Below are 72089 nucleotides of genomic sequence, written 5' to 3'. Positions count from 1 at the left end.
AGAGTGACCCACTGAAAGAACTAAGAAAAGTTAACTTTTGATATTTCCATTAAGCAGAAGTTTTTTCTTCCATAGCTGAATCCTTAGGAGTTGGGCAATTCTTTCTGATAATGAATGTTTTCCCTACTGCTGGTTACATCCTTATAGCATGTGTTGGCTTGTGTTCTCTGGTGATGTAAGTGTCGGGGAAAGGCCACTAGCTGTGGAGGATAAAGACCATAGATATTCCCCCTCGTCCCTGTCAATTGTTTAGATGTTCATCTCAGTGTTCTGGGAGACCCAGTAGGAAGTTCTGGGAAATAATTCTGGGATAAAAGAAGTTTTAAACAATGCCCATTTCAAACACCAGAACACTGTAAATAAACCAAGCCTCCCATTTACTTCCCTTATAGCCATAAATACATCTTTTCCTCTTCTGGATCTTATTGGTTCCCTCTTATAGGACCTCAAGCCTGCAACATCCTTGGCAGATTTAGTTTATCTCTGTTCTTCATCTAGTCTTTCCTCAGTCATCTGGCCTTCCTATTGCTCTCTTGATCCCGAAAACTTAGCCTCTGTGCACCAGTGTCAAACTGAATCTTGGCGATAGAGTTTTGGGTGAAGTAGAAAAGAATAGCTTTACTGCTTTGCCAGGCAAAGGGGGACACAGCAGGCTCACGTCTCTCAAAACTGTGTGTCCCAGGCTGGGAGGATTTGGTGAGGAGTGTTGTAGCAATAGTTCAAGGGTGCCTTGCCAATAATGATTAGGGTGTGTGCAGGGCCTGCACTCATTTAATCTGACCTCAGGTGGTCTCTTAAATAGCTTCTATGGTTCTTTTAATCTGGAATGAAGAATGCTAACATCTTCCATTGTTGGGGGTTTTAGTTCTGTAAAGAGCTCAAAGGTATTGTTATGTGTATCCCCTGAAGCAGAACCAGGACCCTGCCCCAAGGCTGCACTATTGTTTCTTGACTGCTCCTCCCTTGTCTCTGCATCCTCTCCTTCCCTGATTAGCAACTGTTTGAATCTGCCCTTTGGAACTCAGGGAAGGTCATGGAGGCTGAAGTCTATTCCCTACAAACAAGAAACAGGGGACACGGAAAGGCTTCTGTGCCTAGGAGCCCCACAGGGTCCTGCTCAGTTTCACTCTTAGGCTATACACTCCTCCTTGCAATTGCTTGAGCAACAGACATCTGAATTTTAATGGGCATACTTGTTGATGTTCGTGTGCACTGGTATTTAAGAACTACCATCTTAATCTATTGATTGTACTTCCTTAATATATTCATTCCTTTCTCTATAAAAGATAGAAGCAGGAATCTATATTGGTTAAGAACAAGAACGCTGGAGCGCTGACATTTAGTAGCTGGGCCAGTTCCTTAAACTCTGTGCTTCCATCTCTTTATCTGTAAAATGAGAATAATAAGAGTACCTCGTCCACAGAGGCTAAGAAAGATTAAATGAGTAAATATGTGTAAAGTATTTAGAAGACTGTCTTGCATACAACCAGCTATTATATTGCATAACAACTATTATCATTACTGAATCCTTCCTATCAACATTGAAAGCTATGCAAGACTCTCCTACTATCCTCTGTAGACCCTTTATCTCTCTCTTTCTGTAGTCACAATAATATCACCTTCCCTTTTTTATTATTTCCTCCACCAGATACTGTTCCCTTTCCCCAGCAGGGCTTTAGTACCAGATAAGATGCTTTTCTCAGCTCCACCCTTTAACCTAGTTATTTTCTACTCATTCTTCCATTGTCAGCTCACTGGTCCCTTTTGTAGGGAACCTTCAGACTAAGCAAATACCCCTGTTATGTGCTTTAAAATCCTTCACAGCATTTATCACAATCGTAATTTTATATTTATGTGTACAACTGTTTGACTAATGTCTGTCTCCTCAACTAGACTGAAAGCTCCAAAAGATGTGGGATTCTGCTGATATTTCCATAAATGTTTCCCCAATGCTGAGCACTGGGCCTGGCACATAGTAGGTTCTCATAGGTCTTTGGTACATGAGTGATGAACAAATATGAAGGTACATAAAAGTCCTAAGGAGAGAGACAAGGCAGGGCTGCTGGTAAGTACTTCAACATTATTTAAAGAGTCTACCTTTGATATAAGACAGACCTGAGGACCAGTCTTCACTCTGCCATGTGCCAGCTCTGTAATCTTGGGCAAGATTCTTAACTTTTCAAGGGGTTCCCTTTCCTCATCTGTAGAATGGCCATACCACTCTAGGGAAGTACAGTGTCTACCATACAGAGTTGTTATGGGGATTAAAGAGAAAATGCATGCATAGGTCTTACTACAATGCTTGGGCCAAAGCAAATGCCCTATAAATGTTCATTATGATGCAATGATAATGACCTTCCTCCTGTTAACAAAACTCCCTAGAGGTCCCCAGTCTTCTCAGTGGCTAACTTCAACCATGCAATCCTTAAGTGATCTATTATGCATTTCCCATCCCATCTTTACTCACAGCAAGGAGACTGCGATGCCTTGGATATCTCCTGCACAAACTGGTCAGAGTTTGCTCTACCCCTTGCCTACTCTTGCTGTCTGTCACTGCTTCGACCTGCTCAGCGTGCCTGGTATTTTTTTCTGCTGCTAACACCAAGGCATGCACCTCTATGCACATTCAGCAATTGCCAGGGCCTTTGCCAGAACTACTCTGTCATCTTCAGTGCCACCCCTGCCACTTCCTTTCCTCAGAAGGGTTGGGCTCCCTCTTTCCTTTACTGCAGTTGGCAGAATAGAAAAAGGAATGAAGCCTGACCCCATCAGAGCGAGATGAGCGATCTGTGAGGCACAGCTTTTCTAATGCGTCCTTTGTCCTTTGTGCTTTGAGGTTTCCTCTCGCCCCGGAGGGCCCAGGCAAGTAATGTCACGATCTTCCCGGAGATCCTAGATGGCGGCTCTGTCTCCCTACATCAGTGAGGTTGGGGGCAGTGAGAGTGACAGGAAGGAGTGTCAACCCTAGGAAACTTGGAGCAACTATTGTGCAAGCTCTCTTTCACCTCTAGGACATGCACCTTTTTTCTCTCCCCCCAACCCCTAGGCCAAATTTCTCTCATGAAGAAAATCCTTCTTCCTCTTACAAAGTAGTCTTGCCCTGGTCCAAGGGCATTTGCAGATCAGCCAGGGCCATTCAGAGGGGCCCTGAGCAGTTTTAAAGTCCTAGGATGCCCCCACTTTATACAATAAGTTTTATGTTATATTTTTTATTTTCACACTAAGGAACATTTGGTTCATCCCTTCCCTTGACACCTTATCCACGACACTCTCCTTTCCATTTATTTGGTGAGGGTTTTTTTGCTTTGTTTTGTTTTTTGCAGTAGCAATGGGAGTGGGTAAGGCAGGTAGATTATATGCTCTTTTGCTTCTCTGAAGTGGCCTTGAAAAAGTTTGAAAATCACAATTTGAGGAACACATCAGGGAGGAAAATTCACTCTTGCCAGACCTCCTGTGAGGAATGAATAGCAATAGAAATAGTCAAATGATCAGTGTTCTACCTAAATTTTGTTAATCTTTTCCCAAGGTAAAGTGCGTACAATTATTTTTTACAGGATGCTTTGCTGATTTTTCTTTCAAGGACAAAAGATTTGTAGTCTGAGCAGCTGGATCACTTCCTCCCACTATTTTGTCCTTGGAGACATTTGGCCCATTAAAAGGAGCCCACGGATTCCATTTCAACAGATGCATCTCACATTTATTCAGGATATAAGTGATAGGGTGACTCATTGTGCTGCTAATACAATTACAGTCTTTGTTGTTTTAGAATCATATCTTGATTCCATATAGGCAAAGAGATTTATCATTATACCCTGTTGTAAAGAAAGACTAAAAGGACAATATATGTGTAACATTGTCAGAGAAACTGGAATGTTCCTACTTGAGAATAAAATGAACAGTTTGTCATTTGATTCACAGCCTTAGGTGAATGCACATAGAATGTGGGCTTTCTGAAATTCAGTATAAAGCCAGGGACTCCTGGGTTTGTAACACTGGAAAACCTATAATGAGGTGCTCTGGGTAGCTGGTTGTTGAGAAATAAAAAAGAGAGAAAGAACTCTTATTCACTTTCTTATATGTTTTGTACAAATTCTATCTCTACGTGAGTAAAATGCAAGTACTGGTAAGTACAGTATTTGAATTTTACTTTTGATCGCTTTTGGACAAACATGTACATACATTTAAATTCTCCAAAGCAAATTTTTGAAAAAGCTTTATTATTAAGGCAATTCTGTTTCTCCTTCAACAATGTCTGTCCCTTCCCTTTCTTTCTTCTACTACTTTTAGCTCCCAGTTTCTGTAGGGGTTCTTGAGGCAGCAGGAAGAGTGAATACAGCTGCCTACTCTTCCTCAAACTACTTTCCTGGGGCCAAAAGTTTCATTCAGGAAGTGAAAGAAACAAGGTACCTATCTGACCGGGGGTGGGGGTGGGGGTGGGTGGGGGGAGGGGGGTCTTGTCACTGATAAGCAGGAAAAACATCCTTGTGAGTTTTCTCTAAGGTCTGAATTTAGAAGTAATTTAAGCAGATGAGAATTTGAATCTCAGCTCTGCTATTTACCAGTTGGGTGACCCAAAGCAGATTATCCTCTTAGTGAGAAGTAGTTTACATAATATGGCATCACAGTTCTACTCTCCTTAGAGGATCATCAAAGGATTCTGAATGATGTCACACTGACTGGTGCATACTTAGTACACAGTAAACGTTAGCTATTCTTTTTCTTTTAATCATTATACTCTCAGGACTAACTGGTAGCCAAATGCATGAGAGTTATGGACTATTTGGAAGCCAGCTCCAGTTAACCGAGTGAGAAAAGAGGTGGAATATAGTTTTTGACATACGACCTGTTATATGATCTCTGGTGGGCTAGTTAACCTCAAATCCGAGGAACTATATACCAATCATAGAACTGGGTTTTGATTAAGGTTATATTAACCATGATTTGATTCAACAATGAACAGACAATAAGAGCATGTCATAGGTTAAAGGAATTAGGAAGAAGTAAGAGAATCCTTGACTTAAGATAGGCAAAATGTTGATATTTTGTGCTCAAGAGGCAGTGTTGTATAACAGAAAGCCATATGCTTTGAAACTAGAGAGAGATGGGTTCAGATTTCAACTCTAAGAGGTACCAGTGGTGTAAATTTAAGGAAAATGCTTCCTTTTTTTTTTTTTTTCCTGTAATATGTGGATAAGCATACTTACTTTGGAGTATCAAAAAGATTGAATGGATAGCTCATTTTAAAGTACTTACTAATACCATGCTAGGCATATAGTAATTTCTCAAAAAGTGTTAGTGCTTTTTTTTCTCCCTGTTCTCACCTCTTTAATGATGCATAAAGCTATGATTTGACACCAACTCTAAATTTAGCTCATACTCTGTCCTAAAGAGCGTTTTCTCTGCTGGCTCATGATCTGATTTGCTCATTGCCTGAGAAGCCCTCTCTCCTCGCTGGCTTTGTCTGCTCAAGCCTGACACAGCCCATCTTAACTAAGTGTTAGAAGAAGTCAGATTTTTGTCTCAGATGAATTTCTAATCGATGACATATAATTCTACCTAGAATTGCATTGGTTGGGGAATGTCTCTTCAGCTATACCATGTAGGTGAACCTTTACGTATATAATACCTGTAACAGCCACTTGGGATTTATTCTTTTTTTGAAAGTAGGTAAAGCATAAATCATGAATTAATAAAATACTCTGACAATGCCGGGCGCGGTGGCGCGTGCCTGTAGTCCCAGCTACTCGGGAGGCTGAGGCAGGAGGATCGCTTGAGCCCAGGAGTTCTGGGCTGTAGTGCGCTATGCCGATCGGGTGTCCGCACTAAGTTCGGCATCAATATGGTGACCTCCCGGGAGCGGGGGACCACCAGGTTGCCTAAGGAGGGGTGAACCGGCCCAGGTCGGAAACGGAGCAGGTCAAAACTCCCGTGCTGATCAGTAGTGGGATCGCGCCTGTGAATAGCCACTGCACTCCAGCCTGGGCAACATAGCGAGACCCCGTCTCTAAAATTAAAAAAAAAAAAAAAAAAAAAAATACTCTGACAATGAAGCTGCTTCTGCATCTGACTAAGGGGGATTAATTCTCCATAGCCATGACTGAAAGAAATCAGATTATAGTTTCAACAAAATAGTAAACTGTGGTGGTTTCTTTCTTTCCCTCTCAGTTTGATGTTCTGGTGATTTTGTATTACAATCCACAGTCCTGGTGCCTGCTTTTAAAATGAAGTTTTATCAGTACACTGCTGCACTCATTCATTGATGTATTGTCCATAGATGCCTTCAGGCTACAAGGCAGAGGTGAGTAGTTGCACAGAGAATAAACCATGTGGGGCCCCCAAAGCTGAAAGTATTTACTATCTGGCCTTGTACAAGAAAAGTTTGCTGACACTTGTAAAGAATTAGAAAACTATTTATGTGTTAACCTATGCTTGGGCTCTCTTTAGATGGAACCTGGGGCATAGGGTGAATGGTTTCTAGAATAGGACACAGTAGGTCTGTAACAAATGGCAATTGAATTAAATATCTACAAAGCATTAGTGTTGAAAAAATGTTAGTAGCAATTCTTAGCATAATGACATTAATTGGTTCTCACTGAACACAGAAGAGTGATCTCTATTGTTAAAGAAAGGTTTGGCATCATTGAAAATGGACACTCTCATGAATCCAGTTGAGGCGAAGGAAGGGCGAAAACTTCATAACTAGAGGTCGCTGAGCTCCACCCAACTGTCTGGTGAATTCCCATGGTGTCAGGCCACTGTGAAGCCTTGCTCATGAATGGAAGGCCATTTTAAAATTTTTCCTGCTAGTAAACGTTCAACACGAAGCCTTCCTGCCTTTTCTCTATCCAAACATCTCATTTTCCCCAGGATCAGCGTGACTCTGTCCAGTCCCTCTCACAATGCTGTGGCAAAGAAATGGAAAAACTATTCAAGTTGAAAAATTACACCAACTGGTAAAATTGAGCTGGCTCAGTACAGTTAAAATGTCACGCATTTGTAGCTTCATTGAACGACTTTACTTATCCAGAAGGAGCTCCAACTTCTGGTCTAATGGGGCTTTGGTGGCTAACTCTATCCAGCCAGAGCTGTATGTTGACTCTTTGTGTTCAGTTGACCCTCTCCCAAGCCTGGGAGTGTGGGAACCAGTACCTGGGCAGAGCTGAGCCTAGACCACACACTCATTTCACAGAGCCCATTAAACGGTTATCATATGATGCTATGTTACTCCTCCTGTTGACCTTGCCCTGAACGGCTGTGTGTCGAATTACTAATTATCCCTGCAGCTTTGCTACCTAAATGCCAGTTAATTTCCACCTCCACTTTTGGAAGCCACACTGCTCAGACAGAGCCACTGCAATAACCTCAGGAGCTAGCTGTTTCTTGCAAGGCAGTGGGACGCCATCTACCACCACTGTAACCGTTACCACCAAGAAATGTTTTCTTAAGTACACAACAATAGCTAAAGACCAGAAAAAAAAAAGAAAGAAAGAAAAGAAAAAGAAAAAGCCTTGCATTCACTATTCAGCTCTGGACCGTTCTCATGCTTCAGTTTCATGCCTGGTCAACACTGGACACTTGCCTGTGCTGTATGGAAACAACAAGTCACCATCTGGGGGTTTCATCATCTTACTCAGAGGCAGGCGTGTCTCTAAGGATTATGCTTTGCCTACTTGGCACGGAAATCCTGCTTTAGCTTCAGTGATTAGCAAATGTAGGGACTGATTTCCCTCAGTCTAGACCCCAAAGACTGGCCCAGACAGACACAGGAATTCCCATGAAAACCCTCTAGGCTGCAGGCCATGATTTACCTTCTGTTGTAATATTCTTGCTAGGATATTGCTAGTAAGGTTTTGCAAATCTTTCAGTTTAAATTGACCCATTAATCTGGGATTACAAAGTGTTAAAATCACGATCATATTTGAAGAAGATAACTCAGGAGCACTGTAGGTCACACAGGAGTGGGCAGTGGGCGTGGGCTGGAAGAACAGTTAGGAGGCCGATGATCATTTTTTTGATTTAAGCATTATTTTCTATGTTAAAATTATTTGTAGCCGTCAGAAAATAATGGACTACATGGATCTCTCACAGATGGCTAAATTCAAAGGGCTTTGATTTTAAAATAAGAACCCAGGTTTAATTGATTCTTTCATCAATCAACACTAAAATCAAGGCAAGGGTCTTAACCTAAGTAGTGTTTGTTGTTTTATTGGGTGTTTTTTTTTGGTGAATTTCCTAGTTGGCTTTCGAATTACTGACATGTAGTTACCTACACCAAGAAATAAACAAAAAGATGCTTATTTTTTATGAATACAAAGGGCAGTATTACTTTATTCATTTCTTCTTCAAACATTTATTGGGCTTCTGCCACATACCTGGCACTGTGCTAGGTGCTGGAAATACAACAATGAGAAAAATTACATTCTGTTCCTCCCTCATGAGGTGATAGTACCTTCTGAGACATGATCAATTAGAATAGATGTAAATTCACACATTAAGCAACTAAAAACATAATAACTTTACAAATGACTGTTTAGTGACACTATTTCCTCTACATTAAGACACCAATTTTTTCTAGTTTATTACAACTCAACAAAGCTTTTTTTTTTTCTATCAATGTCTTTTAATTAGGAAGATAACTCTACTTTTTGGAGAAAACTTTGGAATACTTTTCTGTTTGGAAATACATTTCCCATCATTAGTTTTTATTTCAAAACTCTTCTATTATGATTGAAGTTATACTTTCTCCCAACCTATCTTTCTGGCCTTATCTTTCATTATTCCCCCTTCCTGCTCAATGCTCTAGTCAAACCAAGCAGCTTCTCTTCTACTAAGATGCCTGACCTTTTCCCATCTCCCTATCTTTGCTCACCATGTCTTCTTTGCCTGAAATGCCCTTCTTCCACCTACCAACACCTCCACCTGCCTAATCCTACTCAGTTCCAAGAGCCGGCCTCTATGCCATCTCCTTTATGAAGATGTGCCTGCAGAAGAGGGAGTTAAGCTTTCTGTTCTCCTCCGAACAATTAGAGCACTTTTTACTTCTCAGCAATAATGCAGGGCCAATAACATATGTGTATATTTCTCTTCTTTTCTATTGGCGTGTCAGCTTACAGAAAGCAGGAATAATACCTTACTTTTATTACATTGCTTATAAAAACTTTTAATTTATTTATATATTGTAATAGGTAATTATAATTACATGTAATATAATTCTACTACATGTGATTATAATAATATATACTTATCATATTAATATAATATATAATTATACAATTATATTTTTATTTGTAATAAATAAGTTTTATTACCTCAGTTATCCATGAAGACATGGCACCAATATTTCTTGAGAACTTCCTATGTGTCAAGTTCCACGCAAGGCTCTGGAGATATAGATACCCTTACTCCCCATCTTACTGGTGGGCATTAAATACATGGATGCTATAAATATGGTATTTGTGTGATACCAAATTAATGTTCAAATACTCTTCAGATCTGGCCCAATTCTTGACCTGTGTTGGAGTTGAGGTCCCAGAGGCCATGGGGAGTGAATTGTTTTTAGGGGTTTACACTCTCTGACAGTGCTTGTTTTCAGTGGTATCTGACTCTTTATATACCTTGCATCATGAAAATTTGGTTAGGTCAACACTGGATCACCAGGAGAGAAGAGTTGGGCAACTCTTCAAACTAGCAGCTGCAATTTGCAATCAGGCCCAGGGGTGTAGCTTCTGCTACTGTCCAGGCTGCCTAACTGCCTTTTCCAGTCATGCAGTAGAGTGGCAAAGCTGGAAAAGTATAGGCTGCTTTGGTGTTAGACTTGCCTTTAGTATAGACACAGCTTCACCCGTAACTAGAGGGAAAGCTTTGCGGGGGGGTGCCTACTTCATCTGTAAAATAAGATAGTAATACCCTCCTCAGTGAAGATAAGTAAAATATGTAAACTGTAGTGTCCATAACTATGTCCATAAATTATGTATGGTCTGTAGGCCAAATCTGACCTGCTGCTTGTTTTACAAATAAAGTTTTGTTGGAACACAGGGACACCAAGTTATTATGTATTTTCTATGTGTCTGCGTAACATAGGCAGCACTGAATAGTCACAACCAAGACGGTATGGCTCATGAAGCCTAAAATATTTACTATCTGGCCTTTTATAGACAAAGTTTGCTGATCCCTGGACTAGAACACAGCCCTGCACCTGGAAGATAGTCAATAAATATTAATTGTCATAATTATTCTCTTTTTCACCAGACCTAATCTGGGTGAGAGTGGAAAAGAAAGGCTGGAGAAGAGTTGGCAGGAGAGGGACTAGGGTGGCTAATCTTCCACTTATTGGAAATTCAAATTGGAATTGAACTTGAGTCTGGGACTGAAACTTAATAGAGACCTGAAGAAGTAAAATTTCTTTCTTTCTTTTTTTTTTTTCCTTATTGAAAACTGTCCAAAACTTTTTCTGGACAGTTTTCTGGTCCCCAAACTTTTTCTTTCCTCTTGGAAAGCACTATATGTCACTGTTGAAGTTAACAGTTTGTTCTTAATAATGGTTATCATTCGTAGAGATCATGAAAATCTTCCATCAGAGCATAGCACTGCCATTCCAGGCAGTTTTTGCCTGTGTTGGTATTGATTTCAATTAAAACAAGTTATCTGAATCACTGGGCTTCCTGTTGGCTGCACTCATTGCCCAGTGATGCAAATGGAAAGCCTGTTTCAAACCTATGATATCTGGTTACTTACAACAAGGCCCAGGCAGCTGGGGTATAAACAAACCTCAAGCACCAATCAGTGTAGAAGGAAATGATCTTCATTTGCCCTACATGATGTCATCCATCTTGAGCCTGACAGTTTTCTAACAATTATTGACTGTGAGGCCAGGCAAATCTTACAAATTCATCTTATTCCTTATCAGGGCAGGTAGTCAAGCGTATCCCAAAACATTTGATTTGGTTCAATTCCTTGTGTAGATATCCTTTCCTTCTCTCTCTCTCTCTCTCTCTCTTTTTTTCCCCTCCATTATGTCAATCTCTGTGGGAGGAGTTTGTGTGTTTGCACAAAGCATAGCATGATGGTCTTCTGTGTCTGTGTGTTTATTCTGCGGGTGAGCATTTGAAAGGCTTTTCTCTTCTACTTGTTAGCTTACAAATAGCCTAACCCAGTGATCAGACACCTTCATTTCACATAATGATTCAGCAATTTGTGTCAGAACGGTTCTTTATAATAGCAAAACAGACCATCATTTCCAAAGATACATGGCACATGAGGCCAAATGTATAGAACATGTTGTAATTTGTGCTTCTGTAAATTCACATATTTGAATCACTGCCTTTAAGGCTTGTGTACTAGATCAAGTCACCTAGCTAGAAAGTGAGCCTAAGTCACTGTGGAACAGATTGACTATTTTTTTCCCAAATTGCCTTCTTTCGGACACGTAGCTAGACGATATTTCCTAGCCTCCTTTGCAGTTAGGTGCAGCCTTGTGTCAGAGTTGTGGTCACTGGATGAGGTAGAAGGGATATACACCTTTTTCAGGCCTAGGCCATAAAATCCTCCTAAATGCAATCCTCTAATCTCTTTACTGATCTTACAGCTGAATAGAGAGGACTCCAAGGACATACAGGAGGGAGACATGGCGAGATGGAAGGGGCCTGGGTTCCTGAATGTGAATGTGGAGCAGATCTCCTAGCCCCACACTTGCCATCACCAGCCCATATTGCACTGTGATGAGATCTTTTGTGCCACTCTTACCATCACCCCACACTGGACTGTGATGAGAACAAGCAAACATTTATTGTAAGTCACTGAGTTTTGGGGTTGTCTGTGATAACAGTGAGTCTAGCCTGACGAATGTACTGGCTGTCATTCTTCTGTGTAGCATTGTTAATTTTTAGTCATCATCTTCACAAATGCAATCACTTTCATGACATTATATTTTGCTGTATTGTATGAAATAGATGACATGCTATAAAGGTGTTTAGAAATGTGAAGATGTGTGGGCATATTCATTGAAAATAAAAAGGCTCTTATGTAGTTCTTCCTCCACAACATTCCTGTGCTGGAGCTAACTTGTTCAATGTCAAAGTAACAATAGGGCTTGATGTCTTAGTTTCATCTTATAAGCAGAACTCTTTTTTGTAGAAATAGCTGTTTTCCCTGGGTGGGTCCATTACTCTATATTAATTGAGCCAACTGTATATGAAATATCGAGCCTAATTATTGGGCAGAAAATGGCAAATTATTTTGTCTTTGTTGGGCTGAACATTTATTTGTATCTTAGAGGGAAGTGAGTATGGCATTAAGGAGGAAAGGATGAGGAAGTAATTTTGCAGGTGAGGAATCTGCAAAAGGTTTAGTGTTACTCTGTGATTTTCCTCTGCCACTGGCTGGCCTGATCCAGGGGAGGCTGCAGTTTTAGGCTTGATCACAGAGTGAGAATTTTGCAGAGCATAGTGTCAGACCTAGGATGGACACACACATGAGCAAGAAGCAAAGCGCTATTGTTAAAACCAGGAAGATGTTGGGAACCTTTGTTTCTGCTACTTATCCCGAGCTGACTGATGCTTGGGGGCTCAGAGAGTTTAGCTAACTTAACCTAAGATCACAGACTAATAAATTGTGGAGCCAGGATTTGAATCCAGGAAGCCTAATTCCAGAACCTATGCATATAACCACTCTTGTGTAGGAGGAAGAATTTCTTGGATTTTGTGTGTAGAATAGACTGGAATAGGGAGAGGCTAGAGACAAGGATCCTATTTAGGAAGACTCTAAATATGAAGTTATAGGAATCTGGAAGAGGGTGCATATTTAGGGACTCTGATTTACATAGAGTAGCTGCTTCACAAACAACACTTGAAAAGGTGAATGAGTGAGCTTTTTTCACTACAGGTGCCAGTAAGTGCTGCTGTCACCACCACTTTCTGGGTAGTCATTTTTTTTACTGTACTTCTTTGCTTTGCCCACACATCATTGCTGGCAGAGTCACTGAGTCACAGCTTCCCTGAGGATGATCGCCGCCCCCCACCAACGGCTCAGTCTGCACTCTCCAAACAGATGGAAGGCACCCTGCCCTTTTGCTAGATCCTCAGTCAGCACTGTCACAGCTCTTTATTGCCTTTTCCCATCCTTTCCTTTGCGGGTTCAGCGCTGTTAACTGAAACTTAATTCACTCTTCCTTCATGTTACTTATAACGTCTCAGCAGAAAGTCTCTTCTCTGATAAGTCCTCTTGCCCTTTCTCTCACCCTTTCTTTTGCATTTGGTGCTAAGGACGGCATAGGGGGTTACTGAAAGATAAAAAGAGTCTCTCTTCAGTTTCACAAATGCAATTCTTTTCTGATTTGGTAATATTTAGAACCTGGGAACATTAGCCTACATTCCCAGTCTGTGCTCCCCGCTGCCTAAATCCTCATGCTAGAAAAGCAGTCAGCAAACTTAAAACCCACGATTGCTCTAAGTAGGTCTAAGCAAGTCCCATATTTCATCGGCAGTTGGAAATGGAGAACAAAGGAAGGAAAGGAAAAGTGGTAGGACAAAGGGAATGGGGTGAAGAAGAAAGAGGAAAGTGTGGAGAAAGCTTGCTTGTACTAAAAGCATGCATTCTTATCTTCAAGATGTTCACTTAAGGCCATTTTTTTTTTCTTATGTGGTAGAAGCTGATGTCACTTTCTGGGGATAAAATGGTAGGATATCTTTGAAAGTAATTTTTACAGGAATGAACAATTTTGTAAAATTTCTGACACAGGCTTGTATAACCAAAATGAATTTTTTTAAAAAAGGATGGTTTAATGTGAAAAATCTATTTCTGGTAGGTATTATGCCTCTCATAACGTGGTCATCTTTTAAATGACAGTCATTAAAGTGCAGTGGGGCTGCGCATGAGCGGTAGCCAGCAGCATTGGAAAGATGGGAAAAGAAGAGGAAAAAAAAAAAAACAAAACGATCACTTTGGTTCCAGAAAACCTCCTAAAAAGAGGAAGGCGTATCAGGCCCTCAAAGCCACCCAAGAGAGGCAGGCACTTTTGCAAGAAAAGGAGCAGAGGAAATGAAAAGAGTTCCAGTTTAAGTGACTAGAATGGTTCCTAAATGATTCCTGGCAGCAACTACATGACAGGGTGCACCTTAGATGGTTAGAAGGGAAACCCCATGGCTTGAAAGTGCCAGATAAACCTTTCTTGGCCTTTGTTGTAGGCATCCAAAGGATTAATGTGGTGAGTTTACTGGTGCAGAGTACCATTGCAAGACTTTGCCTAAGTAAGATTTTCAGTGGTATCTTTGTGTAAGTAAACCCTCATACCATAAAAACGCTTTGGTATAGTGGACTCTTATGTGGCCTGGGGAATTTGCAAATCTAAAGTCTGTTTGGGAACTCAGTTTGAAACACGGACAAGCCAAGGTCAAGAATAAAATCATCCCTCTAACAGACAACACAGTGATTGAGGAGCACCTGGGGAAGTTTGGTGTCATTTGCTTGGAAGACTTCATTCATGAAATTGCCTTCCCAGGGAAGAATTTTCAGGCGATCTCAGGGTTCTTGTGCCCTTTCCAACTCTCAGTGGCCCATCACACTACCAAGAATAGGGTGGGCTTCCTCAAGCAAGTGAGCTCACCTGGTTATGGAGGCAAACACATCAATTGGCTCATCCAGCAGCTGAACTAAACTTGGAATCTCTGAAAGTACAAGTGCATTGCAAGAATGTGTTTTTGTTTTATGTAATTGTTACCCAGTATCTTCAAAGAAGGTTATTTTCTGCTATATCTTCAGAAACTGGAGGGGAAGTGTCAGGGAAAAGATGGCAATGTTCACAGCAGGCACTTTTCATCCCACCCCAGTTCCAAGGAAAAGTTCCTGTGTATTTTCCACATTAGCCACCATGCACCTCTGAAACCAGCAAAGGACTCATGCCATGGAGGAGGGAGTCCTGTTTTGTCATATCTTCTTTCCTGGGCTTTAATGTTGGTGAATGAATACCCAAGCATGAATACAAGACAGCAGTGGACCAAGCCCAGGGACATACTTGAACGTGGGGATTCCTATGGCCTTGTTTTGGGAAGAACTTGAAATACAATTAGAAAGAAGTGCACACACACATAAAAATTATGACAGTTAACCTGGAACAAATATTCAGGAAGGCTGAAGTGAAGTCTATGAAATCATGAATGGTGTAGCTTCATAATAAACAATAGCTCAGTTTCATAGATATTTATTTAGTTTATGGATTTCAACTCATGTACTAAGCCCTGAGAATACAGAGATAAAAGAGACACAGTCCTGCAGTGAACTGGGGACTCATACAGTAATTCATGTAGAACAGAGGTAGTGGTGGGCTTCCTAAATGATGTGAAGGATGTAGTAAGTCTTGAGTGAGTAGATCTTCAGAAGAGAACATTGCAGTCAGAAGAAAGGAAGGGCCTCTGAGGAACTATGAGAATTGATAGAGCTTAAAACATGAAGCAGAGAGTGATGGGCAATGAGAGTTGAGAAGTAAGAACACCTTGCTACTTTTACATGGCAATTAGGACATTTAAAGATTATATTATTCCACGGAAAGGCTCACGTTCCAGTGGTGCTGGGAAAACTGAATAACTACATGTAAAAGAATGAAATTAGAACATTATCTAATACCATATACAAAAGTAAACTCAATATGGATTAAAGACCTAAATGTAAGACTGGATACTATAAAGCTCTTTGAGGAAAACATAGGCAGGTACCTCTTTGATATAAATTGCAGCAATATTTTTTTGGATCTGCTCCTAGAGTAATGAAAATAAAATCAGAAATAAACAAATGGGACCTAATTAAATTTAAAAGCTTTTACACAGCAAAGGAAACCAAAAACTAAACAAAAAGACAACCTACAGAATGGGAGAAAATATTTGCAAATGATGCAACTGATAAGTGATTTATTTCCAAAATATACAAACAGTTCATACAGCTCAATATATAAAAAAAAAACCCAATCAAAAAATGGGCAAAAGACCTAAATAGGTATTTTTCCAAAGAAGATATATAGATGGTCAACAGGCACGTGAAAAGATGCTCAACATCACTAATTAGTGGAGAAATGCAAATCAAAACCACGATGAGCTATCACTTTACACTGGTCAGAATGGCCATCATCAAAAAATCTACAAGTAATAAATGCTGGAGAGGGTGTGGAGGAAAGGGAACCCTCCTACACCGTTGGTGGGAATGTAAATTAGTGTAGCCACTATGGAGAACAGTACAAAGGTTCCTTAAAAAACTAAAAATAGAGTTACCATATGATCCAGCAATCCCATTTCTGGGCATATATCCGGAGAAAACTCTAACCCGAAAAGATACATGCACCGCAATGATCATAGCAGCACTATTTACAATAGCCAAGACATGGAAGCAATTTAAATGTCCACAAATAGATGAATGGGTAAAGAAGATGTGTATATTCCAATATACAATGGAATATTACTCATAAAAAGGAATGAAATAATGCTATTTGCAGCAACATGGATGGACCTAGAGATTATCACACCAAGTGAAGTAAGTCAGACAGAGAAAGACAAAATCAGATAAGATCACTTATATGTGGAATATAAAAAAATGATACAAATGAACTCATTTACAAAACAGAAATAGACTCACAGACATAGAAAACAAACTTATGGTCACCAAAGGGGAAAGGAGGGGAGGGAGAAATTTAGAATTTGGAATTAACAGATACACACTACTATATATAAAATAGATAAACAACAGGAACCTACTGTATAGCACTGGGAACTATATTTAGTATTTTGTAATAACCTGAGATGGAAAAGAAGCTGGGAGAGAATAGATATATGTATGTATAACTGAATCACTTTTCTGTACACCTGAAACAGTGTAATTCAACTATATGTCAATTTAAAAAAATTTTAAATGAATAAGATCAATAAAAAATCATATTTCAGATAAACCCTAGAAGATTAATAATAAATTATCTGCATGCTATAGCACATGTTTGATGCCATTCTCAGCATATGGTTATTTCCTATATTCTTACATGTAAATGGTGTGAGTCTTGCTCATTTAAATACTTAACTATGTGTGCAGTATTTGTACGTCAGAAAACACAAGAGATGTATCAGAGTAGTATATACTTAAGTATTAAATACAGGGCACAAAAACAGCTTCTTATGAATTCAAAGGAAGGAGAAAACCTTTGTAGGTTGAGTGACACCCTGTGGTTTGTCTTCCTCTTTTCACTCCTTTCCCCCTCTTCCCTTTCTTTCTTTCCTTCCACAATTAAGTACTGGTCTCTGTGTGCCAGGATGTATGCCAAGAACTGGGAATATAGTGGTTAGCAGAAATAGATGGCTATTAAACAATTCTCCCCCAAACATAATTATAATAATCATGTGTTCTCAAGAAAGCATACACCATAAAAGGGCATAAACAAGGCTGAATGCCACAAAGGAAATCTTCCTGAAGAGTTTGTTAAACTCACACCTGAAGCATAATGAGAAGACAGAACGGATTCCTGAAGGAGGAGTAGGTGTAGACAGATGGTCAGGAGCAGGGGAGGACATGTGAGCCTCACGAAATGAAGTGACGAAAGACAAGGACAGGAGAACTCCCAACGGACAGCTCAGAGGATTCATCTGATCCATAATGAGAGCATCAGTTGCTACACTATTCCTTCTTCAGTTAATCTATATGAAAACCTTTTCTGACACCATTAAAATCCATCCTTTCTTCATATCCTACTTTTTATTTGATTGTTTTCTGTAGGACTTACAGGCTTTCTATTTTTTCTTTTCTCATGCTCCTTTATCAGGTAATTAATTTAGACCACACTCATTTAGAACTTATTTCGACACAATTTAGTTCAAAAAAGATTGCTGTATACTTGGAAGAAACACAAATACATTTCTTTCCATTTCTTCTGTATTTTATCTTTTAATTCAGATATATCTCACACCTAATTAGGCTGCACTGAAGCTCCTGAAACAACTTTGACCGTTTTAATATGGCAAGTTCCATGGCAACCCTTTCCGATCACCACTGCAAGTGTGGCTATAAGACCGTTTCTTACTGGACGCCTTGGCTAGTTGGGGCCAAGGATTTGGACATAACCTTGTTGCTACTGCTGGCAGCTGTCCAGGCCCAAATATCTTGATGTTGATATTTCTCCCCTTCTATATTTAACAGATGGGCTTATTGAACTTCCTTCAGTGCTCACTAGCCAATGATCAGCAAGCTGAATATGATAGGCCTGGGGTGAATCATAACAGCTATTCTGAGGTTGCAGGATTCTTCCTTGCCCAAACCCAAGACGCAACTTTGTTGGGAAAAAAATCACAGAGCCAAGATTACTGATTGAGAACTCAGAAACCTCAAGTAGGCACTCAGAGCTGCTCAGGAATCAAATTATGTTTCTCCATCTCTGTGGGATGACTGTACCATATCATCTCCTTTTTCCTCAAACCTCCCACACATCCTCCTCCTACTGATGACCCAGACTCATATACTTCATTGAGAAAATAGAAGTCATTGAAAATGAACTCATCTTCCCACCACAAAACCTGCCAATTTGGTGCATTTGCATCCCAATTCTCCTCCCTCCACAATGAAGGAAGTGCTCCTTCTGTAAAAAGAAGGGATATTTTTCTACTTTTGCTCTGGATCCCACTACCTCTTGCGTTATCAAAGGCTTTGCTCCTTGAGTTATTCATGCTTTCCCTCAGCAGTAACATCTCACTGTTCATTTAATTATCCCCTTTATCGTACAAGCATGCTGTACTATTTCCTCCTAAGACTTTGTTTTTTACACATAACCATACATACTGTTTCAGTTCCTGCCTTATTTTCTGTTCTCCTTTGAACCAAACTCCAAATATATAACTGAACAAACTGCTTCTACCTCCTCATCTTTCTTCCACTCTTCAACCAAGCCCAATGTGCTTCTACATCTCTTCTACCTGGAAACCCTTCTGGTAAGGTCAGCAACAACCTTCAGGTTGTCAAATCCAGTGAACTTCTTCCCTGCTCATCTTCCTTGGCTTCTCAGCAATATTTGTCAAAGTTGACATTCTACTTGCTTGAAGCATGCTTATCTCTTGGTTTCCAGGATCATTTTCCTAATTTCCTTCTACTTCTCAATCTTCTCTGTTGGGTTCGCTTCTTAAATGTTGGCATTTCTCAGAGGTTGTCCTAGGTCTTTATCTTATCTTTTGTCTAAATTTTCATCTTACTTATATCATTCATTTCCACTGTTTTAAATGTTATGTGTTGAGTTGTGGTAACTTATTTCTTGCTTCTTCATTTGTATAAATTATGAACGTCACATATTCAAATGCCCCAAGCAGAACACTGAGCTCCTTTGTTCTCGTTTGACTTAAGCAACTCTTTATCCAGTTGATCAAGACAAAACTGAAGATCCATTCTTTTTCTTTTTAAAAATTTGAGGTGAAAAGCACATAACACAAAATGAACAATTTTAAAGTGAAAAATTCAGTACTTACTATGACTTAGTCACTGTTCTATTGGTTTCCCATGAAATAATTCATTTAAACCTCAAAACGGTGCAGTAGATACTATTATTATTGCTCTTTGCAGGTGAGGAAACAAAGCAATTTGCTCAAGGTCACCAGCGAATACATGACTTCTCAGTGACTTCTTCCCTCAGGCATTTGAACTCATTGAATTTCCTCCTGCTTTCAGGGTCTACACACATCCTCCTCCCTCAGCTGAAAACATCCGTTCCTCCTTCCATCCTTCATGTCTCAGCTTAAATGACAACTTCTCTGGGTGCCTATTTCTGCAGTAAGTATCCTTTCCTGTGATTCATCTCTCTTTTTCTTTTTTAATGCTCAAAGCTGTTATTTCAACTTGTAATTATGGTGTTTTTTATTGCTTTATTTGGTTGGTTTTTGCTTGTTAAACCTCTAGAATATAAGCCTCTTGAGGTCAAGGACTATGTTTCATTTATTTGTTTGTCCTTGTTATAATTATTATACCCCCTGAATTTTTCACAGTTGCTGGTACAGGTTGGATTAATGAATGAATGGCTCCATTTCTATATTTTATGTGGGGAAAAAGGAGTTGAATTACCTAGACTTTTATTTTGGTCTTTGAGTAGTTCTGTATCCCTTCCTCCTGTCTTCTCACTACCTACTCAGTGGAGAAAAGAAAAAGAAACTGCCCTCAGTTCCAGATGTTGCTAAATAATTTTCAACTTTATTGCTCTGGGCAGGCTCTGGTTGAATTCCTCACTTGATTCCAGGGAAGATTAAGCAGAACTTGTCCAAACAAAATACAGCCTAGCAACATCTGGTCTCTTCGTGGTGTGGTTTGAAGTTCTTGCTGGTTGGTGGCTCCTTGTTTCCCCTCCATGTCTCTACTCATTTTTTTTAAGTAACAACACTTGGAGTTATTAAAGCAGACACCTGGCACATTGGTCAGGCAGTACCGCTTTACCTTATAATCAGTGCATCATTGAGATGAAAATAACACCATGCCACAGTGTGACAATTATAAGACTGCAGGAAGCAAGACAATACCCAGCCTGTGATGACAACCCACATTCTGCCAACACTATAGAAAATGAGTCCGCAAATTGCTTACTCCAAGCTCTCCCACATGAGTCTGTTCCCCCCACAATATTTGCGTCTTAATTCAGAGAGAATGCCCCCAGGAAGATGAAGAGGTAGAGCTCTGTGAAGTGTCCTGACATGTGGCTTTCTGCTACACATTGATCTTAAACTTACACAGCTGCTGTCCCTTAGGATAATCAGGAAAATAGAGGGCTCAGAAGTCATGACAGCTGTCTTTTACTGACTGCTAGAGGATTTACGTGCAACTTTCACCATCTCGCAAAGTAGGAATTACATTTCTGTCTTCATGTCAGATAACGAAACTGAAGATTCAAGATACTAGCCAACTTGTCCTTTGCCATTTGACTAGGAAGTGGAAAAGCTAGAATTCTAACCTATGTCTGAATGACTGTCAAGCCACAGTGATACCTGGATACCACACTGCTTTCGAGATTAAAGACTATTAATTATAAATAACTTAAATACTAAGTAAATATATATATTAGTAAAAGTTAAACCTCAAGGTGGGATGCATTGCATATCATTAGCAATAGTCTGCTGTGTCTTTAAAACATATTTGAGTTCTTGGTTAATTATTTTAATCATGATATTAATAACATGTATTGATTGAGGGGTTCCCCGGTCCCGGGTGCAGTGCTATTGGTATTATCTTCTTTCCCTTTATAAAAACTCTATGAGAGGAATACTGTGATTATCTTTATCCTATAGAAGAGAAAGCTGAGGTTAGAGAGGTTAGTTAGCTCAACCAGCTATAAAGTGGCAGAGGCTGGAGAGTTGAACTCCCAAACCATGCTCATAACCATGTTAACTGGCCTTCCATGCATTAACTGTGATCATGCAGCTTTCCACCTGTTCCTAGCATTTAAGCAGATGTTATCTGTAGATTCTGCCAGAGTCAACACTGATGGTTCTGCAACTTCTTGTCACAGTCCCAAGAACTAATTATACGTCTTTCACGGAGCCATCGCAATGGCATGGATTAGTTGAAGGCATGAGATTCTGGATAATTTACTACAGTCGTGGAATATCTATTGGGTGTGATGCATAGTGCAAGGAGCAATTCATTGACAGACGGAAAAGATGTGGAAATTATGTACCCTATTCTCAAGCAGTTTAGTCAGAAAAAAATTTTAAGTGTAAAAGACCTGGTTGAATAATTGAATAGCAAGAATTTAATTTCAAAGGAGTTATAGTACTGGTCCAATGAGTAAAGGTCTATTGAGTGCAAAAAATCTACATTCTAGGAGCTGGCACATGGGTTTTGATCAGGCGTCTGAAAATGGTAAGATACAGATTATTAGAGACGGAAGAAAAGTTGGGGAGGAAGCCAAGCATAAATAAGAGCACAGATGCAGGATGTAGCAACTTGGTTGGCAAGCGATGGGCATGACTAGAACCGGAATCCAGGATAGAGAGCCAGTGGGGGGAAGGGCAGGTCTTTGGACAAGCTGGCATGACCTCAGAGTGCTCAGAGGGACTCTGTTCTTTAAATGACCCCAAGTATTGTTCAGGCTATCTTGTTTGTCACTGCCTCTCTTTGACTTTCTGTTTGTCTCCTTAAACATGAAACAATTTCCTTCTCTGGCCTCATACAAGTGACTTATATAAAACCTATAGCCTTCACTGCCAGCCACTAATTAATTATCTTGCAGGTATGCCTTCCCAGGTTCAAAGGAGCCTATGCATAAAAATTGCTACATTTTCTACTTATGGAAATATCATGTAATATCAACCAGACACTATTCATCAGCACTTGAGCAATCAACACACTTTTACCAAGTTCCTTGATGTGCAGGGTATGGGTCTAGGCACTGTTCCTAAAAATTAGGTGTTTTATTAAAAGCACTTGCAATGATTCAGAAATTTTTCTTTGATATCAAAAGAGCTGAGCGAAATCTTTGGGGTTTGTTAAAAATGATAGAAGTTGGAACTTTTCAGACAGACATTGAATGTGGGTGTTAAGTGGGTTTTCAATGATATTTGATTCATCAAATTTATCTTGCTGTTATTCTGAGTTATTATTTTTGCCTTTAAAGTAGAATATTTGGAATGGGGGAACACTTCCTTTATTTTTTAGAATGTTTTCAGTTTCCTGAAAATAGATATAATGAAGGAGAGAAAAGAACAAATGGCAATGCTTTGGATAAGTCATGGCATGACTACTTTATAATGTCAAAACAGCTAAATATATTTTCCCTTATGATGTGTAGGGGGACATTCAGCCCAGCAAGCATGTGTAACATTTTCATATTCAAATCCAGCTACCATTGTACCAAGTAGTTCACTCTTTTTTTTTTTTTTTTTTTTTTTTTGCGGTACGCGGGCCTCTCACACTGCTGTGGCCTCTTCCGCTGCGGAGCACAGGCTCCGGACGTGCAGGCCCAGCGGCCATGGCTCACGGTCCCAGCCGCTCCGCAGCATGTGAGATCCTCGCGGACCGGGGCACGAACCCGTGTCCCCTGCATTGGCAGGCGGACTCTCAACCACTGCGCCACCAGGGAAGCCCTAAGTAGTTCACTCTTAAATGCCCCCACCCCAATCTCAATCACTGGCCCACGTTAATTTGTGCAATAACTAAGAGGAAGCTTCTGCCTGGGCTCAGATCCCAGTTCTGCTACTCACTAACATATCTCATAGGGCTGTTCTGAGGATTAAATGAATCAATATACATAAAAGCTGCCTAATATAAGCAATATATGTTAGCTGACAGTAATAATTAAAATAAAAATAAAGGAAAATGAGCTTGTTAGCTCTGTGACTATAATAATACTAACATTGTCTTTGTAATACTGATACTGTTTGAGATGAAATTTATAATCTATTAAGCATTGTGCCTATTTTACATCTCATTTAATCCTCACAATGAAGCCATCCATGAGTTGGTGTCATTACTACTTCCCTTAACTTACAGTTGGGGGTCAAGTGACTCGCCTAGGGTCACACAGGTTGGGAGTGATAGAGCAGAATTGGAAACTAAGGCAGTATGATTCCAGAACTTTTACCTTTAGTCACTCTGCTGCACTGTCTTTGCATAATTATTCTCAGTTATGAAGCCAGTTCCTAAAATCCAATTAGTCATCCTGCAAGTTTTCTATCTTCTCTAGGTAGCCTCAGAACCCAGTACTATCAACTCCCTCTGTAAGGTACTCATATACTTCCGCTGGGCTGAGATTACTTTGGTTGACTTTTGTTAGAAATCACATTCCAAAGATACCCAATAACTTTACCTTTATCTAGAGATTCAAATTAAATATGAGTTGTACTTTTATAATATTCCAAAATGTTTGCATATAGCCCTATGTGGTAGGTACCATTATTCTCATTTATGGATGAAAACCTGAGGCTCAGAAAAACTAGATAACTTTCCCAAAGTCTCATAATGAGTATGAATCAGAAAGCTCTTGATTTCTGGTCTAGTGTTCTTTCCATTAGTGATGTGACTAAGTTAGAGTCAAGATTCTTTTTTTCCTTACTAGCATAATTTGGGGTGTCTAGATTGCCCTCATTTCATAGCAACACAATTATAAAGATGAACTTTGAATCGATCATCCCCTGGGTTTGTTTAAAAAGGTAAAGGCCATGCTTAGCTTCTATTCTGCTGTGCATGTTTGAGAGCTCTGCTGTCTTTCTGTGAAATTTACATGCATGCTGTGAAGTGATCTTTGTGTTCATGCTCTTGGACTGTGTTTCCCACCTACTTGCAGGATGATGAAACTGGACAGCTGCTTCCTGGGGGCAAGGTGAAGATGTAGATAATAGGCAGTCCCTTCCAACCACTGGAGAGGAGTTCTACCGTAAGACCCAAAGACCCCTCAGCCTTCTGTTCCACCGATGGCTTCTCAATGATCTGTTTGCACATTCTTTTCCTGCTTGGTAATTAGCACCAGCTGTCTCAACTTAAAAGGAAGGAATCCCTTTGAAATCCTCCCTATCCTCCGTGAAATGTGCTACTGAAACGTGCTAATTAGTAACTGGACTTAGGACAACACAGACATGTGTTTCCTGTGAGTACTGTAGAAGGAAAAGGAGGAATACGAACATCTGTTTGGTTGCATATGTGTGTGTATGCTTTTCTAATTTTCAAAATGACATTTTTAATGAAAATCTATCTGCTCAAATGGGATTGGGAGCCAGTAGCTAAGGCCCAGGCCCCCCATGCGTTGATTGTTCTCCCTTCAATTGCAGTCTCTGCTCAAGCTTGTCAGTATCTCCACATGCAGAGAGCAGGGCCAGTGGAGCCTTCCCTCTGTGCCTCAGCAAATTGACTTCCCTGTCAACATCCCCTTGCCCTTCACCAGAGTATCAGGAATCATGGGGCTCCAGGGAAATAAAAAAATAACTCCTCTTCCTTTGGGGACTGCTGTCCCAAAGTACACTGATAGCCAAGTGGGGTCTGTCACGATTAGTGCATCCCAGTATTTGAGGAGAGAGCCTAGAAACATAATGTAGCATTGTGTTAAATGCACTTTGCTCAAAATGGAGGAGCCACTGGTTTGCCAGTTCAAACTATGATTGAAAATCTGCGTCTTCACAAATGACTTGAGCAGCAAGTTCCAGGGTTTCAAACTTCCTTGCTGGTCTGGGGGCAAGAGCTGCTCATGACGCGGATGGGAAGCTGGTTGTTTTTATGGGAGCACTTGGGGATTTATTGACAGGATGAAGGGAGCTCACAGGAGGCTTAGAAAAAGGGTGGGTAGCATTTTCTAACTTAGAAAAAGGGTGGGTAGCATTTTCTAACTCCAAGGTCATTCCCTTGGAACAGGGAACAGGTTCCCTTGGAACCTAAATTTGATAGGTTGAACTTAGGTCACATCACTTCCACCTGGTCGTAAGGTGGGATGGGGACAGTCATCAGAAGATCTGCCCTGTTGATGGGAAGCTCAGTCTGGAGGTTGTTGTTCTTTTCAAAATCACATATGGTGGTGGAAGTCAGGTTATTCTTGGCAACAAAATTTGATAAATAACTACTACAGAGGCCTACTGAAGGACGATTCTGTTAGTCCGCTGTGCATCAATTGTGGTTAGATGCAGTCTTGTGTGGCCAATGCTGTGCGAGACCTGCCCTGTTAATCTGAACATCCGGCCTAAGTGGCCTTGCTCTGGGAAGTCAGTCAATGACTGGGAGTCTCCTGCTACACCCCAGGGTACAGCAAGCCTCATTCCAAGGACTCCGTACCTCATGTGCATTAGGTCTATGTTAGCTCTTTGATTACCCACCTGGCTCTGCCCCATGCCCTTGACCCATTCCCAGACATCCTGCCCTTGACACCTGTGGGCTCTTGGGCTTTGGCCTGGCTGCCTGGCTTCTCTGAATATGGGATTTCAGGCTCTCTCCAGCTGGGTAGGTCAGATAAGAACGTCAGGGTGCTATTTTTTCTCCTACATGTTTGCTCTTCTAACTGCACCAGGCTTTGCTATTTGGACTCCTACAGCCGTAAAAGACATCACCATTCTTTTTCTTTCCTGCATCTGTTTAGAGGCAAAGGGAAGAAGTGAGAATAAAAATATCATCGTGTGTTTCTTTTGGAGACAGAACAGATTGACACAAGTGATGTGAGTGCTCCAAACCCAATGCTGGCTTAACTCTCCAGCTTTAAATCTGTAATGATCTCTGCAGCCTTCCAAATTAAGTTCAAGTCACTAGGCAGGCAGGGGCGTCTCTGATGTCTTTGTCTCCCATTCTAGGCCTGAGCTTTGCTAAGCTACATTTAGTTTCCCTGGCAAGCTGTGCTTTCTTCCATCTTCATCCCTCACACTTAGGAGGTTTACCTCCCTATTTGTAGGGCTGAGGGCCTGAGTACAAATGGAGGCCACAGGCCATATTTCCAAATTCTTCAAATGTGTAGATTAAGCTAACATGCTGTTATAGAAAATGTGTTCTATCCTTTACCTTTGACAAAAATACGTTTGTAACTACCTAGAAAGCTAGGTTTAGATTTTGAATCCTCAGACTCTTCAGAGTTTCACATCCGAATGTCATAGTGCAGGAGAGAGCTCCCAGCCCCCAGCCCAAAAGCCTTCTCTTCCCACCCCTCGATCTGTCCTGCACGATGTGTTTTCTGTGTGAGTGTATGGACACCCCAGCCTGCACACCCAGGCACCACAGCCACAACCCCTGCACATGGCCATTCCCCAGCATCAAGCACATAAGCAACTTGGCCCTCTCTTAGGAGGGTGGAAGAAGCCACACAGGTTCTGCAAGGGGGCCTGGAGCCACTGGGGCAAGGACTTTGGGGGTCCTGGTTTCGAGAGCATGGTCTAGAATGGAAGGAATGGGAACAGGCTCTGGGTGGGCGTGAGCCCTTGTCCCTGTAGACTCTGTAACCAGAGGGAGGGACACAGCTGGAGGAGTGCTAGAGAACTAGGTCCTATTGCTGGGTCCAAGGGTGAGGCTGGCACATATTTTTCCCTCTGATAGGAGGCCCTTCCCCTAACTTTATCTAACTGAGTCACATCCATCTCTCAGGTACCCTCATACTCCACCTCCTTCCTCCAAAAAGTCTTCTTGATCCTCCCAGGGTGGGGTACATGTTTCAACTAAATTGGCTGTGACACTTACTGTGTGACCCTAAGTGATTTAACCTCTCAGCACCTCAGTTTACCTTCAAGACTGTCATGAGGATGAAAGAGTTAATGTGTGTAGATTTGTAGAGCAGTTCTTGACAGAAAATAAATGTTAACTATTTTAACTATTATTATGTACTCACAGAGCATGCTGTTCTCACTCCTGTAGAACTATCTCCCAATGTATTGTCATTGTGTGTTTTCTCACACCTCTCTCTTGCAGCAGATAATGTGCTTCATGCAAGCAAAGACATAATTGTATTTAATTTTGTATTCCTAACACAAAACCCAATATATGTAACATAGTAGGTGTTCTATAAATGTATACAGAGCTGACGCCTCAAGGCGAGTTGGATTTTACAGGTGGAAATGTTCATGCTGCAGCCTGTGACCTTCTATAGGAAAAATGACTGAGAGGCTGAACTCAACTTCTCAGATCCTTCTGACCCTAGGCTCTTAGAAGATTAGATGCAGATGGTAGAACTGAGCTAGAACTGTGTCACAGGGTGGCATAGAGAAGAAATATTCAAGTGGCAGTCCTACCCAGGGATTAGATATGCTTATACAAGACACCGACCCTATGTCCTGGTAAAGATTTACAATCCAAAACGTTCCTTTATGTAATAGCGTATTTGTCCTCATATGAGCCAAAGGATCAAGCAAGCATTCTTCCAAGGGTTTTGAGACCATGTGTGTCTGGGCATCCATGATCTGAGGAGTATGGTCCTGTTTTCTCTAACTGGACCTGTTTATTCTGATGACTCGCAGATAAACGGAGCTCGGGAAATATGGTCAGGAGAAAGTCTTTAATGATGTTTGCTTGATTGCAATTATGAAACTGCTCTGCAGAGCCTTCCTTCCCCATCATTTACTCAAGTGGTTGCTAAGTAATTTCCGATCTGGTCCCACGATTAGAATGAATGGGCCTGGCTGCTGGTTGGTCATGAAACTGTTCTGTTCATCGTTCATTCATTCACCAGGGGCTGTCCTGTACCATAACTGGATGTAGCAAAATGTTTTGCACAGTGTCGAAAAACAAAAAATGAAAAAAAAAAAATTGAAAATCATCTTGAGTGAATTTACTTTTCCCCTCTTTTGAAGTCCTATTTACTCATTTAGCCATTGCATATAATAAAAGTATGATTTTTTTTAATGTTTAAAGCATGGCAAATAGGACTTTTCAAATTAAAATAAAAACTGAGCATCTAAAGACAAAATGAAGTTTTTCTTTCTCTCATCAAGTCATTATAATTTATGATAAAATAATTATTTTTATTATGACAAACATCTATATAGTGCTTGTAATGTGCTAGGCACTGAGTACTCTGTATATATTGATATTAACTCATTTAATTCTTACAACGATCCTCTGAGGTATGAACTATTCTTCTTATTCTACAAAGGAAAAAACTGAGACATAGAGAATTAGGGATTTTGACAAAGATTATATAATAAGTGGCAAGGTCAGGATCCAAACCCAGCCCACCTGTTTCTAGAGTCTGGTCATTTCACAATTATGCTCTGTGGTGTAAAAAAAATACTTAGAGGCATTTTTCATCTAGAGAGGCCCTATCTAGTTAAAAATAAAATTAATACAGACATCGTGGTACTTACTTTCAGTTTCATGCATATTTCAATTTTTCATTTCTGGGCAACTTGGTCTTGCTGTGATGGAATACATAATATACTGATGTGATACAAGGCTGATTGTGACATGGGTTAGTGAGTTTTCACTAATGGAATTACACCTTAATATATTGAGCACCTGACATTTTGGCCTTTTTAGGATTTGGGACTGACCTCCCCAAATGAGGATTTTTCTGAATGAAACGAAATTGACTGAAGTTGAATGAAGTACTGGGGGAGGTGTGCTCTATGCCCTGAAACCCATATTACTCTGACACTGAGGTCTTGTTTCTATGGCAACAGGTCAGGGCACTTAACTATTGCAGGGCTGACATGATGACAAGATTTGGGTTCTGGGTTTCTCCTACATTCTTCCTTTCCTTCGATTCCCCGCTTCCTGGATATATTCCCTCTTGGATCTGGTCTTATCACAAGTTAATGATAACCAATTGTTACAGGAGGAAAAGAAAAAGTTCAGCAGCCAGTGAACCTTCCTAGAACCTGATAAAAGGAAAAAAGTGGTGTTCCCATTAATTCATGTGACTTTTTCAAAGGGTGCCTTACAAAAGCTTTAAGAGGCTTTTTCTGTTATAGATTATATTTAACCTCGTGCCTGGATTGAGGGTTGGTGGCTCAATGAAAAAATAAAAATAAATAACTTCTTCTCTCTCCCTTATTCGCACCTTTTGCTTAGGTCAATGCTGATAAAAAAGATGGAGTGGGCATATAATGGGGGAATGGAAAGGAAAGGAAAAGGAAAAAACTGAAGGGCTGTCTCTATTATGATGATTATGATAGGACAGCTCAGAAACGGAGTCAACTTTTTCATATTTCTCAAGGTCCATGACGTCTGATATGTTCTGTCTGTCACTTTTCTTGGAGAAAAAATGATTGAGTGATACTTTAAAAAAGAAAGAAAGGGCATACAACAAACACATGAAAGGATGCTCAACATCACTTATCATTAGAGAAATGCAAATCAAAACTACAATGAGGTATCACCTCACACCAGTCAGAATGGCCATCATCAAAAAATCTAGAAACAATAAATGCTGGAGAGGGTGTGGAGAAAAGGGAACCCTCTTGCACTGTTGGTGGGAATGTAAATTGATATAACCACTATGTAGAACAGTATGGAGGTTCCGTAAAAAACTAAAAATAGAACTACCATATGACCCAGCAATCCCACTACTGGACATATACCCTGAGAAAACCATAATTCAAAAAAAGACATGTACCACAATGTTCACTGCAGCACTATTTACAATAGCCAGGACATGGAAGCAACCAAAGTGTCCATTGAAAGAATGGTGGGCTTCCCTGGTGGCGCAGTGGTTGAGAGTCTGCCTGCCGATGCAGGGGACACGGGTTTGTGCCCCGGTCCGGGAAGATCCCACATGCCGCGGAGCAGCTGGGCCCATGAGCCATGGCCGCTGAGCCTGTGCGTCCGGAGCCTGTGCTCCGCTACGGGAGAGGCCACAGCACTGAGAGGGCCACATACCGCAAAAATAAATAAATAAAGAAGAATGGATATAAAAGATGTGGTACAGATACACAATGGAATACTACTCAGCCATAAAAAAGGAACGAAATTGGGTCCTTTTGCAGAAATGTGGATGGACCCAGAGTCTGTCATACAGAGTGAAGTAAGCCAGAAAGAGAAAAACAAATACCGTATGCTAACAAATACATATGGAATCTAAAAAAAAAAAAATGGTTCTGAAGAACCTAGGGGCAGGACAGAAATAAAGATGCAGATGTAGAGAATGGACTTGAGGACACGGGGGGGCGGAAGGGTAAGCTGGGACAAAGTGAGAGAGTAGCATTGACATATATACGCTACCAAATGTAAAATAGATAGCTAGTGTGAAGCAGCCTCATAGCACAGGGAGATCAGCTCGGTGCTTTGTGACCACCTAGAGGGTTGGGATAGGGAGGGTGGGAGGGAGACGTAAGAGGGAGGGGATATGGGGACATATGTATACATATAGCTGATTCGCTTTGTTATACAGCAGAAACTAACACAACATTGTAAAGCAATTATACTCCAATAAAGATGTTAAAAAAAAGAAAAAGAAAGAAAAGACATGGCCAATTGAAAAGAGAAGAGGTATAGATGTTATCTCCGGTTATTCTAGCTATTAATGGAAATGATAATAATGGGAAGCACTTACATAGAGTTAATACGTGCCAGACACTGTTCTAAGTGCTATGCCTGTATTCACTCATGTAATCCCCACATCAAACCTGTGAGGGAAAATGTACTATGATAGTTACAGCTATTTTACAGGTAAAGTATAGAGATGTGAAATAATTTTCCCAGAACTTCAAAACTATTAACTGGTAGTGGGAAGAGGGGAGGGGGGAGGGGCAAGATAGGGGTAGGGGACTAAGAGGTACAAACTACTATGTATAAAATAAATAAGCTACAAGAATATATTGTACAACACAGGGAATATAGCCAATATTTTATAACTATAAATGGAATATAACCTTTAAAAATTGTGAATCGCTATGTTGTACACCTGAAACTTATATAATATTGTATATCAAGTATATCTCAATTTTTAAAAATCTATTAACTGGTAGAGGCAGTTTTCAAACCCAGATAGTCTGATATCAGACCTATGTAGATAACCACTATTCTATGCAGTCTCCTAAAGCCTGATACTTAAATCTTTCTGAATCATTGATTCTATTCTCATATATTGGCTTTGACACCATCTTTTAGCTCTTTAGCTCTGTATCAAAATACACAGCAGTTCTGTTCGTTTATTTTTGTGTGTGTGTGCATGTGTGTCTAAGTTAATTAAAATTATTTTCAAATGGAATTTTGCAATCTCTTTAGAGATAATTGTGAACGACTTGGGATGTCACAAGGACAAGTTTAGGAATCACCTGCACAATATTTGTGTCCACACTTCTGTTAACTTTTAGTTGAAAGAGAAACAGGTGGACACTCTGCTCTTTAAAATAATTCTTTAATCGTTTCCTTCCAAAGTTTTCTATAACTTTTCCTCAGTGCCTCTATTCTAAATCTGAGTGTGTGAAATAGAGATATATCTAAATATTTAGTGATGCACTAATATTTTTTCAGTCATTCAGGTTTGTCCTAATGTAATATTTTTAGGACAATGATTATTAATGCTTTGGTTCATGTTTGTTTCAGCCTTCAGCACAATAATGCTATTTAGTCCAACTTGGAGTTCACATTTAGGTTCCAATTCCTGCTTAATTTTTGCTTAATTCCTGGTGGATAAAATCATATATATCTATTTGATATGATTTAACTCATAGCATAACCAAATCTTCATTTAAGAGAGTTTTACCAGTATAGCCATAAAATACTATCATAATAACATCGTAATAGCCTCAGGCTTTTCATAACATCATTAGTGGTTATTTATTAGATTTCCACTTAACAGATGACATTGAATTAAATTACTGCCATAATTTACAGTTTGGGAGTGATGACAATTAGAGTGAAATACTTGAATACCAGCCTTTTAAACTGTGTACCTATAGAAGTGTTTAATAAAGATATTCTGAGTAGTTTTTATTTTAGGGACCAGGAATAATTTAGCATTTTATTAAGATTTACATTACTGAAAACTGAGTCTGGCACCCAAATGCTCCGATTGATGGTGTTTCTGTACCCTCTAGTGGTCTGATGCAGAACTGAAAATGAACATAGAATCTCCAAGGAAAATTGCCTGGGAGTTCTGGGGTCTCGGCAAAAGCACCTGCATCTCCTTGTCCATAAATCATAAAAGGCAAAGATTTAAGGCCAGGCTTCTAGAATGGGGCAATGTGAGTGTGGATTTTCACCTCTAAGCTGATTTTACAGGCATGACAGAAAGAGTGGTGCTAGCTTAAAAGAAAGCTTCCCCCTTTAAATTTCTTACTTTTTCTGAAATGCCAGAGTTTTCAGTATGTTGAAACAAATGTTCTCTATCTATACAGTTTCTCCTCAGTGACATTATTGACATTTAGGTTCTGTAATTCTTTGTTGTGCCCCCTCTCACATGCCCACACTGTAAGATGTTTAGCAGCATCCCTGGCTTCTTACCTGCTAAATACCAGTAGCGTGCCCAGTTGTGATAACCAAAATTGTCTCCAGTATTGCCAAATGTCCCTTGGGGGAAAAATTTCCCTTGATTCAGAATCATTTTAATGATTCCTGTTAGGTAAGATGGAAATAGTTTGCCAATCGAAATAAATAGTTCATTTAATACTTAGCATGAGCCTGGACAGGTACCTGTGTTACTTAATTTAATCCTTGTTAGAATCCTCAGAAGTCAGTCCTATTATTGTCTCCATTTTACAGATGAGGAAACTAAGACTCAGAGGAGTTGAGTGACTTTCATGACATCACATAGGCAAGTGGTAGAGCCAGCATTACAATCCAAGTAGTCTGGCTCTGGAATCTGCATTTGGAAACATTCTACTACAAAAGCATAATTCTTTATTAAGTCCCCAAAGGAGTGAAAAACAGAATTACTGATTTACAAGTAATAATAATCTACAGATGCCAATTTATGATAGTTTTCTGAATCAACAAAACAGAAGGGAAAGATAGCGTAGTGACATTTTCAGAGGAAGATTTGCTTTTTTCATTCATTTATCAAGTACCCACTCTCCATACAGATACAGAAATGTATAAAACAAAGCCCCTGCCCTCTGAAGCTTGCTTACATTGTTGCAAATGAACAAAGGCATAGCTAATATTTCACATAGTAATATGCTACGGAGAAAATAAAACAAGTCAAAGGGGTTGGAGAGGACCTGAGACGGGGTAGAGTGCTTCTATTTTATACAGGGTGGTGGGAAGTATTCCAAGTAGTGAGAACAGCAAGTGCAAAGGCCCTGAGGTAGGAGGGTATCTGAAGTAGGAGCAGCTTGCTAGCATGATAAGAGAAAAGCAAGGAGCCAGTGGAACTGGAGCAGAGTGTGACGGAGAGCAGTAGGAGATGAGATGGAGAGGAGGAGGACCAAAGATGCCCTGAGGTCTTGTAGGCCCTTGTAAAAAGACTTCTCAACTTTTACTCTTTACTGAGATGAATATTTATTGAGACGTGCCATGATCTGACTTAATTTTTCAAAGGACTAGGTCAATCTTCTTTGATTGGGAAGTAGTTTATCATAATTGTTAAGACCTTAAGTTCTGGAATCAGACTGACCTCATTTTAAAGGATGTCTTTAAGAACTCACTCTCTGTGGGCTTTGGGGCAAGTAATTTAACTTATCTGAGCCGCTGAATTCTTATCTGTAGAAAAGATGTAGTAACACCCTAGTTAATTGATCTAAGTGCTTTTGGACATAAGATGCACCATGATTTCCTCTACCAGTAAGAAAATTACAAAACAACACTGCTAATCACGCATGAGTTAGATAAACCAGGCTCTCCAAGTGTGAAAGTGTCCTTAAGCTGTTCTTGGGTATTCGGTCATTTGTCCTGCCTTCATCTGCACTGCTTGGCACGTGATAGGCAATTATTTTGCGTAAATCTCAGTTATGAAAGGAAACATAGCTTCATCTATTTGTTAGTAGCTTCATTTCTTAGGGCCCCCTAAAGCATTTGGTTGTTGCTTTGTAAGCAAATATGAAACCAGGGTCTTTCTTTCCTGTGATGAATACTTGCTTTACTAATACCAAATTTAACCCACTTTCTTGCTCATCTTTTATGCTGGTTCTGCTTGTAAGATAATCTTTAGTTTAATACCGGATCATAGTGTAAAAGATTTTTAAACAGCAATTAAACCCAACATATGCAGTGCCAAGGACGTGCATAAGTCAACTGAAGTGACAGTATTATGAGTTTACACATTCACAGGCAATGATCGAATTACATCATGTCTGCCCTCTGGTCTATGGTGACTGTAAGGTGACATCAATCCTGTGTTAAAATGTTTTATATATGTGTATCTATCTGATATATATGTGTATATTAAATTTAAATATATACAAAATCTGCCTGTGTATGCGTTTATTTTAGAATTGATGGAATATGTGATAGTGCCTGCCCTACAGAGTAGAATTAGCATGGGAAGTTCCTAGAACATAGTTAGCCCTAGGAAACTGTTATCATTTTTATCTCTATGAAGACCTTATATTACAAACTTCCATCTCTTTCTGTAAGACTCCCTAATGAGCTTCCCTGGTGGCGCAGTGGTTGAGAGTCCGCCTGCCGATGCAGGGGACACGGGTTCGTGCCCGGGTCCGGGAGGATCCCACATGCCACGGAGCGGCTGGGCCCGTGAGCCATCGCCGCTGAGCCTGCACGTCCACAACGGGAGAGGCCACAACAGTGAGAGGCCCGCGTACCGCAAAAAAAAAAAAAAAAAGAAAAAGACTCCCTAACTTAATTTCCTCTGTTTTTTCCCAGACTCAAATCTTCCAATACTAATTACTCAGGTGACTTTCCCTCCTTCCGCACTTTCTATTCTCAGAAGGAAATAAAATTACAAGTCTCTAACTCCCTAAACATTTTTTTCCCCAAGTTATTAATCAATGGCTCATATTAAAAAAAATTGCCCCAGTTGTCTGGAGAACTTTTCTGTGGCATAATAGATTCTTCCTTATTTCCTATCTGCTGAGCAGCCTTTACATCAAGGTAGATATTTGTCTTGCAATTTTTTTTTAATTCTCTTGATGATTTAAAATGCTGAGGGGACATTATCACTTTGTCTTATCTCGTTCCCATTTATTCATCAGCCTGCTCTCATAAAATGTTTGTTGGTCCACCCTTCTCAGAGAATGTCATGGTTAACTTATAAGCTCAGTATCCTGGTTTATCATTATGGTCCTAATGCCACGTGAGATCACTTAAAGAAAGGCTGGAGGTAGCAACACTGCTGATGATTATTTACTGCATGCCTTTTTACATCTCCCTGGAATGATGTACTTCTTGACCACCTGCCTCATCAAATTAAAACAAGAATGAAAATAGATGGGGTGGAGAGGCAACAGATCAAAAGAAGGACTCGGAGGAAGCCCATCTCCGGGATCAGCTTGCCCTCATTATATGCAAGCTGGGTGCTCAGCTTGCCCTCATTATATGCAAGCTGGGTGCTGGAATCACAGGCAGCGCAAAGATGTTGTCAGTGTCTATGAGCCCCAGGTGATTAACAGCCTCTTAAACTTTTAGATTAAATTGCTTCTAGGTCTTTCAGAGCAGGTGGTCTGTTCAGAACTATAGCCTGTGGAATGTCAGAAAGGGGGGAAGTGTCCATTTGTGAGGGAGGATGGGCAGCTAAAAAGGCCTTTATTCTTTGGTTGAGCCCACTTACTTAACCTGGGTGGAGTGTATTAAAGCTGATGACGGGGTCCCTTTAAAATTATTGATTATAATTTAAGGTAATCTATCTACACATTCTTCATCATTAGAAGTGCTCTAAGCAGTTTAATTCACTTGTATTGGCACCTGGATTGGAATTTGTGAAGAGGTTAGTGGCCGGATACTTGCCCCAGAGGTCACTTAAACTCTAATTGATGTTCCCTGAAGTTGCAAAACCACCTGACACATTGACTCTTCAATGCTTTTGATAGTCAGCTCTGTCTCAGTTGTATATGTTTAAATTAGCATATGAATATTTCTTTGTTTCATTCTCCAAGTTCATACAAAAATGAACCCCAGGGTATTTTAATAGCACATTCTCATAGGGAATGTCTAGAGTCCTGCTTTTCCTTAATTTTTTTTTTTAAGATTTGAAATCCCAAACATCTGTGGACTTTAAGAGGCCTCCCTCTGGCATGTTTCAGGTAAAGAAGATGGTTATGAAGAGACAGGAATCATTCATTGTGATTTGTGACTGTGCACTGATCTTATCCAGTAAGAATCTGTCTGCAGATGAGAAATATACAGTCTAGACAGGAAGAAGGAAGTGGTGGGGTTCGGGGAACAACAGGCTCCCTGTGGCTCTATGGATTTAACCTCTGCACAACCACACACTGTGGTTTTTGGGAAAAGGATTAGTGAAGCTGAGGGAACTAAATAAATATTAATGTTCACACACAAACACATGATTAAAAGTCAAGCAACTTGTTCTTGCTAAGAGTCTGTTACAAACAAAGTATTCTCCCTAGAAGGAAAGATAAGAGGGATTCTCACTGGTCTTAAAGAGACATCTTATTCTCTGTCAAATGAAGTTAGAATTGGATTGAAAAGCATCTTACACTTTTTTTGAGAATCTAGACTGGTCACCTATCTGATGCCATAACCCCTTGCTACCAAAACACTTTCAATTTTGAGAATATTCTGGGAAATATTCTGTTCATGGAGACTTTGGGAGGATCTGATTTTGTTTGGCCAACCTAAAACCAATCTACCAAAAATAATTTTGACTACCCACTAATTTGCCTGTTTTCCTAGAGAGATAACATTATTAAAAGTGTGGTAAATTGCACCCTTGGTCCCAATTCTTCACTCGTCCCGATACCATGCTCTTTGCTGAGTGACTTTGAAGTTATCCTACTAAAGGCGTAGAGAGATGTTGAGTGACCAACTGGTCCTGGTTTACCCAGGACTTTCCTGGTTCTATAATGAAAAGTTCCACATTCTGGGAAGCCCCTTAGTTTTAGGCAACTGGGGATTATTGATCACCCTTAGCAAAGTATATTTTTACACCCCTTTACTTTGAGGTGATTGGCCAATGAAGTAGAAATGGCAGTGTGTAAGTTCTGAGCCTAAGGCATTAAAAGACTTTGCATGTTTGTGCTGTCTGTGCTTCTGCCATCACTGTGAGAAGGACATGCCCTGATTATCCCATTAGTTCAAGGAGGATGAGGGGTTTGTGGAACAGAGCTAACCTCAGCAGAGCAGCCCAGCCAAACGAAGTATATATCAGCCTATCCCCAGAAAAGCTATGTTTGCATGAGTGATAATAAATATCGTTGTTACTTTGAACCACTGTTTTTTGGGATGCTTTATGACACAGAAATAGTTAACCTATACCAATCAATTTTATTAGTATCAGGCAGTGGGCTAAAAGCTTTACACAGATCATCTCCTGCTACCATACCATGAAATAGTAATGTAATTATTTTATAGCTGGGGTAACGATAGAAAGATGGAGTAAATGCCCAAGATAAGCAATGAAGTTGATTCGAAACCTGTTTCCAAAGTAATCCAATACCTCAAAGTTTCTAAAAGTTTTCAACTAATACAAGCTATTGTGAACGATTCAAGCAAATCTTGAATATATAAGTAGGAAACATAAATGGAGAAAAAGTAAATGTCATCCCTTTCCCTCCCTGCCTCTCCCCCTTTCTCATTTCTCTAAGTCTTCCTCTCTGAGGTAATCACAATTAATCTTTTGGCGTGAATTCTTCTGCATGATTTTCTATGTATTTTATAAGCATATTTCTTTACTTTAAATTTTTATGTAAATAAATACATAGTGTTCTGCAGTGTTTTTCCCTTAAGTAACTTAGACATCTTTCCATGCCAGTCCATATAGAGGCACTTTAGGTTCTTTTATCAACTGCATATCACTCCATAGTATGGCTGTATCATAATTTGAGTTTTCTCTTAACAATAAACATTTCAATTAATTCTAAATTTTCACTATTCCAAATAATTATTTCATGAACTTTTTTCATATATCATTGTGCACATACGTATTTCTACAGAAAAAAATCCTAGAAATTAATTTTGTTCACAGCCAGTTACACATCAGTGTTCAGTAAGTTTTGTTTGTTTAAATAAAACACTATGTGCAAAATATTGTGCTTGTGCACCATAAGCAAACGCTCACTGGATACTGAGTTCTCTTTCTGGACCCCCCTTCTCTTATTGGAGGTATTTTGTAAGGCATTCATGGTAGCCTGTGAAGTGCATTAGCTGTACCTGTTTGTCCCCAGATGAAGTGGGTTGTGTTGCTATCAGCTGTTGAATTTGTTGTTCTTCCATTTCACATAGCATGAATGATTCTTTGGAAGCTTTACCCACAATCCTGAAAGACCCCATCCATTGGAGGTGTTTGCTGCTTAAATGACAAGTTGGTGACGAATTTCTTCAGTGGAAACATTTGTCCCATTAGAGAGTGAAATCATGGTATGAACTTGGGGTATGCCATCATTTTAAGGTGGGCTCAGTCACTGTTTCAGTTTAAACTGTTTAGACTATTTAGTTTAGACTGTTAATAAAGGGTCTCATACGAACAGACTCAAAGGTTTCTATACACATAAACTGCCAAACCATTGTTCGTAGTGATTGTGCCTGTTACCTTCAGCATGGGGAGAACCGTCTCTCATTTCTTAGTACAAAGCCTGGCATTCTTTCCCGCTCTTGGTTCTGTTCTGCACTGCAACAAGTCTAATATGTATAGGCTATGTCATCACAGCCACCCCCTTGGATCAAGATTTGCACACACCAGCAATGTGTCCTGCCTTTGAAAAGTGGGCTTAGAGAAGAGGCCTAATTCAGGTGGGAAATTCTGGAGTCCTGGGTGTTAGACTATTGTCCAGGGAGGAGGGGTATATATTCTGGGTGGGCATGTTCTTGGGCTCCGAGGACTCCTTACTCCATGGGGTGGAGCAGGGCCAGGGCGGGGCCCCCCTTGACTGGGTCTGAGGACAGTATTGCACTCAGTTTCCATGTACGAGAGTCCTAGTTGTTTCACTTCTTCATCAAGACTTGACTTTGTTAGTCTTCTTTATTTTAGCCCTTCTTCTGGGTATGTAGTGGTTTCTCATTGCGGGCTGAACTGATGATCAAAGAGGTAGAGCATTTTCTTTTTGTATTTTTGCCACTTGGATATGCTGTGTTGTGAAGTGTCTGTTTAATGATTTCCCACAATTTTCTATCAGGTAGCTGGTCACTATTATCATTCCCATTTTACAATGGGGAACTGGAAGCACTGAGAGGATAAATAATTTTTCCATAAGTAGAAGTAGAAACAAAGCTGGGATTTGAATCCAGGATGTCTGACTTCACAGCTCACTCCCCTAATCCACTCAAATGCTCAGACAAGAGAACCAAATTGGACTTTTGCGTCCGTTATGGTTCACTGATATACAGCTTGGGCTCCCCCTAGCAGAGGAAAAAAGTTGTACTCAAGATGCCCAAGTGGGGACTACCCTAGGAAAGGTAAAAGAACCACAAACGTGATGGCTTAAAAAAGCGTACAGTTATTCTCTTGCATTTCTGCAGGTCAGAAGTCCAGAATGGGTTTTATAAGGCTAAAACCAAGGTTCTCTCCACGGAGGCTTTAGAGAGAATCTACTTCTTTACCTTTTCGCCTTGTACTTTGCTGCATGACTTGGCTCACGGCCCTTTACTCCATTCCAGGGAATCTTCAAGTCTCTCTCTGCTCCTTCACATCAGCTTCTCTAATGCAGTCAAACCGCTTCTTCCTCCCTCTTATAAGGACATTTATGATTGCATTTAGGGCCCAGGACAATCTAGGATACTCTTTTCATCTCAAGATCCTAATTTAATCACCTTTAAAAAGGTACTTTTCCCACATAAGTTAATATTCACAGGTTCCAGGGTCAGGATCTGGATATCTTTGGGGGCCGTTATCAGCCTACTACACCCCTCTACTATTTTGATTCAATATGTGTACGTCATGTGATTTCCCCTGCGAAGGTTTGTACTTGGAAATACAAAGTATTGGTTCGTTGCCTGGTTCATCACTTGATTCAATTATGCTGAATACCAGTCAAACCACTCAGAAAATTTCTGCTCAGAAATATGTGTCTTTGTGGTTCCCACGAACCTCTTACTTCTGATCTGTTAAAGTGTTCTAGGCGGGGACCAAGAACGGTTAGCATTTATGTTTTACCTCAGTTATAAATTCTTTCGATGACTCATGGGGTCTCTTACTGTGAAATCATCTTTCTTAGAAGCTTCCTTTTCTCAGAACCTGATGCACTTTCAAATTTTCTATGTAAAAAATACCTTCCCACACCACTTCTGTTCTGCACATGTAGTGAATCCTGGTCAGGAGTGACAGGAAGCTCAATGCCGTGAGGGCCGGCTGCTCTGGGACACCTGCTGTGCTAGTAATGAACATGAGATGCCTAACATGTGTTGCCCTTTCCCCCCCGCTGCCAGGTGGAAGACTCAGCTGCTCCTCAGACCCAGGATCTTCATGGCTTTATCCAGAGGCCGGGAGTTCCCACTCGTCCTGCTTTTCATCTTCCACATGATTCACGTTGTGTGAAGCTTTAACTCTGGGTCCCCAGGAGAACATTTTATTCTGCAGCCATTTGTTGTCCATTCATTCATCACATGTTTTCCAAGTGCCTACCGTGCACGTGGCAGCTTTCTGGATGCTGGCAACTTAAGGATGAGTAAAGCACAGATCCTGCCTGCAGGATATTAAGCTGCTTAGTCACAATATGATAATTCTGGATACTAGTCCTCTTCAGCGGCAGGTGACGGAAACAAAATTCACACTGACTTAAAACATGAAAGAGAATGTCTTGATTTATATAATGGAAAAGTCCAGGGATGGTACTATGTAACAGTCTGGGCCCAAACAGAGAAGAGTTTAATCAATCAAAAGTATGCGCACACACACAGACACAGACACACACAAATTCACACTAAAGGGTTTATTACATGACTTTGACCTACGCAATTGTAGGGGCTGGTTAGCCAGTTTCTATAAGGCGGTCTTCGTCTCTGATGCTGGAGATTGAAGGGAATAGAGAAGCTAGATGTGAAGTGGGAAAGACCAAGAACAAAGAGGCACCCCTGAACATGAGCCGGAACCTATGTGGATGGACTGGAACCCATGTCGGTCTCTCATCATCTCCAGACCACATGGGGCTCCTGTGGAGGCCTGCAGAAGGAAAGTTGCTGCCTTTTGTCATGAAGCTAAATATGCATGTGGTCCAAGAGCTGAGGAAGCTGCAGGAGAGTCTGAGGGAAGACAGGGCTGATGGAAACCTGGCTGCTGCCCCACAAACACAAAGGCAAGTCGCAAATTGGCACAGTGCACTTGTGCTGGGCAGTACCTGTGCCCCTTCCCCAATGCTTGCAGACATCGAAATGACCTGGCTGCCTTTGAGTCTACCTTCTGAATCCCAAACAGAACACCTTTTGTGTCCAATCCAACTGGAAACACATAGCCGAGGAGATTCTGGGAGAGGTCATGCAGGTTAGCCAAGCCAGCACCTTACAAAGCAACTCCCGTCCTGGCAGGAGGAGAGGCTGGTGGAGGCTGTTCACACAGTGTCCTCAGAAATCTCTCAGTTCTCTGTTCCTCTCTTTTGACATTTTTTTTTTTCTCAAAGAGCTCTGTCTCTCACTTTAGCTTCATAAGCCCAGTGGAAAGAGCTCCTTTTTCTCAACAGTTCTATCAAGTTCTGGGCTGACACTCATCTCTGATTCACCCAGAGGAACACAGCACTCTCACTGGGCAGCCCTGGGGCCCTTGTCTTCTCCTGAAGTGGGGTATAGGGTCAGACCCATTTTTAACTACAGGCACTGAGAAAACAAGGTATTGATACTAAAAAGGCAAACCAAGCCCCAAAGTAAAAGTCCACTAATACAGATAGAAACTCAGGGAAAGGTTTGCCATAGGACATGATGGTATCAATACAAAAGCAGCTGGATCCACAGAGTAATTACTAGGCTGCAATCTGGAAACACATGGCGTCTGTGTTTAGTGCTGTTTCTATTACCCAACTATGTGGCCTCGAGCAAGTTGCTTAACCTCTCTGGAACTAAGTGATCTCATTTGACAGGGGAAAATGTTAGCCTCTATTTATTCATTCATTCATCCAGAAAGCAATTATCAAATATTTAACCATATGCCACACACCGGGGTGGACAGAAAGCCCTTCAGGAGCTTCTCATCTAATGAGGGAGACAGACGAAGTTACAACACGTATAATGGATGCAGTACAAGGAGGATAAAAGTCCCTATCTGGGGCAAAGGTTGGGGGGCAGGGAGCTTCTTAGGGAAGGACTTCTTAAGAACTTTTAAATGACAGGTAGGATTTTATTGGCAGATGGGTTTGAGGGAGCTCATTCTGTAGGTAAGGACAGTAGATGTAAAAGGAGCAGAACAGTGGAGGAACACGCCACGTCTGAGGCAAACTTCAAGGGTTCAAGGCCCTTGGGGACAACTAACAAAGATACGTTATCTATTGAGGAACTGAGCAAGAAGGGTATTTTATGCCACACTAAGGAGTGTGGCCACCATCCTGAGGGGGTGGGGGTGATAGCAACAGGATGATTTGGGGCAGAGGAGCCTCATGAGTGGCAGGTAAGAAACTGGGTGTCAGTAAGGAAGAAAGAAGTGAGAGCAGAGCAGGAGGTTGACTGAGAAATCATTTCTCGCACCCGGGTGGCAGAGGTTGCATGCCTGGGCTTGGGAAGTGGTGTTCTCTTTGGAGTGAAGGGATATTTAGAGAGTGACTTATTAGTACTGATTCACTGACTGTGAAGAGAAAATGCCAAATCCCAGACTCACAGCCAGGAGGAAAGGGTGAGGCTGCTGCCATCTAGAACTAGAAAACCCAGAGGAGGAGTAGGTTGGGAAGAAGTGGAGAGAGGTGTTGAGTTCAGTTTGGAGCATGTTGAACTAAAAAAGCTTTTAGGAGGCTCAGGTGGAGACGTCCATGAGGACCAGGGCTTCTATCTTAACTCTGGGAGTTCTTGACTGTATGTCAAGTTCATTTCAGTCATGCAGCTTTCTGAGCTTTTCTTATCTACTCATGAGGATGTAAGAATACATATTATGAAAATACAAGGACTTGAGAAGTGCTTGGTAGATATGGTGACCATGTCTATTGCAATATGGTATTCCCAATGTTTAGTGGGAAAGCATTAGCTGCACTGTATGATTTATACACCAAAGGAACTAAAATAACACATGTATTCCTAATTTCCCTAATTCCTAATATTCCTAATTTCTCACAGAGGAAAATCATGGAGTAGGAAAGAAGAAGTCTTTCTGATGATTCTTCATAAAATGCTTTCTCCACTTCTCAGCTGAAATGACAGTCTATGTGAAGAATAACTTTTGGTAAAGAAATACATTTTTATCTTCAAAATTGCTATAAGTAATGTATTACCATTTTTCATTATCGGAATGCAAAAGATATTCCAAAATAACTAGATCTTTATAATACAATAAAAACACAATCTATAGACCCATTTCCAGTTAAATAAAGTCACTTTCTTTAAAAATGATGTCTTTTATTTATGTAATGTATGTATCTAGAGTGAGTAGGTTTGAACTAAGCGAAAGTTCCTTCTAGAGTTACGTCAAGCACTACTGTATTTTTAAATGATTGTGAAAATGAATTTGCCCAGCATTTGGGGGCTATCTGTTCAATTTCAAGTGATTTGATGAGACACATACAAACAAAACAGATTTGAACATGATCGTAATATCTCCTGGGAAAATTCACTGAGGTTAGGGTTATCTTTTCCAGTGTCTCTAATATATAGATGGAAGTCTAGAAGATTAAATCCAATCTTCACATTCATATAAATTTCCTTTTTGGGCTTAGGGGCAAAGGAACCTCTACAAATTTATTTATACGTGGTATGAAGAAAACATGTTTGTCCCTTAACCCTTTCTTAAATTGGATTTATTAATTTGATTGGAGCCAAGATTCAGTGATATTTGACAGACTGAAAATTTGGATTCTGTTTGTATGAGGACACAAAGTATTCATGAAATTGACATAATATACTGACATAACATGCCTGAATATGCATACATGTCAGCTACATGTAAAAGAATGAAATTAGAACACTACCTAACACCATACACAAAAATAAACTCCAAATGGATTAAAGATCTAAACATAAGACCGGACACTATAAAACTCTCAGAGGAAAACATAGGAAAAACACTCTTTAACATAAACCACAGCAAGATTTTTTTTGACCCACCTCCTAGAGTTATGAAAAAAAAAAAAACCCCAAGTGGGACTTAATTAAACGTAAAAGCTTTTGCACAGCAAAGGAAACCATAAAGAAGAACAAAAGACAGCCCCCAGAATGGGAGAAAATATTTGCAAATGAAGCAACAGACAAAGATTTAATCTCCAAAATATACAAACAGCTCATGGAGCTCAATATCAAAAAAACAAACAACCCAATTAAAAAATGGGTGGAATACCTAAACAGACATTTCACCAAAGGAGATATACAGATGGCCAAGAGGCACATGAAAAGATGCTCAACATCACTAATTGTTAGAGAAATGCAAATCAAGACTACAATGAGGTATCACTTCAGACCGGTCAGAATGGCCATCCTCAAAAAATCTACAAACAATAAATGCTGGAGAGGGTGTGGAGAAAAGGGAACCCTTTTGCACTGTTGGTGGGAATGTAAATTGATACAGCCACTATGGAGAACAGTATGGAGGTTCCTTAAGAAACTAAAAATAGAACTACCATATGACCCAGCAATCCCACTACTGGGCATATGCCCTGAGAAAACCATGATTCAAAAGGACACATGTACCCCAATGTTTATTGCAGCACTATTTACAATAGCCAGGACATGGAAACAACCTAAATGTTCAACGATAGATGAATGGATAAAGAAGATGTGGTACATATATACAATGGAATATTACTCAGCCATAAAAAGGAACAAAATTGGGTCATTTGTAGAGATGTGGATGGACCTAGAGTCTGTCATACAGAGTGAAGTAAGCCAGAAAGAGAAAAACAAATATCGTATATTAACACATATATGTGAAATCTAGAAAAATGGTACAGATGAACCTATTTGTAGGGAAGGGATATAGATGTAGACATAGAGGACATTTGGACACAGAGGGGGAAGAGGAGGGTGGGACGAATTGGGAGATTAGGTTTGACATAAATATACTACCATGTGTAAAATAGCTAGTGGGAACCTGCTGTATAGCACAGGGAGCTCAGCTTGGTGCACTGTGATGACCTAGATGTGGGGGGGGGGGGGAAGGGGGAGAGGGAGGTCCAAGAGGGAGGGGATATACGTATGTATATAGCTGATTCACTTCATTGTACAGCAGAAACTAATACAACATTGTAAAGCAATTTTACTCCAATTTTAAAAAAAAAAAGAATAGGAGGAAAAAAAAACCCACCACCATAAAAATAAATAAATAAATAATTGCAATGTTCCCATTAAATCCTTTTCATAATTCTGTCAAGTAGATATTACTATTTATAGTTTACAGTGAGAAAACTGAGATTCAAGGAGGTTAAGTAACTTGTTATAAGTCACTATTGTCATAAATCAGGTTTGTTTTCATCTAAACCTTATGTTCTTCCCTCTTTTAAAAATCCTGCAGGTTCTATACCTGGATGTACACACCTTATCTTATAGGTGGAGACAGAATCAGAAGGAGCAATGAACTGCAAGTTAAAAGTGAGGAATACTTGTCCTGGCTTCGCTATTATCCCTTAAATCCTCGCAGCAAGAGTTTCATATACATAAAATAAAGTCACTAGCTTCTTTCTAGCTTAAAAGTGTGGTATAAAGACTTGGAATTGGAGGAGTCAGAAGAAAAGAATTCACATCCCAGCACAACCACTTGCTTACCAGCTCTGCAACCTTGAGCAAGACACTCACAATCTAACCTCAGCTTCCACTCTATTAAATGGGAATATTGATCCATAGCCTGCCTATCTTACATGTGAAAATACTACTGAAATGAGACAAATAGTTGCGAATAAAATTTAAAAGCCATTTATGTACAGGATTTGTAAGGTATTATTCCTCTGAGCAGAACTTGTACTGGAGAACGAAGCTTAAGTAAGAAACTTCTCAATATGTGTATTAGTTTTCTGTCACTGCTCTAACCAATTAACACAAATTTAGTGGCTTAAACTTATTATCTTATGTTTCAGAAGTCAGAAGTCCAACATAGGTCTCACTGGGCTAAACTCAAGGCATCACTGGGGCTATGTTTCTTTCTGAAGGATCTAGAAGAAAACCTATTTCTTTGCCTTTTCCAAACTCTAGAAGCCACCTGCATTCATTTGCTCAAGCTCTCTTTCCCCTATCTTCAAATCCAGCACCGTTGCACCTCTCTGACCTTCCTTTGGTTGCTCAATCTTTCTCTGACCACAGGTGGAAAGTTTCTTCAATTTTAAGGTTTTATGTGATAAGACTGGCCCATCTGGGTCATATGGGATGATGATCCCCTTTCATCTTAATATCGCATCTGCAAGTCCCTTTTGCTATCTAAAGTAACATATTCAGACGTTCTGGAGGGGCATCATTCTGCGTGCTACAATGTATAACATCATGGAAGTGATGGTTACAGATGGTTACTGAAAGTGATTTTTTTTCTAAATTACCCAGCATTTGATACTTGATTGGACTTTGATTTAATATTGTTAAGTCCTCATCACATTTACTCACCCACAGAAATTGTTTGCATGAGACTATCAGCTCATTAACCCATCATCTCATTAATTTAGTCATTTACTGCCTTTCAAAAGATATTTCTCTGCTACAGGAAAGAGATTCTCAGAAGGGCTGGCAGAAGCATAGCAAGACAGGAAAACGAAAATTGGAACTTCCAAGTAATTTGAGAACAATCTTTTTTTCAATAGTCTAGACTATTTTAGTTATGGACTTTGAGTGGATTTATGTCTTATGCAATCACTGAAGGAGTTGAAAGGAGGTTTCCCTTCCTTTTTACCCACTTGCTATTGCAGGTACTTGTTTGGCACACATTCTCATCTGTGGTCTAGTGGCTCCTTTTGAAATATTTTCTAGGACAGGACAACCCGCTCACCAAAAGGTGACTTCAGATGATGCACAGTTTTCTTGCTCTGGAATTAGTTTTCCTGCAATTTCTATTTGATTCTTCGGCTTCCCACTGAAGAAACCAGGAAGGGATTCTCCCCCATACTTTTTCTTATTCCAGCAAAACGTCTTAGTTCCTTCAGTCATTCTTCAAATTAAAATACTGGTTGGATGAATGAAGGCAGGTAAGCATTAGTGTGCTTACTTTACAAATAGGAAAGTTGAGACTCAGAGAATTTCAATAACTTGCCCAAAGTACACAGTGGGTCAATGACAAAGCCACAATTTGAGGAAAGATTTGCCTGGCTCCAAAGCTCTTGATTCTCAGAAGAGAGATCTGAATAAATTTAATAAACAGCTATCAAGTTGATGCAGAGTGTGTCATGGCCAGATATTGGATGCAGACCTCCCAAATTTGGAAGATGGAATGGTTTATATTTTTCCTTTCATAAGTATGTGTGGGAGGGAATTCCCTGGTGGTCCAGTGGTTAGGAGTCCATGCTCTCACTGCCAGGGCCCGGGTTCAACCCCTGGTTGAGGAACTAAGATCCCACAAGCCGTGAGGTGCAGCCAAAAAAATAAATAATAATAATAAAAATACTTGTGGGAGATTTAAAACATGGGTTAAAAGTGATTAGGACCTGAGAAATATAAAAGGAATGTTTAATGTTTTCCAAGTCTCAGATTTTAAGACCCTTGAAGGAATAGTACAGATCAATAGTTGATCTCAAGTGTGGATTTTCTAATTTCTCTTTAATATGTCTTGCTACAACCCCTTCTCAATCAGACTTCACAGTTACAAAAAGAATCTTTTATAGAATAGATATTGGGCTTGTCATATTTTTTTGTTTGGTAATTATTACTAGAACTTTGTGAGAATTAACACCAAGGTTAAGATGAACTCAAAATTGAATTCAGCCATACTACCCAAAGCAATCTACAGATTTAATGTGATTCCCATCAAATTATCTATGACATTTTTCACAGAACTAGAACAAATAATCCTAAAATTTATATGGAACCATAAAAGACCCAGAACTGCCAAAGCAATCCTAAGTAAAAAGAACAAAGCAGGGGACTTCCCTGGTGGTCCAGTGGTAAAGAATCCACCTTCCAATGCAGGAGACGTGGGTTTGATCCCTGGTTGGGGGACTAAGATCCCACATGCCGTGGGGCAACTAAGCCCACGCGCCACAACTATTGAGCTTGCACCCCTCAACGAGAGAGCCCGCATGCCGCAAAATACAGAGCCAAACTACAGAGCCCACGTGCTCTGGAGCCCACATGCCGCAACTACAGAGCCCATGCTCCCTGGAGCCCATGTGCCACAACTAGAGAGAGAAAACCTGCACACCACAACTAGAGAGAAGCCCGAGCACCGCAACAAAGAGACCGTGCACTGTAATAAAAGATCCCACATGCCCGAACGAAGATCCCATGTGCTGCAACTAAGACCTGATGCAGCCAAAAAAATAAGGAAAATAAATTTTTTTTAAAAAAAGAACAAAGTGGGAAGCATAACCCTCCCAGACTGCAGACAATACTACAAAGCTATGGTAATCAAGACAGCATGGTATTGGCACAAAAATCGACATATGGATCAATGGAACAGAACAGAGCCCAGAAATAAACCCACACACCTACGGTCAATTAATCTTTGACAAAGGAGGCAAAAATATGCAAAGGAGAAAAGAGAGTCTCCTCAGCAAGTTGTGTTGGGAAAGCTGGACAGCTGCATGTAAATTAATGAAGTTAGAACACTCCCTCGTATTATACACAAATAAGCTCAAAATGTCTAGAGACTTAACTATAAGACAGGACACCATAAAACTCCTAGACAAAAGCATAGGCAAAACATTCTCTGACATAACTTGCACCAATGTCTTCTTAGGTCAGTCTCCCAAGGCAACAGAAATAAAAGCAAAAATAAACAAATGGAACCTAATCAAACTTGCAAGCTTTTGTAGCATAAAGGAAAACAAACAAAATGAAAAGACAACCTGTGGAATGGGAGAAAATATTTGCAAATGATGCGATTGACAAGGGCTTAATTTCCAAAATATATAAACAGCTCACACAACTCAATAACAAAAAAACAAACGACCCAATCAAAAAATAGGCAGAAGAACTAAATAGACATTTCTCCAAAGAAAACATACAGATGCCCAACGGGCACATGAAAAGATGCTCAACATCGCTAATTATTAGAGAAATGCAAGTCAAAACTACAATGACGTATCACCTCACACCAGTCAGAATGGCCACCATAAAAATGTCTACAAATAACAAATGCTGGAGAGAGTGTGGAGAAAAGGTAACCTCTTACACTGTTGGTGGGAATATAAGTTGGTGCAGCCACTATGGAGAACTGTATCGGGGTTCCTCAAAAAACCAGCAATCCCACTTCTGGGCATATATCCAGACAAAACCATAATAGTGTTGCTATGACCAAAGGGGTGCGTGTATCCCACTACTGTGCATTTACCCTGAGAAAACCATAATTCAAAAAGATACATGCACCCCTATGGTCATAGCAGCACTATTCATAATAGGCAAGACATGGAAACAACCTAAATGTCCATTGACGGAGGAATGGATAAAGCGGATGTGGCGCATATATACAAAGGAATACTACTCAGCCGTAAAAAAGAACAAAATAATGCCATTTGTAGCAACATGGATGGACCTAGATATTATCATACTAACTGAAGTAAGTCAGAAAAAGAAAGACAAATACCATATCACTTATATGTGGAATCTCAAATATGACACAAATTAACTTATCTATGAAACTCACAGACACAGAGAACAGACTTGTGATTGCCAAGGGGGAGGGAGGTGGGGGAGGGATGGAGTGGGAGTTTGGGGTTAGCAGATGCAAACTATTATGTACAGAATGGATAAACAACAATGTCCTACTGTATAGCACAGGGAACTATATTCAACATTCTGTGATAAACCATAATGGAAAAGAATATTTTTTAAAAGTATATATATGTTTAAGAGAATAACTTTGTTGTATAGCAGAAATTAACACAACACTGTAAATCATCTATACTTCAATAAAAAAAATTGAATTCAGTGGTTAGTGGTGTCTTTTCCCAGTACCCATCACAGTGTAATATTTACTTTCCCTTATCTAGGCAATAGGTTTCTATTAATATAGCACCTCTCACAATTTAGGAGGTTAGGAGATTACGGTTGGGGTTTAGCCCAGCTGGTGGAGTTTTGGTAGATCCAAGACTGTCCCCAAGCTGTGGGGACCATAGGAATGTAAGGATCATTTAAAATCAGAGTTTGGGTGTGTGTACATGTATGTATCTGTGCATGTACATGTTCTGTGTGCCTTGGAAGTAGGGTGGAGTTTGTAAACCAGAGAAGAGCATCCAATCTCCAAAAAAGGAAAAGCTCTGAAGCACGTATGATGATCTAGAACACAAGCCAGGGGACTGAAGTCCATCAGAGTGGCAGGACCACAGGTGACAGATCATGCCAGTCCAGAGGGGGATGGCATGGGAGAGTAGATTCTTTTATGTTACTATGTTATATGCCAAAGAAATGATGATTAATCTCCAAGTAGGACCATCTTATAATTTGGACAGTCAGCAAAAAACTCTATGGAGTGATGATAAAAATTGAAGTCAGGTGTGTGGCAATATCTTCCTTCTAGGTGGTCAGCCCTTTTGGACTATGGCCCCCACCACGGGTGGGGAACAGAATCCAGACCCTTGAGGAAGGCACTGCAAATGTTAGTCTGAGGGTCAGTTTCCCAGAGAGGCAGTGCTGGGATTCAGGGCAGGTTTAACACCAGTGGATAAATGGGAATACCAATCTCAAAGTCAAAGCTCAAGCCTGGTAATAGAGTGAGAGCCAAAGGGTGGACATTTGGGGAATCCATAGCTCGGTGCCAACACACTGCTGAGGCTCAGACAGCTGGCTCTATGGCTGTACAACTCATGCCAAATCCCTCTCCATAAAATCCCAATGTACTGATTTTCCCGGGGAAGGCTGGGTCAGTAGAGAAGCTGGACTGAATAAATCTGGGCGAAAATATCTGCAGCTCAGGAGACGCGGAAGGCAGGATCTATGAACAGAGTCCATTGGTCTTTGCCCAGAGCTGTCTCACCCTCCTCCACTTCTTGTAATCAGGTATCTCCTGCCAGCACTTCTTGGAAACTGCTTCTTTGAATATCACTAACAGATTCCTACTATGTAAATCCAGAAGTTTTTTCTAAGCTCCCACTTTTCTTAACTCAACTGGCCAATCCCTCCTCATTTGATATCCTCTTTCCAATGTTGTCTTGTTCTCTACATCTTTGGTTAATTACTCTCTTTCCTTGGAGAGCTCCCCTTTCTTGTTCTCAGGCAAGTGCACTTGGCAGTTCCTAAAACTTTGTCCTCAATCACAAAGGATTTTTTTCTTCCCATTTACTCTCTCCTCTAAGACTTTAGTTATTCTCATGGCTTCAAGTATTTGTTTTATATGGATGATTCCAAAGTTTGTAGCACCAGGCTTGACGTTTCTGTGTTTCTTTCAGCCCCATGTAGAAACTTCCCACTTGGGAGCAAAATAATGACATATCAAGCATAATGAAATCAGTATGTTCAAATTTGAACAAGAAGACCTGATCTTTGGGGGAAAACTGTGCTGTGCCCTCAAACTGGTACAATGGTGAGATTTATAAAGATAATCAGTTCAATACAAACTGGTTTCCTTATGATATAGTAGATGATAAACGTTGGGGGTTTTCTAATTTTTTAAATAAATTAAATCACAGAAGTATAACATGCGTCTCCTTTTCACAGGAAAGTTCCCCACTAATTCAATTGAGTACAACCTTTGTCAGGATGCAAGATTTTTCCTTCAGGCTCCCCCCATGTATTTGCTCTCCCCTATTAAGGGGAAGGGACTGCTCATGAGCATCCAGGATTATTACATGACAGGAGGTGTGCAAGAAACTAGTATGAGCCATGTTCTAAGACAGGGCATCCTTGATGTTCCCTCCACACTGTGTGGCAGCAGTCTCTTTTCCCTCCTCCATCCAAGCCATCTCCTTCTTTAGTTCTTTTAAAATTGCCCCCCGACCTCCTGTTTCTCCTCCCTAATGAATCATCCCAGAGGTAAAAACTCAGACCTGAAATAATGACTCTTAGAAGGGAAACTGCACATGGCACTGCATTTAGCAACTCATTGAAACCTTTACTTCTGTTTCATGTTGACTAGATATATCAGTGCAAGGGAAAATGCACAGAAGAACAAGGCTAATATTTCAAGGTATAAACCTTCCACATATATTTTACACATACTTGGGAGAGAACCAATTACTGTTAGAGTTATCACCAAGGAAGAAGAGGAAGGGCACTAACCAGATAACCTAGGCCGTTGGGCCACCCCAACATGTTACGAGGATTTGGAATATATGGGGAGGTGACGGTAGAGACCTAATTTGGGCATGAAAGTGGGTGAGATGGTAAGACTGCCCAGGGGGTGCTTATGGGCAGGTATTTGAGAAGATTCAAAATAAGAAATACAGACTGAAAAGAAGGGTTCTTGGTTTTATATAAACATATAATAAAACTAGCATTGATTGAGCACATAATGTCAAACACTGTTTTGGCTACATTCTATATATTACGTTATCTAATCCTCCTAACAGTCCTCTAAGAGATAAAATAGACCCACTTTACAAAGGAGATGCTGAGGCGCAGAGTAAGCGGCAGAGCTGGGACTCTGAACTCAGGCTGCAGATCTCATAATCTCAAGCTTTACACTATGATCCCTGCAAATCAAAGTCTGAGAGTTGGATAAGTTTTGAGGTTCTTCTCCCACTGATTCTGGTGAGAGCGCATCACTAATAAACCGTGAGATTGTATTTTCTCCTTGGATAATCTCTTTTGCATGGCTGACATCAGGGTCTGGAGGACACTGTGGTCAAGGAAAAGTCAGAGCCTCGGGTTTACTTGTCCAACGCCATGACCCAGCTGACCCAGAATTGGAGCCATCTGGGCAGCCTCCTGCTTAACTTCCCTTCTTGGCCCCTCACATCATTCTGGGGATTTGAGCCCACCTACTGGGGGGAAGGAGCAGGGGTGACCACCGCATACTGGAAATTTCATGTAAGTAACTGGTAGACTGAACACATGACAAAAATCAAAATGCAGCATTCTTTTTATTTTCCACCATTTTAAAATATTTTATTCAGTGGAGACTATCATTCCCTGCCTCGAGATGAAAACTCCAGAAGATCCCATGGTTTCTGTTCATTTTTATTTATTAAATTAATTTACAATGGTCTATTTAAGTTGCAAACAGTATAATTTCAGTATTTAGAATGTCAAGCCCCATATTAGTTAAAACTTCAGTGGATCCCTATGGTCTGGAAGAGAATATCTCACATTTTCTTCAGAGAAGCATTCTTACAGCAAAAGACGGAAAATGTGTATTTTGGTGGGGAGGGAGGAGCTCACACTTGGCATGGGTTTGGAGAATGTAGCCATTGGGTGAATGTAACAGGTGAAATTTTTCTTTGATTTTTTTTTTTTTTTTTTTCTGTACGCGGGCCTCTCACTGTTGTGGCCTCTCCCATTGTGGAGCACAGGCTCCGGACACACAAGCTCAGCGGCCATGGCTCATGGGCCCAGCCGCTCAGCGGCATATGGGATCTTCCCGGACCAGGGCACGAACCCGTGTCCCCTGCATCGGCAGGCGGACTCTCAACCACTGCGCCACCAGGGAAGCCCTGATTTTTGTTTTTATTAAACATTTACATCAGCTTTTCACTAACTTCCGTAATGCACCAGTATTAAAGAATGTTAAAATGTTTAAAATTATTTACTGGGTAAATGACTATACTTCTGTTTTTTCTACTTCCCCAATCTCTGAGTAGAGTGCACAGTTAGGGAAAACACTTCAAGTTGATCCTATGTGCCTACCTCCAGCTTGAAAAGCCCAGGCTAAGCCTATAGAATCCACATTCAAAATCATGCCATTAAAAATGTCCAAGAATCAAGCATATATGCCAAACGTTAACATCTGTTTAAAGTCTGTGTACACACGTAGATATGTTACATAACTTTCTATACTTTTTGATGTTTGAAATGTTTCATATTTATAAAACACAAATAAAAGGAAAATGAAAACAGAATTTACAGTCTCACTGCTACCTGTTAATCCAAACTTTTCTCCTTATACTTTTCTTAGTTTCCTGAACAGAATGAGCTGATTTCTGATTGTAAATCTTAACTTATTCCATTCCTCAACGTGTAATTTCTTCTTTTCATTTAGTGCTTGTCTAAGTCTCATCCTTTTTGATGAATTTAAATTTCATTGCCTACAGAAGTCCTGCCAAATACCCTCATTCCTCAGTTAATCACCTCCTCTTCAAGCAGATGAAATATCTACAACCTGGTCTATTCCTGCATACCAATCTGCCTATAATGGTTATTATCTTTTTCCTGATGTCCCTCTTTCTCCCCAATCAGTTGGTAAGTGCCAGAGTAGTTATTTTAAAAATATTTGTTAGAAAAAATAACTGAAGGACATTAGAACACTAGTTCCTCAAACAATCTAGATCAACTGTTTTCATGAAATTGGGTGGAAGATGGTTCTTGTTAGTCCCTTTGGCTTGCCAGATGAATCATTTCATGAAATGATTCATGAAATCATGTAAACACACTTTGAAAATCATGTAAACACACTTTGAAACACACTTTGAAAAGAGAACATGCTTCTCTATTTTCAGTTTCAAATTTCCATGTGGTTTGTTCACTCATTCATTCACTTAACAAGTATTTTTGAGTGTCTATTAGGCCCAGGTACTATTCTTGGCACTTGGGATGTAGCAATATGCAAAACAGATGATATTGATGGTGGTGTTGGTGATGATGATGATGAAAAAAGGATATCTGGTCCATTTGGGTGTGGTAATAGACATTTCCTATCAGCTGGGCCTTATCTAGAGCATTCGGTATGAATCTGGGCATATTGAAGGTTTTCTGGTGCAAGAACTCTAAGCAAATTGCTGATTGGGTGTGCCAAGGGTAGATACATTGAGGTTGATAGTTGGTCATCAGGAACAAGAGCTACTTCGTTAACATTCTAGATAGTGATGGGGTAGGAACTCAGCCTCTTAGGAGACTGTCTCCTTAAGGTTAATGAGAATGGATAATATTAAATGTAGGGCATAGATTTGTATTCTGGAGCAGAACCCAGTAAAACTGCACCAAGATTCAAAGAGAGGAAGTCCATGATAAAGCAAAAGTGAAATGTAAGAACTATTCCAAGAGATACAATAACAGAGTCAGAGCAAAGGCAGCTCTGTTTTGCATCTCCAGGAACAGAATATTCAGTGTAAAACAATTCCTTCTAATGCAGAGTTTGGGCTTTAAAGCTGTTTAAATAATGTTTTCTCTGTTTATAAAAGTAATCCATTCTTTTAGAAATGTTAAAAAATTACTAAAAGAAATTAATGAGGAGGAGGCTGATTTAAGTAGGATAGATTCCTATTACAAATCAATACATGAATGATTATTCTTAATTCCTCCTGAAAACTTTCCCTATTAAGTGAAGGCTCATACTTCTTTCTATGTATAAACTAGTGCATGCTTTCTTTGTTTTAATAATCTTGAGAAAACTGCAAAAACTAGTATACTTCCTAGGGTGTATGTTTTTTCTAATTCTTTAATTTACATGTACATTTGTAGAAAACTTGAAAAACACAAAAAATGATAAAATTAAAATCATCTATAACCCCACCATTGCTAATATACTAATATTTTGATGCATTTATATACAGATTATGTATATGCATACACTTACCATGTGTATACCAACATATATGTGAAAAATTGTAACTGCATGGCAAATGCTTATGATGTAATGCAAAAAGAAAAGATCGGGGGCTTCCCTGGTGGCTCAGTGGTTAAGAATCCGCCTGCCGGGCCTCCCTGGTGGCGCAGTGGTTGAGAGTCTGCCTGCCGATGCAGGGGATACGGGTTCGTGCCCCGGTCCGGGAAGATCCCACATGCCGCGGAGCGGCTGGGCCCGTGAACCATGGCCGCTGAGCCTGCGCATCCGGAGCCTGTGCCCCACAACGGGTGAGGCCACAACAGTGAGAGGCCCGCGTACCGCAAAAAAAAAAAAAAAAAAAGAATCCGCCTGCCAATGCAGGGGACACGGGTTCCAAGCCCTGGTCCGGGAAGATCGCACATGCCGCGGAGCAACTAAGCCCGTGCGCCACAACTACTGAGCCTGCGCTCTAGATCCCATGAGCCACAACTACTGAGCCCGAGTGTCACAGCTACTGAAGCCTGTGCGCCTAGAGCCCCTGCTCTGCAACAAGAGAAGCCACCCAATGAGAAGCCCACGCACCGCAACAAAGAGTAGCCTCCGCTCACCACAACTAGAGAAAAGCCTACATGCAGCAACAAAGACCCAATGCAGCCAAAAAATAAAAATAAATAAATGTATTAAAATTTTAATTAACTTTTTAAAAAAGAAAAGATCAGGATGCAAAACCCAGTCTGATCTCATTAAAATTATTCACAAGTGTGCCTTAATAACTGCACAAAAGTTCATCATTTGGATATGAACTGATAACCTTTTCAGAAAGAATGCAGTCACCCTAAATAAATTCAGAAAATTCTTTCTAATACAAAATGATGGAAGCTTGTCTACTTATTCTTTCTCCTCCTTATCATAATCTCATTTCTTTCTCTAGCACTTTCCAACATCCAAAGCATGTAATCAGGAATCTACTGCCTCTACTGGAGGCTTTAGAACTGGATCTAATAGTCAATAAATATTCAAAGTACTAGCGTCAACATTCTGAAAGTGAAGTTAGAAAATGTGGAGTCACAAACTTCCTTCATATAATTAGAGCCTCAAAAGTTCAAACACCTTGCTTGTTTCTCCTCCTGTGCCTGATACAATAGTAAGATACATTTCCCTTGGCAATGGCATCTTAAAGTCATAATTAAATATCTCCTGAGTTCTGAACTCTACGATTTCTCAAAGCCAATTAATGGATCCAAGTGGCCTTGAGAGCAGCTTAAACAACACAAAAACCAAAACTGATTCTTGGGTCCTCATTCAGTAAAACTAGAGTTGGGCCTAGAAATCTGTATTTTACAAAGCTCCCCACGTGGTTCTGATGAATAACCAGGTTTGGGAACCACTGCCCTGCGAGCTGTGGTGTAATCCAATTAGTTTCTGGCAGCTGGAAGCAAAGAAATGAAGGTGGATCTTGATTTATTGTGTGAAACCTAGATTCCCCAGAGAGACACTTTCTGGAGGACATTTAAAAAGTATATTTCAAGATAATTTCCCTGCAGTGTTTTGATTGTCATTCTAAAGCCATGGCAGCGATTTGATGAACTTTGCAGGTCACTTCCAACTGTCCAATTTTATAAAAATGTGCCTAGTTTTGTAAATGTTGCAGTGATCTTTAGAAAAGATTTTCCCTCTAGAAAAAAGTGCATTTACTTCACACCCATTAAGCTAAATGGTCATGGCATTTTCACACCCCTGAGCACATTTATTTCTTGATAGAGAATGAGACGTTTAGCTTATCGTAGGCATATAAAGACACTGGGGATTTTACTGCAGCTTTCATTTCTCAAAAAAAATCTGTATTAAACATAAAAGTAACGTGTAGTTCCTTCATTTTGTAGATAATTTGCTTTGTAAAGAATATGTAACAATTTTCCCAACTTCAAAAAAGAAATGACTTGTCTTGGACAGATGCCTCATTAACAGGATCTATGTTCCTCTCTTCTATTTCTTCATATTAATTTATTTTTACAAAAATTATTTTAACCCAAGACTTAATGTATTTTACAATATACAATGCACTCTGTCCCAGATTTTCAACCTTCGTAAGACCCTACCTAGAGGAATTATTACTGGAGTAGAAAGTTGATACTTTTGTCTAGACACCACCCCTATGTGCTGTGGGAATGTGCTACTGTCCGCTCCTTTGTTCTCAGGGGTGGACATGTGATCCCAAGCGGACCAATTTTAATAGACCATCTTTCCAGGAGCAGTGATTGGCTTAGATGTGAGCAGGTACCCTAACAAAGACCAATCAAATGTTGGATGATAGAATTGTTATCCACCCCCCTGCCACCCCCACTCTTTTTTTCCCTTCTGTGCTTGCTAGACTGGAAGAAAGTGACACTGGGTTAATTAGAAGTCGTTTTCCCCACCGAATGATAAAGATCTTGCTTGCATAAGGAAGTGAGCATTTGGAAAGAGGCAGAGAAGACAGACGGAGAAAGAGACTTATGACATTCTGGATCAAATTGTGTTGATTCCTGAACTTCTAGAATGTGAAGTACCTGAAATTGTTCTTAGAGCTATCTTGAATTGAGTTTGAAAACAAATTGAATTGTAAATAAGTCCTGACTAATACAAATATTTTCTCCATTTTTCCAGATGAATAAATTGAAACCCAGAAAAAATAAGTAATTTGATCTATTTAATAAGTAAGCCAGACTTGAACTCATGTCCTAATGCTCTAAATCCCACGTTCTTTCTACTACACTGTAATTCTTTAGCATCTCTTAAAGAGGTATGAAACTCATGGGAAAAAAATGTGATGTAAGAAATAGGTCAAAGGTGGCTGGCTGAGGAATATACCATATGAAAATACTGAGTTAACTGAACTGCTTTTGATCCAAATTTACATAGATCTTTGCTTGGAAGAGTCTAAAATGTCTACATAAAAAATGAATCTACTAAGTACCAAAAATAACATGAGAATTTAAACTTTATATTATTAATTTTTTTTTTTTTTGCGGTACATGGGCCTCTCACTGTTGCGGCCTCTCCCTGTTGTGGAGCACAGGCTCAGCGGCCATGGCTCACGGGCTCAGCCACTCCGCGGCATGTGGGATCCTCCCGGACCGGGACACGAACCAGTGTCCTCCGCATCGGCAGGCAGACTCCCAACCACTGCGCCACCAGGGAAGCCCAAACTTTATATTATTAAAAGATAAGTACATTTCATTCAGGAATCCTTCAGAATTTTAAGAAAGTTTTGTTAAATCACGGAGAGTGGTAAATTACAGATACAAACTCTACCCTAATGTACAAATCTACCATAATATTCTGCTCTGAAGGCTAGTGGAGATATCCTGTTTCAACTTAAAATTTTAGAAGTGGCAGGACCTTATCACTTACCCTCAAAATGGCAGGCTAGATCGAACAACCAGAATCTATGATTATGGTATTTTCCAATCAGATAAAGTAAAATTTATTTTATCTTCTAGTAATAGATCAATGGTTGTCTCTTCAGGGTTCCATTGCACCTGGAAGTGTTCTTTGATTTTCCCCTCCTATTCCTAATGCATTCCTGTCCTTCTGTGACAAAATGCTGTCCTACAAGAAAGAATCTGAAGAGCATGATGTTTGAAATTTGTACATTTTAAGAAATGTTAAACAAAATAAAATTGAATACAAGAGAAAAGCAAACTGCTAAGTATGCCAGAATATATACTATAGTTAACCTTTAGGTTTTATTTTCCTCTCTTAATAAATCCGTTTAAAATTTAAGACATAACGATTGATATATAAAAATCACAGTAACATTTATATAAGCTATAACATTATAGTATCAATAATAAAAAGAATACCTGAGAATCCACTCCTGATCTTAAGAACTAGAAGTTGATCAATCTTTGGAGAAGAGTGATTCTCCCCAAACCCATTCCCATGCCTCCTTCCTCAAGGTTACTACTTTCCTGAACTCATTCCCTTACATTTTAAAAAAAGTAGTTTAGTTTTTTAAATTATGTCTCCCTAACGATACACTGTTTGCTTTATCTTGAATTTGAGAATTATAATATTTATACTGTGCTGTAGGCTGTCTTCTGTGACTTGCTTATTTTATTTCTGTCACATTATGTTTCTAAAATGTATTCATATGCTTACGAGGAGCTATAGTTCATTCATTTTTAGTCTGTAAAATATTCCATTGTGTGATGAGTCTATAGTTCATTTAGTCACTCTCTTGTCGTTGGAAATTTGAGTTTTTTCCCTACTTTTTGCACATATGAATGATAATATCATAAATGTTCTTATTCATTTCTCTTGGTATACATGTACAAGAATTATTCTAAGGTGCATACCTAAAAGAGGAATTGCTCGGTCTTTGGGTATAAAATATTTAACTTAATATAAAGGTGTCAAACTCTTTTCCAGAGTGATTAAGTCAATTTACATTCCCACCAGCAGTGTATAAGTATCATGCTGATTCAAATCTTTACTGATATTTGGCAATGTCAGACCTGTATTTTTGTACATTTAGTGGTTATAAATTCATATCTCATTGTAGTCTTAATTTGCATTTCTGCAATTACTAAGGAAGTGGAACATTTTTTCATGTGTGTATTCAGTATTTGTGATTCTTATCCATAAAATAACTGTTTGTTACTTTTTCCTATTTTTTCTCTTGAGTTGTTTATCTTTTTTCATATTTTTTGTAGGTATTTTGAAAACACATTCTGGCTTCTATTCCCCTTATTAATTCTGTGTTGCTAATGTCTTCTTCAAGTTTATAACATTTCCTTTTTACTTTCTTTCTGATGCTTTTAAGAGTAGTTACGTTAAATTTTAATACCATCAAATTTATCAGTATTTTCCTTTACAATTCATGCTTTTTTTTTTTTTTTTTTTTTTTTTTTTGCGGTACACGGGCCTCTCACTGTTGTGGCCTCTCCCGTTGCGGAGCACAGGCTCCTGACGCGCAGCCCCAGCGGCCATGGCTCACGGGCCCAGCCGCTCCGCGGCATGTGGGATCCTCCCGGACCAGGGCACGAACCCGTGTCCCCTGCATCGGCAGGCGGACTCTCAACCACTGCACCACCAGAGAAGCCCAATTCATGCTTTTTTGTCTTAAAAAAAACCCTCACTGAATAAAACTTTTATATTTTCTTCTAAACATTTTAAAGTTGTGTTGCTTGCATTTCAAACTGGGCTTGTTTTTTCTTTTTCCCCTATGGAGAATTCTAAGTGTAAAGGAGGACCCAGGAGCACAAGTTGTTTGATCAACTTGAAGAAACAATGATTCATTGTCTGGCGAGACCATATAGCCTGTGAAAAGCCCCAGGGATGAACCTCTCCATTGTGAGCTCTCTTGAGAATGGGCTGTTTCTGCTGTGAATTGCTGGTGTATCCCCAGCACTTACATCAGAACCTGTATATAGTAGGCAGATGGTAGGCAATTAATAGGCATGTGTATTAGTGTGTGTGATACAGGAGTTAAAACAACTCAGAAAATATAAAGTTTAAAAAAAGCACCTAGACATAATCATTATTAATAATTAGGTATTCAGGAGGAGCTTCAAGATGGCGGAAGAGTAAGACGTGGAGGTCACCTTCCTCCCCACAAATACATCAGAAATACATCTACATGTGGAACAACTCCTACAGAACACCTACTGAACACTGGCAGAAGACCTCAGACCTCCCAAAAGGCAAGAAACTCCCCACGTACCTGGGTAGGGCAAAAGAAAAAACAGACAAAAGAATAGGGACGGGACCCGCACCAGTGGGAGGGAGCTGTGAAGGAGGAAAGGTTTCCACACACTAGGAAGGCCCTTCACTGGCGGAGACGGGGGTGGCGAAGGGGGAAAGCTTCGGAGCCACGGAGGAGAGCACAGCAACAGGGGTGCGGAGGGCAAAGCGGGGAGATTCCTGCACAGAGGATTGGTGCCGACCAGCACTCACCAGCCCGAGAGGCTTGTCTGCTCACCTGCCGGGGCGGGCAGGGGCTGGGAGCTGAGGCTCGGGCTTCAGAGGTCGGATCGCAGGGAGAGGACTGGGGCTGGCGGCGTGAACACAGCCTGCAGGGGTTAGTGCACCACAGCTAGACGGGAGGGAGTCCGGGAAAAGGTCTGGAGCTGCCGAAAAGGCAAGAGACTTTTTCTTGCCTCTTTGTTTCCTGAGGCGCGAGGAGAGGGGATTAAGAGTGCCGCTTAAAGGAACTCCAGGGACGGGCGTGAGATACTAAGGCTGCGCCTGCAGCCACCAAGAAGCCTGTGTGCGAGCACAGGTCACTCTCCACACCGCCCCTTCCGGGAGCCTGTGCAGCCCTCCACTGCCAGGGTCCCGTGATCCAGGGACAAGTTCCCCGGGAGAACACACGGCGCGCCTCAGGCTGGTGCAATCTGCCGCAGCAGGCTCGCTCCACATCCATACCCCACCCCGCACCCCGGCCTGAGTGAGCCAGAGGCCCCGAATCAGCAGCTCCTTTAACCCCGTCCTGTCTGAGGGAAGAACAGACGTCCTCAGGCGACCTACACGCAGAAGCGGGGCCAAATCCAAAGCTGAACGCTGGGAGCTGTGCGAACAAAGAAGAGAAAGGGAAATCCCTCCCAGCAGCCTCAGGAGCAGAGGATTAAATCTCCACAGTCACCTTGGCGTACCCTGCATCTGTGGAATACATGACTAGACAACGAATCATCCCAAATTGAAGAGGTGGACTTTGAGAGCAATGATATGTATATTTTTTCCCTTTTCCTCTTTTTGTGAGTGTGTGTGTGTATGCTTCTGTGTGTGATTTTGTCTGTATAGCTTTGCTTTTACCATTTGTCCTAGGGTTCTGTCTGTCCATTCTTGTTTGTTTGTTTTTGTTTTTTAGTAAAGTTTTTTAGCACTTGTTATCATGGTGGATTTTTTTTTTTTTTTGGTTTGGTTGCTCTCTTCTTTCTTTTTTTATTACTTAAAACTTTTTTAATAATTATTTTTTATTTTAATAACTTTATTTTATTTTATCTTCTTCGTTCTTTCTTTCTTTTTTTCTACCTTTTATTCTGAGCCATGTGGATGACAGGCTCTTGGTGTTCCAGCCAGGCGTCAGGGCTATGCCTCTGAGGTGGGAGAGCCAAGTTCAGGACATTTGTCCACAAGAGACCTCCCAGCTCCACATAATATCAAATAGCAAAAATCTCCCAGAGATCTCTATCTCAACGCCAAGACCCAGCTCCACTCAACGACCAGCAAGCTACAGTGCTGGACACCCTATGCCAAACAACTAGCAAGACAGGAACACAACCCCACCCATTAAAAGTGAGGCTGCCTAAAATCATAATAAGGCCACAGACACCCAAAAACACACCATCAGACATCTGCCCACCAGAAAGACAAGATCCAGCCTCATCCACCAGAACACGGGCACTAGTCCCCTCCACCAGGAAGCCTACACAACCCACTGAACCAACCTTAGCCACTGGGAGCAGACAACAAAAACAACGGGAAATACGAACAATACATTAAACAATACACTACTTAATAACCAAGAGATCACTGAAGAAATCAAAGAGAAAACCAAAATTACCTAGAAACAAATGACGATGAAAACACGATGACCCAAAACCTATGGGATGCAGCAAAAGCAGTTCTAAGAGGGAAGTTTATAGCAATACAATCCTACCTTAAGAAACAAGAAATATCTCGAATAAACAACCTAACCTTACACCTAAAGCAATTAGAGAAATAAGAACAAAAAAACCCCAAAGTTAGCAGAAGGAAAGAAATCATAAAGATCAGATCAGAAATAAATGAAAAAGAAATGAAGGAAACGATAGCAAAGATCAATAAAACTAAAAGCTGGTTCTTTGAGAAGATAAACAAAATTGATAAACCATTAGCCAGACTCATCAAGAAAAAAAGGGAGAAGACTCAAATCAATAGAATTAGAAATGAAAAAGAAGTAACAAATGACACTACAGAAATACAAAGGATCATGAGAGATTACTACAAGCAACTATATGCCAATAAAATGGACAACCTGGAAGAAATGGACAAATTCTTAGAAACGCACAACCTTCTGAGACTGAACCAGGAAGAAATAGAAAATATGAACAGACCAATCACACATACTGAAACTGAAACTGTGATTAAATACCTTCCAACAAACAAAAGGCCAGGACCAGCTGGCTTCACAGGCGAATTCTATCAAACATTTAGAGAAGAGCTAACATCTATCCTTATCAAACTCTTCCAAAATATAGCAGAGGGAGGAACACTCCCAAACTCATTCTACGAGGCCACCATCACCCTGATACCAAAACCAGACAAAAATGTCACAAAGAAAGAAAACTACAGGCCAATATCACTGACGAACAGAGATGCAAAAATCCTCAACAAAATACTAGCAAACAGAATCCAACAGCACATTAAGAGGATCATACACCATGATCAAGTGGAGTTTATCACAGGAATGCAAGGATTCTTCAGTATATGGAAATCAATCAATGTGATACACCATATTAACAAATTGAAGGAGAAAAACCATATGACCATCTCAATAGATGCAGAGAAAGCTTTCAACAAAATTAAACACCGATTTATGATAAAAAAAAAACTTCCAGAAAATAGGCATAGAGGGAACTTACCTCAACATAGTAAAGGCCATATATGACAAACCCACAGCAAACATCATCTTCAATCGTGAAAAACTGAAACCATTTCCACGAGGATCAGGAACAAGACAAGGTTGCCCACACTCACCACTATTATTCAACATAGTTTTGGAAGTTTTAGCCACAGCAATCAGAGAAGAAAAAGAAATAAAAGGAATCCAAATTGGAAAAGAAGAAGTAAAACTGTCACTGTTTGCAGATGACATGGTATTACACATAGAGAATCCTAAAGATGCTACCAGAAAACTAGTAGAGCTAATCAATGAATTTGGTAGAGTAGCAGGATGCAAAATAAATGCACAGAAACCTCTTGCATTCCTATACACTAATGATGAAAAATCTGAAATTAAGAAAACGCTCCCATTTACCATTGCAACAAAAAGAATAAAATATCTAGGAATAAACCTACCTAAGGAGACAAAAGACCTGTATGCAGAAAATTATAAGACACTGATTAAAGAAATTAAAGATGATACCCACAGATGGAGAGATATACCATGTTCTTGGATTGGAAGAATCAACATTGTGAAAATGACTCTACTACCCAAAGCAATCTACAGATTCAGTGCAATCCCTATCAAACTACCACTGGCATTTTTCACAGAACTAGAACAAAAAATTTCACAATTTGTATGGAAACACAAAAGACCCCAAATAGCCAAAGCAATCATGAGAAAGAAAAACAGAGCTGGAGGAATCAGGCTCCCTGACTTCAGACTATACTACAAAGCTACAGTAATCAAGACAGTATGGTACTGGCACAAAAACAGAAATATAGATCAATGGAACAGGATAGAAAGCCCAGAGATAAACCCACACACATATGGTCACCTTATCTTTGATAAAGGAGGCAAGAATATACAATGGAGAAAAGACAGCCTCTTCAATAAGTGGTGCTGGGAAAACTGGAAAGCTACATATAAAAGAATGAAATTAGAACACTTCCCTCACTCCCTAACACCATACACAAAAATAAACTCAAAATGGATTAAGGACCCAAATGTAACGCCAGACACTATCAAACTTAGAGAAAAACATAGGCAGAACACTCTATGATACAAATCATGGCAAGATCCTTGACCCACCTCCTAGAGAAATGGAAATAAAAACAAAAATAAACAAATGGGACCTAATGAAACTTACAAGGTTTTGCACAGTAAAGGAAACCATAAACAAGATGAAAAGACAACCTCAGAATGGGAGAAAATATTTGCAAAGGAAGCAACTGACAAAGGATTAATCTCCAAAATTTACAAGCAGCTCATGCAGCTCAATATCAAAAAAACAAACAACCCAATCCAAAAATGGGCAGAAGACCTAAATAGACATTTCTCCAAAGAAGATATACAGATTGCCAACAAACACATGAAAGAATGCTCAACATCATTAATCATTAGAGAAATGCAAATCAAAACTAAAGTGAGGGTGTGGAGAAAATGCTGGAGAGGGTGTGCACTGTTGGTGGGAATGTAAATTGATACAGTCACTATGGAGAACAGTATGGAGGTTCCTTAAAAAACTAAAAATAGAACTACCATATGACCTAGCAATCCCACTACTGGGCATATACCCTGAGAAAACCATAATTCAAAGAGAGTCATGTACCACAATGTTCATTGCAGCTCTATTTACAATAGCCAGGACATGGAAGCAACCTAAGTGTCTAGTGACAGATGAATGGATAAAGAAGATGTGGCACATATATACAATGGAATACTACTCAGCCATAAAAAGAAATGAAGTTGAATCATTTGTAGAGATGTGGATGGACCTAGAGTCTGTCATACAGAGTGAAGTCAGAAAGAAAAACAAATACCATATGGTAACACATATATATGGAATCTAGAAAAGAAAAAAAAAATGGTCATGAAGAACCTAGGGGCAAGATGGGAATAAAGACGCAGACCTACGTCTTTGAGGATACGGGGAGGGGGAAGGGTAAGCTGGGACAAAGTGAGAGAGAGGCATGGACATATGTACACTAACAAATGTAAAATAGATAGCTAGTGGGAAGCAGCCTTATAGTACAGGGAGATCAGCTCGGTGCTTTGTGACCACCTAGAGGGGTGGGATAGGGAGGGTGGGAGGGAGGAAGACGCAAGAGGGAAGAGATATGGGGATATATGTATATGTATAACGGGTTCACTTTGTTATAAAGCAGAAACTAACACACCATTGTAAAGCAATTATACTCCAATAAAGATGTTAAAAAAATTATGTATTCATCTTTCTAGATCTTTTCAATATTTCAGTGTATTTACATATATAAATATGTATACATATATATGCACACACATATGTACTTTTAAAAATGTACAAGGGATTTTATTTTTGTTATAGTTCTCTTACTCTTTTTTCCCCCTACTTACTGTGTGTGGGGAATTACTCCAGGTCCATATTTAGAATTCAGTAGCATTCTATTTAACAGCTGCATAGCACTCAATAGTATGAATGTCATATAATGTTAAAATCATTTCCCTATTAGTGGAAATTTTCCTTCTTACAAACAATGCTGCCCTGTTCAATCCTTGACCAAGAATGTTGGCACATGTCTTTCTATAGGTCGGAGTCCTAGAAATGGTGGTGTTGGGTCAAAATTATATGTGTGTTTAAATTTTTGTATAAATATTCCCAAATTTGTTATGAATACAAAGGTCCTGTCTCATGAGTTAAGGTCAGTAAGAAATATTGACATTGCTATATGTCGGTTTATTTTTGAGAGGGTGTTTAACATGATTCCAAATTATGAGGACAACTGCTTTCCAATCAATTATTTGAACACCTAGTAGATACTGTTTTCATGTGCTATCCTGAACAACTGGCAAATAGAAGCACAGCAGGGCTTCTTTCATTTTCTTCCACCCCCCCCCCCCCCATGGAGAACTCTAAGTAGGAGGGAAGAGCCTGGAGCACTGTGTCTGAGCTCTGAGAGCAATCTCTCTAGAGATCTGACTGGTTCACAGAGGGAGTCTTGAAGTGTATATTTCTGATATATGCCTATCTTCATAGTAGTACATGAAAAAGGGTGTGTGTGTGTATAGATTGCTTGTGTGTGTATAGAAATTAATACATGTTTATTATAGAAAATATAAAAAATGCAGAAAAGTATTAAGAACATTGAAATCGGCTCATTTAATGACCCAGAGATAATCAAATTAACATGTTAGTGCATATCTTACCAGATATATACAGTTTTCTTAAACAAGATTGGGACTACACTATAATAACTGTTTTGCAATCTGTTTCATCCCTCCAACTTAAAAATACATAATGAACTTTCTGCCGTATCAATATAGTGTCACTTCAGTGTTTGACTTAAGAGAAACCATAAGCAATTAAAACTTTTTGGCTGAGAATTTACAAATAGATCTCAGGTGCTTCAAATCCATGCCCTTAATATACAAGTAATATTAATGGACTGCACTTAAATGTGTATGACCCAAGGCCGAGAAAGCCCTCCTGTTTGTTTGTATTTTATGTCACTAATTAGAATACTAAATTTTATTGAGTCCCTACTAAATACTAAACACTTTGCAAAGCCCTTGACATATATTATTTCTAACTATTACAACTACCTTTGTAAGTAGTTATTATCAACATTTTGCAGAAGAGAGAACTCAGATTCAGAGAGAATAAAACCTTGCTCAAGGGCACTTGGCCAGCAAATGGTGGGGTTTGAATTAGAATCCAGGTCTATCTGCCTGTAAAACTGCTGCTTTTCTACCATCCTTGCTGTTTTGGTCATGCAAAGCATTTTCATGTGCGGCTTCTGTACTCAAAGTCCCTGCTTTACATTCAGTTCGTGATTAGATTGAAGGTGATTTCTAAAGGAAATTAAGGAATATTTGTCATATTTTTCTAACTATCTATACATAACAGAGTTTATGCACACGTATTTATTCTCTTTTCATTAATGGAAACTGAGCCGGTTGTATGGAATGAGAACTGCAATAACTGAAACTAGAGCGCCATCTGTTGGCCACAGAGTTCTAGGCACTTGATTCAGGAAAATTAAGAACTATATCATCACCATTGCTTTCTTCAACAAAGAAAATATTCTTAGCAGCAATCTTGGACCAAATGTAAGGGGAAGTTAGGAGCTAATAGCACTAGATCATTTTTTTAAAAATTAATTAATTAATTAATTTATTTTTGGCTGTGTTGGGTCTTCGTTTCAGTGCGAGGACTTTCTCTAGTTGCGGGAAGCGGAGGCCACTCTCCATCGTGGTGCGCGGGCCTCTCACTATCGCGGCCTCTCTTGTTGTGGAGCACAGGCTCCAGACACGCAGGCTCAGTAGTTGTGGCTCACGGGCCTAGCTGCTCCGCGGCATGTGGGATCTTCCCAGACCAGGGCTCAAACCCGTGTCCCCTGCATTGGCAGGCAGATTCTCAACCACTGCGCCACCAGGGAAGCCCGCTAGCTCCTCTTTTCAAAAAATAATTTATTGAGGTGAAATTCACATAACATAAAATTACCATTTTAAAGTGAATAATTCAGAGGCATTTTGAACATTCACAGTGTTGTGCAACCACCACTTCTGTCTAGTTCCAAATCATTTCCAACACTCCTAAGTAAAACCCATTACTCATTCAGCAGTTTTCCCTGATACCCCCTCCCCGACGGCCCTCGGAAACTACCATCCTGCATTCTGCCTCTATGGATTTATCTATTCCAGATATTTCATATACATGGAATCATAGAGTATGTGACGTTTCGCAACTGGCTTCTTTCACTTAGCATAATATTTTGGAGGTTCATCCACATTGTAGCATGTATCAATATTACATTTCCTTTTATGACTGAATGATATTCCATTCTATGTATATATCACAATTGTTTATCCAGTCATCCAATGATGTACATTTGGGCTGTTTCCACCCTTTGGCAATTGTGAATCATGCTGCTGTGAACAAGAGTGTCCACGTACGGTCTGAGTACCTGTTGTCAATTCTTTTGGGTAAATACCTAGGAATGGAATTGCATTAGCCTTGATTTTAACATGAAGACAGGGATGAGAAGTATCTGAAGATGTAATTAAAGTTGTTTGATGAAAAGCAAACATTATTTCAATAGGAGAAAACAAATCATTAATGGATCTAAGAATGGACATTTTCTCATGTGTGTTTTTCAGAGACCTTATCCGCCATAGTGATTCATTAAAAAGTGTCAGAATTACCTGAGGTGCTTGTTTTAGAATGCAGCTTCTGCTCCACTGCCAGCCCCCATGCTGATTTAGCAGGTTTGGGCGTGGGAAGAAACTGCTATTTTAGAAGCTCTCTATCATCCCATGTGAGGTCCCTGGAACCACACGTTAAGTAACACCGGTTCACCACTCTAGCTGCACAGCTTCGGCGAATCAGTTAACCTGAGTAAGCGTCAGGTAACTTATCTTTACTATGGGGCAACACCTTGAGAATTAATTTAGAAACAGTGCTTTGCACAGTGCCAACAAACGTCAGGTGCTTAAAAAACGTCAAACTTCTCCTTTGTTCCTTTCAGGAGAGGTGATTCCATTCACCTGGCATTTCAGAACTGTGTGCACTTTCACAGCAAAAATGGTCTCTGAATACCAAGAGGGCAGTTGAATGGAGTGTTGATCTATGGAGTTGCTTGGTATGATGACAGTGTGGTACAAGCTCCCCTCCGTGGCTCTCAACAGTGAAGTGCAGGGAATTTAGTCCCTGCCCCTCGACCCAGAAAGACAAGTATACTTTCTGCCCCAGGAGGAGTTCCCCATCACGCTAAAGGTGATCTCAGAAGCTCCTATAAGATGTTTGACAGAAACTATGAAAGAACCACAAATATTGGTTTGTCTTTTACATAACAAACTTGCAAATTCCTGTTTTTAAACGTATAATGTTCCCACAAACAAAATGCAAAATCGTATTCGAGATGTTTTTAACTTTTAGATATTCCTGTGAATTCTTACTGTATTACAAAATCTGTGTGCCCAAGAGAAATCGTACTATCATAGACTTGCAAATGTGTTCTGAATTCTGGGTGTGAGAAAATTTTAGTTGTAAATAATTGAGGGAAATGCTTATCTGTAACTGGTTTGACTTGGTGAAAACACATTTCCAAAACAGAATTATTCAGGGTTTCATAAAAATATATATCAGTGTGTGCGTGTGCATGTGCATGTGTGTGTGGTTCTCTATGTATCTTAAAGATCAGTGACTTTACTAGTGTTAAATTTAAGAAGCTAAACCATTAGTTTAGAGAGAAAGATAGATGTATATATAAGAGACCATAAAGAAGGTAGAATAATTAAATGCAATTTGATGTATTTTTTTAGAAGGGCAGGGTAACAGATAAGGGACTGCCCCCAGGGACACAGCCTTGGCATGTGCTTGAACACACAGGCTCCACCTTGAACCCAATGTACTGCACTTTTAGTGAATGCTGGCCACCATATTCTTTATCTTCTTTAGTAAGGACACCACCTTGTCAAGCAGATAATGTTATTCCCAATTTACAGATGAGAAAACTGGGGCTTAGAGAGATTAACTAATTGCCCAAAGTCTACAATTTTTTGGTGGAAGAGCTGGCATTTTATCAAGGACATTTTGATTCTTAACTAATATATTCTTTTTTTGACCTAGGGAGAAGGAAAGAGCTCATCAGTCTCCCTTCCCTCTTGTGGTTATGATATCTATTCTTCCTCCATGAAAAATTTGTTCTAGAGCCTCCTAGAGGTGGAGGGAGCCTTGAAAGTTTTCTGGCTCAATTCCCTCATGCAATTCAAGGTTTCTTTGTAAGGGAGGCTGCCACTCTCTTTAATAAGGACAGATCTGGGGAGTTTACTTCATAAAGCAACCTATCACGTATTTGCACTTAGGATTGTGAGGAAATACTTTATATAATTCTTTGAATGACCAGTTTTGCCCAGTAGAGCCTCAAGATCATGTTGGTTAGTTGTTTCATTCATTAAATTGTTCCTTTTTTCAGTCATTCAAAAATATTAATTAAGCCAGCCTTTGTCTGATTCAGCTTTGAAATTACAGTCCTAGATAGCTGTGAATCTGTTATGTTTTCTGGAAATTCCACTGGGGCTAGTTCACATCAAATGTGCAGGTGATTAAAATTCTTCATCTTTTTACAACAACCATTGCATAGTCATTCTTTAATCTGGCAGTTAAACTTTTCCTCTGGGCTGAAGTGTTGGATTTTTCAGTTTTGACCC

At 39.9% G+C, this 72089-nt stretch overlaps 2 long non-coding RNA genes and 1 pseudogene across 2 annotated transcripts; 2 read left to right on the top strand and 1 right to left on the bottom strand.

Annotated features, from left to right (window-relative positions):
• Positions 1 to 3254: 3254 nt before the first annotated feature.
• LOC117198506 (uncharacterized) lies at positions 3255 to 12041 on the top strand. The gene is made up of 3 exons (XR_004479703.2): positions 3255 to 4403; positions 6166 to 6298; positions 11585 to 12041. It is a non-coding gene; the product is annotated as an uncharacterized LOC117198506 (long non-coding RNA).
• A 1854-nt stretch (positions 12042 to 13895) lies between these two features.
• LOC117198510 (60S ribosomal protein L7-like 1) lies at positions 13896 to 14649 on the top strand (annotated as a pseudogene).
• A 10628-nt stretch (positions 14650 to 25277) lies between these two features.
• Positions 25278 to 28771, bottom strand: LOC125960430 (uncharacterized). Its single transcript, XR_007470095.1, has 3 exons — positions 28743 to 28771; positions 27272 to 27362; positions 25278 to 26033 (listed from the first exon to the last, which is right to left on the bottom strand). It is a non-coding gene; the product is annotated as an uncharacterized LOC125960430 (long non-coding RNA).
• Between the last annotated feature and the right edge of the window lie 43318 nt (positions 28772 to 72089).

The sequence above is a fragment of the Orcinus orca genome, chromosome 11, assembly GCF_937001465.1.
Source record: "Orcinus orca chromosome 11, mOrcOrc1.1, whole genome shotgun sequence".
Lineage (NCBI taxonomy): Eukaryota > Metazoa > Chordata > Mammalia > Artiodactyla > Delphinidae > Orcinus > Orcinus orca.
This window is presented reverse-complemented; position numbering and strand designations above follow the sequence as displayed.